This window comes from Bos indicus, chromosome 7 (assembly GCF_029378745.1).
Source record: "Bos indicus isolate NIAB-ARS_2022 breed Sahiwal x Tharparkar chromosome 7, NIAB-ARS_B.indTharparkar_mat_pri_1.0, whole genome shotgun sequence".
NCBI classification, from domain to species: Eukaryota; Metazoa; Chordata; class Mammalia; order Artiodactyla; family Bovidae; genus Bos; species Bos indicus.
This window is the reverse complement of record NC_091766.1, coordinates 7,564,473-7,619,298: the sequence shown is the minus strand read 5'-3', so window position 1 is coordinate 7,619,298 and position 54,826 is coordinate 7,564,473. Positions and strand designations below refer to the sequence as shown.

At 45.1% G+C, this 54,826-nt stretch overlaps 1 protein-coding gene and 1 pseudogene across 1 annotated transcript; one reads left to right on the top strand and one right to left on the bottom strand.

Annotated features, from left to right (window-relative positions):
* Positions 1 to 8,223: 8,223 nt before the first annotated feature.
* Positions 8,224 to 39,620, top strand: LOC109560888 (cytochrome P450 4F6-like). The gene is made up of 13 exons (XM_070792618.1): positions 8,224 to 8,403; positions 8,822 to 9,049; positions 17,064 to 17,208; positions 17,828 to 17,881; positions 17,965 to 18,092; positions 22,420 to 22,541; positions 23,511 to 23,781; positions 24,371 to 24,437; positions 24,632 to 24,761; positions 38,674 to 38,807; positions 38,890 to 38,954; positions 39,067 to 39,146; positions 39,358 to 39,620. The coding sequence occupies exons 2-13, from the start codon at positions 8,852 to 8,854 to the stop codon at positions 39,530 to 39,532; spliced, it is 1,569 nt and encodes a 522-aa protein (XP_070648719.1). The 5' UTR covers positions 8,224 to 8,403; positions 8,822 to 8,851; the 3' UTR covers positions 39,533 to 39,620.
* Positions 39,621 to 42,928: 3,308 nt separating this feature from the next.
* Positions 42,929 to 53,168, bottom strand: LOC109561177 (prostaglandin E2 omega-hydroxylase CYP4F21-like; annotated as a pseudogene).
* Positions 53,169 to 54,826: the final 1,658 nt, after the last annotated feature.

The window sequence follows — 54,826 nt, the reverse complement described above, 5'->3', positions numbered from 1 at the left end:
AATGTGTGCACAGAGTGTGACTGTGTGCTGTGTGAGATGGTGGGTTCATGCATCCGTGTGTGCATGTGTGTGGGTGAGTGTGTTGGGAAGAGTGAAGAGGAGAATTGCACTCACTGAATGGCTGCAACTGTTCACATCAGGCTAGGCGTATCGCAGGAGCTGCTGTTCAAACTTCCCTCAGGCAGGACATTCTGGAGATATAATGCCTTTGGAAGCAGCTCTAAGTAAGGACTGGAGAGGGGGACGGGTACATGTTCTCTGCTGTCTCCCAGAGGGACTGAGCCCCAGGTACTCGTAGTGTAAATTTCCTTGATAAAGCATCCTTTACCTGCTGCCTTCTCTTTTCTGTCTCACTTCCCCATTGTCTTACTGGCATTTTCTACAATCACCTCCCAAAGAAACAACTTACAGTTGAATTTTTGTCTCAAGGTCACTTCCAAATAAGATATTTTCACTTGAATCTTTACATCAGTGTTAAATTCTGGAGAACCCAAACTAAGACACATATATGGGTTTACTTCTCTAATTCCCATGTGTTAGTTGCTCAGTTGTGTCTGACTCTTTGAGACCCCATGGACTGTAGCCCACCGGGCTCCTCTGTCCTTGGGATTCTCCAGGCAAGGATACTGGAGTGGGTTGCCATTCCCTTCAACAGGGGATCTTCCTGATCCAGGAATGGAACCCGGATCTCCCTCACTGCAGGTGGAGTCTTTACCATCTGTAGACCTAATCTTATGCCTCTTCTTACCAAGAAGGAAGTGAGGCTCAGAGAAGGCAAGTCACTTGTTCAAGGTCACACAGCTGGAGATCAGGCAAAGGTGGGCATTGACCATGGGCTGTCTGACCCCAGGCCCAGGGCTTTCTCCCCTCTGGGAGTCTCCTCCTTGCTAAGGTCTCAGGGAATAAATGGGGTGAGGGGTGTAAATAGCCGGTGGCTCACTGATGTGTGTACCGGATGGACCCAAAGCTCTTGTCTTGTGCTCATGTCCTCATTCTGTCATAAAATAAGAGGAATAATGGCAAACACCATGCTTGGTGCTGACTGTGTGTCAAGGAACATTGTTGTAAGCACTTTATTATCTATCTCCTCTCTCCTTCTCTCTCTCTTCCCCTTCCTTTCTCTCCATGTATTACATGGGAAACATTTTCACTCTGTTCCTGCTCCCCAACCACTAGGCCTACAGTGTGGTGTGATTTTTTTTTCGTTTTACAAAACTGCATATAAGAACATTTTCAATGTACACATTTGTGCACACATAACTATTTTTTGAGGACTCTAAACATGTTGGGAAATATATCTGTTTGTTAATTTTTATTGTATAATAAACCTCCAGGAAGTTTAGTAATTTAAAATGATAAACTTTAGCTCCCTGGCAAACTTAAAAAAACATCTTCTCAGCAACACCTTGGGAGAAGGCAATGGCACCCCACTCCAGTACTGTTGCCCAGAAAATCCCATGGACGGAGGAGCCTGGTAGGCTGCAGTCCATGGGGTCAAGAAGAGTCAGACACTACTGAATGACTTCACTTTCACTTTCCACTTTCATGCATTGGAGAAGGGAATGGCTACCCATTCCAGTGTTCTTGCCTGGAGAATCCCATGGACTGAGAAGCCTGGTAGGCTGCAGTCCATGGGGTCGCCCAGAGTCGGACACGACTGAAGTGACTTGGCAGCGGCAGCAGCAACACCTTGATAATAAGTGTTTAATAACTGGGTCCTATACTTTGGCCGGAGAAGGCAATGGTACCCCACTCCAGTACTCTTGCCTGGAAAATCCCATGGACGGAGGAGCCTGGTAGGCTGCTGTCCATGTGGTTGCTAAGAGTCCGACACGACTGAGCGACTTCACTTTCACTTTTCACTTTTATGCACTGGAGAAGGAAATGGCAACCCACTCCAGTGTTCTTGCCTGGAGAATCCCAGGGACAGGGGAGCCTGGTGGGCTGCTGTCTATGGGGTCGCACAGAGTCGGACACGACTGAAGCGACTTAGCAGCAGCAGCAGCAGCATACTTTGGCCACCTGATGCAAAGAGCTGACTCGTTGGAAAAGACCCTACTGCTGGGAAAGACTGATGGCAGGAGGAGATGAGGGTGGCAGAGGATGAGATGGTTGGATGGCATCACCGACTGAATGGACTTGAATCTGAGCAAGCCCTGGGAGATGCTGAGGGACAGGGAATTACCGTGCTGTAGTCCGAAGGGTCACAAAGAGTCAGAAACAACTTAGTGACTGAATAACGACAACTGGCCTAGTCTAGCTGATGCACAAAATAAAATCATCATAATCTCTTAAGGGGAAGGATGGCAAAGAGTTTACCGCTAACTTTAATTTACTACTAGGGGAGTTAGAAGGGGACAAATGATCTCTTTTTTAGTATTACACTTCCCAAGGGGCATTTCTCCAAGCTTCCCTTCTGTGGCTTGGGGTGGTCCTTGGTGGTCAGGCTAGTTTTTGTGAGCAATCATTACCCAGTAAGCAGACAGGGCAGATGATGGTGATGAAGAAGGAGGAGGAGGAAGGGGAGGAGGAAGGATGTGGGGAGGAAGGAGACTATTCATGACTATATTGACAAAAATAATACTCCCTAGGGGTTTTTCCTCACTGTGTGTGTTCTCTGTATTTTTCCAAAGTTTTCCTCCAGCCTTTCTGGCTCCCAAGCCAGTTTATTTGATCTTCTGCCACCTGGGCCAGAAAGCTGGCAGCTCTGCCATCTGGTTCTCCCTACAGTGTGGCCTCAGGGACCTGTTGGTTTTCGATCTCAAACCTGCTTCAGGGCTGGGAGTGTTGAGTCAGATTGCATCTGGATGCTGCCACCAGCCTTGATTATCTTAGCCCATTTGAAGACAGAAGCAAGAATGAACATGTGTGTCCCACCCTGTGCCAGATCTTTATAGTCCTGGTATGGCTTCAGGGGGTGGTTCTTATTCATGGCCCACTTTCCATGTCATTCAGCTTTCTGCTCGAAAGCCACCTCAGGGAGGCCCTCCCTGACTGCCCCGTCCAGAGCAGTGCTCTTGGTCACATTCTAGTGCATCTCACTCTGTTAATTTCCCTAAGTCCTGCCACCATCCGACTTGGTCTTATTTCCTGTGGACTTCCTCCACTAGATGTGAGCTCAATGATCCAGAGAACTTGTTCATCCCGTGTGCTGGGTCCCAGCCCTGTGCCTGCTATAGAGTGGATGGGCAAGTATAGCTTGTTGTTGAGGAATGAGCCACCTGGGGGATATAAATCCTGTCTTCATCTGCAGAGGAGGACATGAAGGTTAGAGAGGGCAGTTGACTTGCCCAAGGTCACGTAGCCAGCGAGTAGCAGAGCTGAGACTTGAACTCCGTCAGTGCTTCTGAGTCCAGAACTTGTGCCTTCCTAATAGCTGACGGAGAAGAGGTGAAATGCCAGCCAGCAGGCAGCCGGCAGGCTTGTTCTAGAGAGACTCCAGGCTGGTTCTTGAGAGGTGTGTCTTTATTATGACAACAAATAAAAACTCCTCATCTGTTTTGTGTGACCAGCTATGTGCCGTTCATTGTGCTAAATCCTTATTTCTTTTTAAAATTGTGTTTTGTTGATAAACGTTCTAGCAGCTCAATGTGGGCGAAAAATGCATGCGGGACTCCAGTTTACTTCCCTCAGTTCCACGGTGTTGTGTGGATTCTTCTGGATTTTTTCAATGCCTATACAAACACGTGCACACATCCACGTACATTCACAGGCTTTGTTTATAATCTCACCTTTGTGCTGTGCTCAGTCGCTCAGTTGTGTCTGACTCTTAGCAGCCCCGTGGACCATAGTCTGCCAGGCTCCTCTGTCCACCAAATTCTCCAGGTGAGAATCCCAGAGTGGGTAGCTATTTTCTTCTCCAGGAGATCTTCCCGACCAAGGGACTGAACACATGTCTCCTGCGTTTCCTGCATTGGCAGGTGGATTCTTAATCACTGTGCCACCTGCAAAGTGTTTTGAAACATACTTTTTCCTGCTCTTTCTGCCTGTGTCTAATGGGATGCTTGCAACTCTCTGTGAGGTTCTATCAACATATTTAACAGATGTGAAAAGTGAGGTTCAGAGGGGTGATGGACTGTGCCAGTGACTGGTGATTCCAAGCAACCACCATAGCTGGTCTGGCACAGGCTTCCCACTGCCTGGCTCTGGGTAGGAGTGGAAGGACCCCTGGCAAAGGGACAGAGGGAGAGTGGCTCCTTTCGTCAACACTGGCTGGGGACATTCCGTAAGCCAGGCTTGTGTGATTTGGCAGCTGAGATGTTCTTTGATGAGAAACCACTGGAGACGCTCCAGTCTCCTCAGGCACAGAACAGAAGGTCCCCATCTGAGGCTTCCTGTCCTCCTGTGCTGGGTCCCTTTATTCTCCTACCATCTGATCCAGGAAGCCGGGTGGTGGATCCTGCCCCTCCTGTAGCCCCTAGGCCAGCTGGACTTTGAGTTCTTGGCCACACAGTGAAGCAGTCTTTAATCCTGGCTTCTGGAGAGAATGCTGGACCAAAATTTTCACCTTAGCTGGTTCCCCCAAGGACTTGGCAACTGCCATCACAGTGTGGGTGCTGAAAGGACAAGGACAGGCTTGCTTGTGCCTACTCTGTGATCGTGGGGCCCTTTTAACTATGCAGTCCATTCCCCCTCTTCATTTGGGTCCCGCTCAAAGGTCACCTTCTCCTGGAAGCCCTCATGTCCCTATCACTGTCTGGTAATTCTTGATCATTTATCTGATCATCGCCCTTCTCCCCATTAGAGGAGTCCTTTGACAGAAGAGACAATGTCTCCTGTGCTTATAGCTGCGTCCTACCCTCTAGAATTGTTTCTAGAACATAGTAGACACTCAGTAAATACACAGCCACCCAGGCCTGGCAAGGACAGATTTTTCTCCTGATTTTACACATTAAAAAAAGTGAGAGACAAACCGGGTACAGTTCCCTGACATATATTGCAGAGCCTGACTCAGGTCTCTTAAAACAGTGACTCTCAAACTTTAACAAGCACAAGAATCCCTGGAATCTGTTTAAAACATAAATTCTGATTAGGTAAGTACAATCCGACAGTAATGATCTGTCACTGTGTAATGAACACCCCCAAAATCTTTTTTCTAATTGTTTTAAATTAATAACTTTTAAATGTTGTTTTGGGGTGTAGCTGATTAACAATGTTGTGATAGTTTCAGACAGACAGCTAAGGGATTCAGTCAGGCATCTACATGTATCCATTCTCCCCCAAACTCCCCTCCCATCCAGGCTTCCACATAACACTGAGCAGTTGCCTGTAGGTCGATTTGGTTATCTGTGGCTCAGCTGGTAAAGAATCCAGCTATCTTGTGACTCAGCTGGTAAAGAATCCACTTGCAATGAGAGACCTGGGTTCGATCCCTGGGTTGGGAAGATCCCCTGGAGAAGGGAAAGGCTACCCACTCCAGCATTCTGGCTTGGAGAATTCCATGGACTGTATAGTTCATGGGGTCACAAAGAGTCGGACACCACTGAGTGGCTTTCACTTTCACTTCACTTTTAAATATAGCAGTGTGTACGTGTCCACCCCAAACTCCCTTACTATCCCTCCCCCTCATCCTCACTGATCCCTCCCGGCCAGCAACCATAAATTTATTCTCTAAGTCTGTGAGTCTCTTTCAGCTTTGTAAGTAGGTTCATTTGTATCATCTCTTTTTAGATTCCACATGTAAGGGATGTCATACATTTGTCCTTCTCTGTCTGATTTACTTCACTCGATATGACAGTCTCTAGGTCCATCCATGTTGCTGAAAATGGCATTATGTCGTTCTTTTAAATCAGCCCCCAAACCTTTGTGGCTTAAAACAATGGCTACTTTATTTTCTCTTATGCTTCTGCAAGGCAACTGGGAACCCTGTGATGTCACCCAAGGCTGTGATCATCTGGAGGCTCAGCTGGCTGGACCATACAGATGGCGCCCTCTTGTGGCCCGCAGGTGACACTGACTGTCGGCTGGGAGATAATCCAAGGCTGCTGATCAGAGCTTCTCCACCGGGCTTGGGCTTCTCCATCGTATGGTGACTGAATTCCAAGGGATTGTGTTTCTAGAACAGCACGTAGGGCTTCCCTGGTGGCTCAGTGGTAAAGAATCTGCCTGCCAATGTAGTAGACACAGGTTTGATCCCTGGTCTGGGAAGATCCCACATGCTGCAGAGCATAAGCCCCCGCATCACAACTACTGAGCCTTTGCTCTAGAGCCTGGGAGCCACAAGAGAAAAGCCCATGCAGCAGTGAAGACCAAGCGCAACCCAAAATAATAAATAAATAAAATTATATACATAAAAAAACTTGTAAAGTAAACTGCCAAACCAGTCTAAGGCCCATCACTGGCATGGTGCTACCTGACCACACAATGTTAGTTAAACAGTGTCAGGCCTGATTCAAGGAGAAGACAAAATAATTCCTCCTCTCACTGGGGACAATGGCAGAAATTTTGCAGCCATCACCATTACCTTGGTGTGTTAGAGTCCAGAGTTCTGCATTTCCTCGATGTTGCTGCTATCGCCGGTGCTGCTGGTCTGAGGACCCCATTTTGGGTGGCCAGGTTTTACAGCTTGTCGTTATAAAGGTCCCTTTCTTCCCTCAACAGTTAATGAGTTCTGAATATATGCCAAGATTCGCTTTCACTAGTCCTGTCTTGTTGAATTACTTCCCTGTGTGGCTGGAGAGAGTTATTGCACCTCTCTGGACCCCTGTTTCCTCTTCTTTCTTCCTGCTTCTCCCCACCCCTCTCTGCCTAGCCCTGCTGCTTCTCACCTGCTCCCTCCCTGCTCCTGGCTCTTTTCTGGATGGAACTGTCAGTGGCTGGATCCACCCCAGCAGAGAAGAAGAGTCTAGGACGGTGCACCCAAACTTGCTGGGGGCTCCAGGCTTCCCAGGTGGCTCAGTGGTAAAGAATCTGCCTGCTAAGGTAGGAGATGCATGTTCGATCCCTGCATTGGGAAGATCCCCTGGAGGACGGCATGGCAACCCATTCCAGTATCCTTGCCTGGAGAATCCCATGGACAGAAGGGCCTGGCTGGCTACATAGTCCATGGGGTCGCAAAGAGTTGACTTAGTGACTAAACAACAACAAGGACCAGGCACCTGAAGCCTGATGAAGCCTCCTGAAGCCACCCGAAGCCGGATCAGGTAGACCTGGAAGAAGTAGCGGGTAGCAGAGGTGGGGGAAGAAATCTGGGCATCTCTCCAGCTTTATGAGATGCAGGAAGAATGTCTGAGCTTCTTTCATTCAGCAGCTGCATCCTTCAAACCCACCCTCATCTTTTAGCCTGACCATGAGGAGAGCTCATGGGGGGCTGAGACCACTTTACAGGGAAATTTGGGAATGGGATCTGGAAAATTTGTGTCCCCTTTAACACTTACATCCCATGTTCCAGAAGGGAAGGCTGAGCCCAGAGAAAGTGAAAGTGTTAGTCACTCAGTTGTGTCTGACTCTGTAACCCCAGGACTGTAGCTGGCCAAGCTTCTCTGTCCATGGGATTCTCCAGGCAAGAATACTGGAGTGGGTTGCCATGTCCACCTCCAGGGGATCTTCCTGACCTAGGCATCGAACCTGGGTCTCCTGCATTGCAGGCAGATTCTTTACCGTCTGAGCCACCAGGGAAGCCCAGAGAAAGTGGGCACAAACCACAGTGAGAGTGAGGCTCCCCACTCGGGATCTCCCTGCTCTGCTCTCCCCTGTGTGAACCCTGCTGTCTACGAGTGCCTCGCAAGCCTTGCACCTCATGCTTCCAGATGCTCTCTTCGACTGAGTCATTTTTCCTCTGAATCTAACGTGGGTAATTCCAAGTCAGGCTGGATTCTTTGTTCCTGCTTGCTACAGTCATGGCTCAACACACACCCTGGGCTATTGGGAGGAAGGACTTGAACTCCTGCCAGGCTGTGTGCCCTAAAGGGCAGAGGCTTCAGATCTCTGAGCTTCCTGATTGTGTGCTGAGAAATGATCCACGATGCCTTCCTGGCACACGCATAGAGAGGAGCTGCAGAGATGTTTTGGGACAAGGCTGGGCCAGGCCCTGCTCACCTGGCACCTGAATGTTCATGCTTTGAGTGCCACACCCTAGCCTTGGAAGGGCAAGGGGGTTGTAAACTGGGGGTTGTAAACTTGGGGTGCAGAGTCACCTTTGTTCACACCCCAACAAACCCATGTGGGAGGTGCTGAGTCCTGAGAGTTCAGGGTTTGTGCCATGTGACCCTGAGCTGGTCTCTCTGGCCAGATACCTCCGGTTTGAAGTCTTGGGCTGGATGCCAGGTTGGGGAGGAGGCACGCAGGGACTGGTTGTCAGGCAAGCCCAGTCTCCCTGCCATTCAGAGGTTGGGCCAGAGGGAAAGAGACCTCCCAGAAGGAGGACAGAGGAAGTTGTGTGGGACAAGCTGCTCCTGACCGAAGGTGCTGGGCTGGTGTTGCTGGGGCCGAGGGTTCTGGTCTGGGGCAGGAAGTGGGTGCTGCTCTAGACAGGGTAGCTCCAGAGAGAGAGACGCACACCCCCGCCTTCCCCTCCCTGGGGATGGTGGTTTCCTTGCAACTGGAGCTCCTGGCAACCTTCCACTAACTCGTTTCTTCATCTGTCTTTTTCTTTCTCTCTTCTCTCTCTTCCTTTCATTTCCCTTCCCTTTCTCTTTCTTTATTTTTCTGTCTCTCTTTCTCTCTCCCTCTTCCTCTGAATTTCTGTTTCTCCCTCTCCTTTCCCAGTCCCTGTCTGTCTCTGAGCCCTTATTGCCCATCCCTGCCCCTCACTCCCTTGCTCCTCTCCCTCTATCCATCTCTGCTTCACAGTCACCATTACTGTCTCTTCCTTTATCCTCAGGACTCACCCTCCACCCCATCTGACCACAGGATGCTGGAGCTGAGCCTGTCCTGGCTGGGACTCGGGCCGGTGGCAGCCTCCCCGTGGCTGCTGCTGCTGCTGGTCGGGGCCTCCTGGATCCTGGCCCGCATCCTGGCCTGGATCTACGCCTTCTATGACAACTGCTGTCGCCTCCGATGTTTCCCGCAGCCCCCCAAACGGAGCTGGTTTTGGGGTCACCTCGGCCTGGTGAGTGGGGGCAGCAGGATAGGTCTGGGGGATCAGGGCGGATAGACTTCCTGAGGGTCAGGAATGGGGCTCAGAGAGCTGGGAGTCTGGGATTAGGCTGGGGTCTGTGGTAGCAAGGGAAACCTCTTGCCTCACCTCCCACCCACTGGGTCCAGTCCTCTCTTCTCTGTCCATCCTATGCTCCAATGCCTTCCTTCTTCTTCTTTTTTAAATTTACTTATTTCACTCACCAGATCTTAGTTGCGGCACGCAGGATCTTCAACCTTTGCTGTATGTGGGAGCTTTAATTGCAGAATGCAGGATCTAGTTCCCTGACCAAGGATCGACCCTGGGCCTTCTGCATGGGGAGCATGGAGTCTTAGCTCCTGGGCCACCAGGGAAGTCCCCCCTGTGCTTTTCTTGTTCCCCAATGCTGTCCTCACCCCAAGCCTGTTTTGGGTCATGTTCCTGCTTGTCTTCCCCACATTTGTGCACATTTGAGGGGCTCTCAGGGTGGGCCACAGAGAGCTGGGTCCCGTGGTGTCCCCACAGACTGTACAGCTGGTCTTGAGGCCTCCTCAGAGCCACTGTCCAGGATCTGTTCCAGTTGGGCCTTGGGCCAGCATCTGCTCCTCTGTGGGCTTCTGGTTCCCAATAGGAATTAACTATGAGCCCCACCCCATCTTCCCCCCATGGGGTCAGAGGAATGTGTGGACAGTCTCTCCTCCCTTTCCTCAGGCACCTTCATTTACCTATCTTGCCTTCCACCCCCAAGACGTATCAGTGAGCCCTGCTGCCCAACTTGGGTAAAAGTGGGCCACTCTCTTTTTCAGAATCACTCTGCTCTAACGGTCAAACTTCCTGGAAGGAGGCTTCTGGCCCACCTTCCTAGCCTTATCCTCAGAGGCCTTTCCTCTGTGTTCAGTCGGCCCCTTTTTGCCACAATCACACTTAGGGTTTTGTCATCACCCGTAAGGGCACCACCTCCAAAACCACTGATCTGAGGATTGCATTCTCTGATCACAACCCGTCTTCCTTTGAGCTTCTGTTTTCTTCATCTCCCATCCTAGATCCTGCCAGGATATCCAGTCCCTTCTACACCCCAGTCCAATGGCTTCCTTTCCATCCTACTGCCTTGGACACCTTTAGCTTAGATTCCCATCCTTTGTACTTGGGCTGTGGTGTCTGGCCAATTGGGCTTTCCTTCATAACTCTTTGAATAAGAGCTAAACCCTCCAAGCACTCTGATCTTTTCTCCACGATGATGCTAGAGGTCACAAAACAGCACAAAGAGGTGACATGAACATCCCCACCTGCCCATTCCCAGTGGGCTTTCTTCTGAATAAAACCTCTGATCTGCTGTCTCAGAGCTGTTTTCACTCACTGCCTCTGTTTCTCTGTTTGCTTTCTCCTGCTCCAGTCTGGTCCCTACCTCCATCTGGCATCTGCTTCTGCCAGATGGCTGTGATCTCTAGGTCTCTACCTCCCATGGACTCCATCCAGCCCCATCTCATCCAACTCCCAGCAGCTCTCTGAGCTTGTGGACCACCCTGTCCTCCTGAAACCTGCTTTCCCTCTTGGTTCCAGCACACACCCTCCTCTGGTCTCTCCCCTAATCCCCATAGCTCCTCTGTCTCCTTTTGGCTCCTCCTTTGCTCCATCTTTCCATGTGAGGAACCCCCGCCCCCAGCATTCTAACCCTTTCTCCTTCTTCTGTTTCTTCTGAGGATATTTCCTCACCTAGGACTCCAACTCGTAAGGCGACCATCAGTTTCCTCTGTAAGTGAATTTCAAGTTCACATGTCTCCTGATCCCAAGGTCATCCAGCTCCTTCCTCCTCTTCTCACGTGAAGGTGGAGGGTCTCATAAACACCCCATTCTTTGGTCAGAATCTGAACTCATGGCTCCCTCCCCAATCCTGCCCCTGCCCTCAATCTAGTGCATCCTTATAGCTGTCCACGTCCCATTCTCTGGGGCCCCTGAGCCTGCCCATTTCCCTCACCCATGTCCCCAGTCCTAACGTGCTGCCTCCACAATCTGTCCCCTGTCTGTCCCCTCTCTGCATCTTCTATCACCCATGGCCCCATCCACCGTCATTTTTCTCCAGGAATCCCTGCCAAGCCTTCTCTCTGGTCTCCTTATTGCCACTGGCATCCCCTCCATCCTCTTTCTCTTTTTAGCCCTGGATAGACTTTTCTGAAATTCCATTTAGGTCATGCCGTTTCTTGGCTGAAAACTGTTCAATGACTGCCTATCGCTCTGAAGATAAAGACTAAATGTTTCCAGGCCGGCACCTGCAGTTCTCCTTAGCCTTGTGCATGTCATGGTCACTCTGAGCTTCTGCTTTATCTCTTCAGTGAACCAAGCTCTACCCACTGCAGGGTTTTTGCTTGTGCTGCAGGAAGCACTCCCCTTCCTGTGTTTACCCCCTGGATTCCTCCTTATCCTTCCATTTTTGGCTCAAGTATAACTATCTTCTCTAAGCGTCCCTTGACTCCCCCAGACTCTGATCTCTGACTTTGCTCATTTGTGGTTGTTCAGTCTCTAAGTCACGTCCGATTCTTTGCAACCCCATGGACTGCAGCACAGCAGGCTGCCCTGTCCTTCATTATCTCCTGGGGTTTGCTCAAACTCATGTCCATTTAGTCGATGATGCCATCTCATCCTCTGACGTCCCCTTCTCCTCCTGCCTTCAATCTTTCCCAGCATCAGGGTCTTTTCCAATGAGCCAGCTCTTCATATCAGGTGGCCAAAGTATTGGAGCTTTAAAATTTCAGCATCAGTCCTTCCAACAAACATTCAGGGTTGATTTCCTTCAGGATTGACCGGTTTGATCTCCTTGTAGTCCAAAGGGCCCTCGAAAGTCTTCAACATGTGTCGGTTCAGAAGTGTCAGTTCTTTGGCACTCAACCTTCTTTATGGTCCAATTCTCACATCTGTACGTGACTACTGGAAAAACCATATCTTTGACTATATGGTCTTTGTTGGCAAAGTAATGTCTCTGCTTTTTAATATGCTTTCTAGGTTTGTCATAGCTTTTCTTCCAAGTAGCAAGTATCTTTCAATTTTATGGCTGCAGTCATCATCTGCAGTGATTTTGGAGCCCAAGAAAACAGAGTCTGTCACTGTTTCCATTTTTCCCACATCTCTTTGTGATGAAGAGATGGGACCAGAATTCATGATCTTTATTTTTTGAATGTTGAGTTTTAAGTCAGTTTTTTTCACTCTTCTCTTTCACCCTCATCAAGAGGCTCTTTAGTTCCTCTTTGCTTTCTGCCATTAGGATAGTATCCTCTGCATATCTGGGGTTATTGATGTTTCTCGGGGCAGTCTTGATTCCAGCTTGTGATTCATTCAGCCTGGCATTTCTCATGATGTGCTCTGCATGTAAGTTAAAAAGCAGGGTGATAATACATAGCCTTGTTGTACTCCTTTCCCAATTTTGAACCAGTCTTCTGTTCATGTCCGGTTCTAACTGTTGCTTCTTGACCTGCACACAGGTTTCTCAGGAAACAGGTAAAGTGGTCTGGTATTTCCATCTCTTTAAGAAGTTTATACAGTTAGCTGAGAGCCACACAGCCAAAGGCTTTAGTGTAGAAGCAGCAGTAGATGTTTTTCTGGAATCCTGTTGCTTTTTCTATGATCCAGCTGATGTTGGCAATTTCATCTCTGGTTTATCTGCCTTTTCTAAATCCAGCTTGTACATTTGGAAGTTCTTGGTTCATGTATTATTGAAGCCTAACTTAAAGGATGTTGAGTATTATCTTGCTAGAATGTGAAATGAACACAGTTTTATGGACTTGGCCCTGCTCATGATTAAATAGTTAATTGTCCAGTTACTTATTTATTATCCATCTCTGGATAACCCTAGATGTTTGCTCTGGGGACAAACATGATATATACATGGCCCAGCCTGTTTAATAAATGTTTGGTAATACTGTGGTGGAGGCCTGGGTAACTTGCCATCACTTCACATTCTCATCCATGGCCGAAGGCACAAGTGTCCAGCTCCTCTCTCCCCCTCCCCCAGACCAGCATCTCACAGAACAGCATGTCCCAAGCACATTGTAAAGCTTGCCTGAGATTACAGGGCTTGTGAAAAGTTGTTGCTAAACCATGAAAAGACACCAGGATTCTTGGCCTCCAGAGAAGAAGAATTCAATCCGGGGCCAGAGACGAGGCTTGATCGCTCAAAGCTTTTGTGTAATAAAGTTTTATTAAAGTATAAAGGAGATAGAGAGAGCTTCTGACATAGACATCAGAAGAGGGCAGAAAGAATACCCCCATGCTAGTTTTTAGCTGGATGTTATATATAGTTACTGCTGCTGCTGCTGCTAAGTCGCTTCAGTTGTGTCCGACTCTGTGCGACCCCATAGACGGCAGCCCACCAGGCTCCCCTGTCCCTGGGATTCTCCAGGCAAGAACACTGGAGTGGGTTGCCATTTCCTTCTCCAATGCATGAAAGTGAAGAGTGAAAGTGAAGTCGCTCAGTCATGTTTTACTGTTAATGAAAGAAAGGATTGTCTTAAAACTCAGAATGGCACCAGGCCCATCATCCATAAGATGTATTTTGGGATGATCTTGGCACCAGATGAGTAGATTGACTTGAATTTCTTGTAGAAGGGCAGATTACCATACAAATAGTTTTGTTTACATAGATCAGGGGAACAATGTCTGAGTATAACATACGGTTTGTCAAGTAGGTTCTGAGCCATTAGGTGGAACCGACTTTAAGACAGAATCTGGGATAAACGCATAGTACATTAACATAGTTTAAGACAAACATTTCCATAAGAAAAGTGCATTGGTTAACTCAAGGTTTGAGAACAGTTACCTTCAGGTGAAACCAGGTGTCATTATGGCAACACAGTATTTTAAGAGAAACCTTTTAAATTTCTATAGAGAAGGAAAAAAATATCACTAGTTTGTTTCCTCCTGCCGCTTAAGAGAGATAAAAATGTCTGACACTTGCAGCCTATTTCCTCCATTTGGAGACCCCTGGCCTTCCTGCCTGTTACCCTCTCACTTGGAACGTTCTCAGAGAGCCCTAAAGTTACCCTTCTGACTCCCCATCCAAGGGCTTGGCTGTGGAGGCTGGTCTTAATCATGCTTTTCTCCTCCAATATCTCCTGCTGTGTGACTTTGCTTAAGTTTCTCTCCCTCTCTGAGCTGAACTTATCAAATGCCTCAGGGTCCTTAGGGAGTAGAGTGTGTGTGTTCTCGGTCATTCAGTCATGCCCAACTCTTTGCAACCCCATGGACTATAGTCCACCAAGCTTCTTTGTCCGTGGGATTCTCCAGGAAAGCATATTCGAGTGGGATTTTCCAGACCTAGGGATTGGACCTGTGTCTCCCGCATTTGCAAGTAGATTCTTTACCGCTAGTGCCACCTGGGAAGTCCCCAGTGAGCAAGGAGCAGTTCCAAAGGTAAAAATGACATATGTTCACCTACCTGGAGCACCTGGGGGCTTGAATGGGGTGTCCTGAGGGACTGGAGAGGGTGCCTCCCCAGAAAGCAACTCTCCCTTCTTCTTCTTTTGGGGGATATGGCTTCGGTTTCTTCATTTGTAATTGGCATGATTTATGGGAGTGTCCAAGAAGCAGGTTCTATCTCTGCTTCTTGGGAAGATCTTTGGTTGGGAAGATTGCCTGGAGAAGGAAATGACAACCCACTCTAGTATTCTTGCCTGGAAAATTCTATTGAGTGAGGAGTCTGGTGGGCTATAGTCCACCAAATGGGATTATAAAGAGTTGGACACTACTGAGAGACTAAAGAGTGATAGTAGCAGCATGGGAGTGTCCATAGGTTCAGGAAAGAGATAGATAGCTAGGATGTACTGTGAGAAATAGATAGACAGGATGTACTAGATAGATATCTATACCTAGATAGATATTTGGTTGGCCAAAAACTTCATTCAAACCTTCTATACAATGCTATGGAAAACCTGAATGCACTTCTTGGCCAACCCAGTAGCTAGCTAGCTAGCAGACAAAGAGGATGCACTGTGCATAAAGCCTTATTAGCAGAAGGGGTTCAGAGGTGAGACGGGCTGTCTTGATTGATGGGCAGAGTTAACCTGTGTCCCTTAGAGTCAATCAGGGCTGGAAAGTCCCAGGACTGTAGACCCTTAACCATTGAAGGAATTTGAGGCTATGTGGATGGGCCAGAACATGAAAGGATGTGGACTCAAAACCCAGAGACAAGTCCTGAGTCCACCCTGCTACTGACAAACCTCCTCCATAGGGATCTTCTCATGTGTCCACCCCTGGGGCTGGCACCACTCCCAGGATGAGAAAAATGATTTCTTTGAGCTAAGGTCATCCTCCCTGTAGGCAGAGACTGTCTTCTCCCTTGCCCTGGGATGCCCCCTTGGGACTTGGAGAGCCTCTGAGTCCCTCCCATCTCTGGCATGAAGAAGCATGGGAAGCAGAGATTCCCTCCGTCTGTGCAGGTTCCCTCACACTGTTCACTGCAGCAGCTTCTTCTGGGGGAGTGATGGCTATTGCCTTGCTTGCATGTCCTCCTAACAGTGCAGGGCTTGAGGGACTTCGCTCCACTTCACTCACCTGCCCCCAGGGACTTACGATCTGGTTGGGCTCCATCATCTTCCTCATCATTTTCTGCCACCATGACATTGCCTGATCTGTCACCAACACCACGGGTGTCCACCTGGGACAGGTGGTAGTGGGTACCATGGCAGTTTCTGAGGGCGGTGAGCCCCTCATTGGCAAACTTCTGTTCACTTCCCGCAGGTCCCAGGGCCCCTCCTGCTCTTAGACACTTTTGGTTGACTTTTCTCCCCCCTTTCATTTATTTGCCAACCCCGTTCTGGTGTTCTGAACATTGCTTGGGGATCCTTGCAGAGACTGAGCTCTGAGCTCTGCTGTGGTGGACCCTCCAATCTTGGTCACACAAGATTAGAGATATCCCTGATCCTGTGTGGTCTGGGTGGGTCTGAGGGAGAGACATGGGCTGGTGGAGCCCAGAGAGGAAGCAGGGCTTTTGCTATTGGGGCAGGCCGAAGGACTTCTTGGAGTAATAGTTGTTGGAAGTGGGTTGGGAACAATTAATAGGCTTTTTTTTTTTTTTAAGAAAACAAGTGAAAGTATATTCTGTGGAGAGGACTAGTGCACTCAAAGGCCTGTAAGTGAAAGTGAGCACCTGGGTTTTGAGCCATAGGGAGGGGTTCAGGGCAGCTAGGGTGATGCAGGTGAGAGGCAGAGAAAAGGTGGAGAGAATAGGGAGACAAGGGCTTTGAGACCAGGTAGGAGCAGGGGATTGATTCTGAGAGCAGTGGGGAGCCAGGGAAGGTGTGGAGATGAGGAGAAACAGGGATGGGGAGTAGGAGAGATGGACAAAGAAATAGGGGCAGCAAAAGAGAGATACAGAGAAAGAATGAGGGAGAGAGACTGAGAGAAGGACACACAGAGACATAAATGGAGCAAAAGAAAATACATATACACAGATACAAACATATCTATCTTCTACCTATTTATCAGTCCATCTACCCACTTTCTATCACGTCCGTCATATCTGCTTATTTATCTATATATTTTCCATTTATCCATACATCCGTAATCTATCTGTCACCTACCATCTATCTATACCTATCCATCATTTATCCAACCATCACCTAGTCATCCATCCACCCATCTTTCTATCCATCCATCTATCCACCCATCATCTAATGATTAGTGGATTAGTAGATTATCTATCTATCCATCCATCCACCCATTATCTCCTCCCACCTCTCACCCCTGCCCTCTTTCTCTCTCTCCCCCACCATTCTCCCCTCTCTCTCAGTCAAAATACAGAGATGAAGAGAATAAGGGGACAGACAGAGGCACATAGACGGGCATGAAAAAATACAGAGAGCAAGAGAGAAAGCTGACTCAGATGGAGAGAGTATAGGTCAACAATGCAGGTAGAAGAGGATAAGGGGGTGAGTGGGTGCGGTGGGTAGGGGGATGAAGCGGGAGGGTGTAGCTTCTGGCGCCTTCTGCCAAGCCTGGTCTCAACCCCACCTGTTTCCAGGCACAGAGCAATGAGGAGAGCATGCGGCTGGTGGAGGAGCTGGGCCACTACTTCCGCGACGTCCACCTCTGGTGGATGGGGCCCTTCTTCCCCATCCTGCGGCTTGTTCACCCTAACTTCGTTGCCCCTCTGCTCCAGGCATCAGGTATCTCTCCCAGGAGCACCCCCTCCCAGCCTCTTCCCTGGCCCCTGCTCCCAAGCCCTTCTCACTCCTGGACAGACCAGGTTGAGCAGGAGAATGGACAGCATTGACAGAGACCTGCTGGGTGACTCTGGGAAAGTCTCCAGTTCTCTCTGGTTGCCGAAGTCTTTTTTCAGTTTTGGGTGGTGGAAAATCAACACTATTGGTCCACTATGTCAGATGTTCCAGGAGAGGTCAGAGGGTGCTGGGGCAAGCATGATGTCCTTGGTGCTTAAAAGTGCATTTTGTAGAGTGCTGTGCTGTGCTTGGGGATTTAGGATATGCTGAACCACGTAGGAGCCATGTCCAGGTGTGCTGGGACGTGCTGTGTCATGTTGGAGTGTGTCTAAGCACATAGGGTTGTGTTGATGGGGTCCACTCTATGCTGCAGCCTGGTCTGGTCCCCCGTCCCCCCCACCCCCACCTCCTACCTCCTCCAAGCTTCCTCTACTCTTGGCCCCATTCCTGCTATGCTGAGCTTGGAAAATTCAGACCGCTTCCTGGGAGCCTCCAGCCCCCACCAAAAATTATTACTCCGCCCCACCATCCACCATGGCCCCTGATGTTCTATTTCTTGTATCAGCCACCATCATACCCAAGGATATGTTTTTCTACAGCTTCCTGAAGCCCTGGCTGGGTGAGTAACTGTGAGTGAAGGGGATGATCTTGGGGGCCCAGGAAAAGGTTCTTTTGCTTACTCCCCATGGCTGTCTCTGCTAGGGGATGGGCTCCTGCTGAGTGCTGGTGACAAGTGGAGCAGCCACCGTCGCCTGCTGACACCTGCCTTCCACTTCGAGATTTTGAAGCCCTATATGAAGATTTTCAACAAGAGCGCAGACATCATGCACGTGAGTCTCTTGAACCCAGGGTCCCAGCTGGAGCATTGGGAAAGGGGGAATGGGCCTCAACACATATGGTCTGGAATCCTGATTCAGCTGGATGGCTTTGGGGGGGGGTCACTGATTTTCCTCTCTAAGCCTCAATTTCCTCATCTGTAAAACTGGGATGAAAGTGAAAGTCGCTCAGTCGTGTCCTACTCTTTGAGACCCCATGGACTATACAGTCCATGGAATTCTCCAGGACAGAATTCTGGAGTGGGTAGCCTTTCCCTTCTCCACAGGATCTTCCCAACCCAGGGATCGAACTCAGGTCTCCCACATTGAAGGCAGATTCTTTGCCAGCTGAGCCACTAGAGAAGCCCAAGAATACTGGAGTGGGTAGCCTATCCTTTCTCCAGGGGATCTTCCCAACCCAGGAATCAAACCAGGGTCTCTTGCATTGCAGGCAGATTTTTACCATTTGAGCTACCCCTTTTAAAAGATTGTGATGCTGGGAAAGATTGAAGGCAAAAGGAGATGAAGGTGGCAGAGGATGAGATGGTTAGATAGCATCACCGAGTCAATGGACATGAATTTGAGCAAACTCCAGGAGGTAGTGAAGGACAGGGAATCCTGGTGTGCTGCAGTCCATGGGGTTGCAAAGAGTCAGACATGACTTAGCAACTGAACAACAACAACAAAAGGGTGGTCAAGATGACGTAATGGAATCAGGTTCCTGGCACACATTAGGTACTCAGAAAGTTTTAGATGCTAGTCTGCTTCATGGAAGCTCTATAAATTCAGGACACAAATGATGAACATTGCATAGTAGTTCTTTCTGCACCACCTTAAAACTTTCTGCATACCCCCTTAAAACCCGTGGACTTGAAAGAATTAGTGTTTATTATTGTTCATGAGATGATACATCAGTTGAGTCATTCTCATCCTGGTTGGAATCATGCATGCATTTGTGGTCATGGGTGGGTTATGTAGACAGCTCTGCTGTTCTGGATTTAGCTTTGGCATGTACTCAGAGCTTGGCTAGCTGTCAACTGGTTTAGGATAGCCTTGGTGGGACAATGGACTCCTGTATTTGTCTCTCATCTTCTGGTAGCTCTCATCACCTGAGCTTGACTGCATGGTGGAGGCTGGGCTCCAAGAGAATGAGCAAACATGCAGTATCTCTTGAAACCTAGTTTGGAAACTAGCACACCACCTCCTGTTAACTGAAGCAAGTCCCAGCTCAGTCCAGATTCAACAGGTGGAGAAAGAGGTTGCTCTTCCTAATGAAGGAGCTGTGAAATCTCATTGCAAAGAGTGAAGGTGAAGGGAAGGATGAAGAAATGGGGACCCATTTGCAGTTGTCTTTCACTATGATAGTGATGAAGATGATGATGATAGTTAAAAGTTATTTAACACTTATTGTGTATCAGAAGGGCCTTCCTTAGTGGCTCAGAGGGTAAACAGTCTGCCTGCAATACGGGAGGCATGTGTTCAATTCCTGGGTCAGGAAGATCCCCTGGAGAAGGAAATGGAACAGTGAGCCAGGTCCATGGCATGTGTTGTCTAATTTATTTTCACAATCCTATGAGGTAGAGATGATTATAATTGCCACTTTAAGGATAATGAAATGGAAGGTTAGAGAGGTTAGGGAGATTGCCCAAGATAGCTCATTTGTAAGTGAGCTATGTTTAGTGAGTCAGGCATTCTAACTTGGTTTGTAAAACACCAATACAGGTCATCTTTGTTGTTGTTCAGTCGCTAAGTTGGGTCTGACTCTTTACAGCCTCATGGGTTGCAGCATAACAGGCTGTCCTGTCCTTTCCTATCTCCTGGAGTTTGCTCAAACTCATGTCCATTGAGTCAGTGAGGCCATCGTACCATCTTATCCTCTGTCAATCCCTTCTCCTCTTGCCCACAATCTTTCCCAGCATCAGGGTCTTTTCCAATGAGTCAGCTATTCACATCAGGTGGGCAAAGTTTTGGAGCTTCAGCATCAGCATCAGTCCTTCCAATAAATATTCAGGTTGATTTCCTTTAAGATTGATGAGTTTGATCTCCTTGCAGTCTAAGGGACTCTCAAGAGTCTTCTCCAGCACCACAATTTGAAAGCATCGGTTCTTTGGCCCTCAGACTTCTTTATGGTCCAATTCTCAAATTTGTACATGACTACTTGAGAAACCTATATGCAGGTCAGGAAGGTAGAACTGGACATGGAACAACAGAGTGGTTCCAAGTAGGAAAAAGAGTACGTCAAGGCTGTATATTGTCACCCTGCTTATTTAACTTATATGCAGAGTACATCATGAGAAACACTGGGCTGGATGAAGCACAGGCTGGAATCAAGACTGCCAGGAGCAATATCAATAATCTCAGATACGCAGGTGATACCACCCTTATGGCAGAAAGTGAAGAAGAACTGAAGAGCCTCTTAATGAAAGTGAAAGAGGAGAGTGAAAAAGTTGGCTTAAAGCTCAACATTCAGAAAACTAAGATCATGGCATCCGGTCCCATCACTTCATGGCAAATAGATGGGGAAACAGTGGAAACAGTGGATGATTTTATTTTTTGGGGGGCTCCAAAATCACTGCAGATGGTGATTGCAGCTTCCATCTGCAAATTAAATTAAATTTGCAGAAATTAAAAGACGCTTACTCCTTGGAAGAAAAGTTATGACCAACCTAGATAGCATATTAAAAAGCAGAGACATTACTTTGCCAACAAAGGTCCGTCTAGTCAAGGCTATGGTTTTTCCAGTGGTCATGTATAGATGTGAGAGTTGGACTATAAAGAAAGCTGAGCACAGAAGAATTGATGCTTTTGAACTGTGGTGTTGGAGAGAAGACTCTTGAGAGTCCCTTGGACTGCAAGGAGATCCAATCAGTCCATCCTAAAGGAAATCAGTCCTGGGTGTTCATTGGAAGGACTGATATTGAAGCTGAAACTCCAATATTTTGGCCACCTGATGCAAAGAGCTGACTCATTTGAAAAGACCCTGATGTTGGGAAAGATTGAAGGCAGGAGGAGAAGGGGACGACAGAGGATAAGATGGTTGGGTGGCATCACCGACTCAATGGACATGAGTTTGGGTAAACTCCGGGAGTTGGTGATGGACAGGAAGGCCTGGCGTGCTGCAGTTCATGGGGTCACAAAGAGTCAGACACGACTGAGTGACTGAACTGAATTGACAGGAAAAAACATAGCTCTGACTATACGGACTTTTGTCAGCAAAGTGATGTCTCTGCTTCTTGACACACTGTCTAGGTTTGTCAGAGCTTTTCTTCCAAGGAGCAAGTGTCTTTTAATTTCACCGCTGCAGTCACCATCCGCAATGATTTTGGTGTCCAGGAAAATAAAATTTGTCACTATTTTGACCTTTTCCCCATCTATTTGCCATGAAGTCATGGGACTGAATGTCATGATCTTAGTTTTTTGAATGTTGAGTTTCAAGACAGCTTTTCACTCTCCTCTTTCACCTTCATCAAGAGGCTCTTTAGCTCCTCTTTGCTTTCTGCCATTAGAGTAGTATCATCTGCATATCTGAGATTGTTGATATTTCTCCTGTCAATCTTGATTCTAGCTTGTGATTCATCCAGCCTGGTATTTTGCATAATGTACTCTGTATATAAATTAAATATATAGTGTGACAGTATGCAGCCTGTTGTACTCCTTTCCCAATTTTGAACCAGTCCATTGTTCCATGTCCAGTTCTATTGCTTCTTAACCTGCATACAGGTTTTTCAAGCGTCAGGTAAGGTAGTCTGGCATTCCCATCTCTTTAAGAGTTTTCCAGTTTGTCATGATCCACCTGGTCAAAGGCTTTCGTGTAGTCAATGGAGCAGAATTAGATGTTTTTCTGGAATCCTTTTGCTTTTTCTATGATCCAACGAATGTTGGCAATTTGACCTCTGGTTCCTTGCCTTTTCTAAATCCAGCTTGTACTTCTGGAAGTTCTTGGTTCATATACTGTTGGAACCTAGCTTGAATTTTGAGCATAACCTTGCTAGCATGTGAAATGAGCGTAATTGCAAGGTAGTTTGAACAGGTCGTCCTAACTGCTACTAAAAATCGGGTAGTGGAAAAGCCAAATGGAAAGCAATGCATTAACCGAGGGCACACAGAACAGAAGAGGCAGAGCTGGCCCTTGAGCCCAGGTCTCCTGAATCCCAGGCATAGGGTCTTCATGTCTTGATAGTAGGGGATTCCACTCTCACTCAAGCCTGGTCTTCCCTGGGGATGGGTGTTTGGAGCACAGGACCAAAAGGCTGGGTCTCAGGGAATTCAGCCAGGTGGTTGGGATTGGGCAGGGACTCGAGTGGGAAGTCCCAGCCCTAACCTTGCTCTCTTTTGTGTCCAGGCCAAGTGGCAACGCCTGGCCTTAGAGGGCAGCACTCGTCTGGACATGTTTGAACACATCAGCCTCATGACCCTGGACAGTCTGCAGAAATGCGTCTTCAGTTATGACAGCAATTGCCAGGAGTGAGTCTCAGCCCGGGTCCTGGGGAGCATGAAGTATAGATCCATGGGAGTAGATGGGTCAGGGAGGACTGACCAAGGTAAACAGAAGGGATCTTCTTGGAGGAAGTAGGTCAGAGCTGGACACTGAAGGACAGGGAAGGGAAAGAGAAGGAGCGATTCTTGCAGGTAGACAGAAATGTTTGATAAAGGCCATGAGGCCAGGATAAACAGAGCCTGTGTAGCTTGGGGGAGACATCTTGAGGTTGGAGGAATGGGCAGAGTTCTATCTTCAGGACATTCTGAAGCCAGACAAAGAGGATATGAACTTCATCCTGAGGTTTCCTGGGAGCCATGGAAGATGTTTGGGTACATGAGGATCTTGGTCAAAGTTGACTTGGACATATGACTGGAGAGAAGACTGATTGTTGTGTAGACATGAGATGTGAGGAGACCACAGAGGGGGGGAAGTTTGAGCTTGGTGGAGAAAATGGGGCAGATTTGGGGGAAACTGAGAAAGACATTGGCAGGCCCAGATATTGTGTGGGAGGGAGGAGAGATGAGGGTGATTCCCATGCTCTGCCCTGATGTCCAGGACATGAGGAGCTCACAGAGATGGGGGTCAGAGAGAGAAATGTGATTGAATGGGATGTGGTCCTGGGTAACTGACCAGAAGTGCTCCTGCAGTATGAGATCATGAAAGGAGGCAATAGCTTACAACATCTGAAATCCAGAAGCACACAGCTATTGATATCTCCTATCAGGGTTCCCAAGACCCCCTATTAGGAATCGGAGTTTCTAAGAAGAGATGGCCCACAGATATACAGGACTTCTTTTTTTTGGCCATGCCATGTAGCTTGTGGGATCTTAGTTCCCCAACTGGGGATCCAACCTGTGCCCCCTGCAGTGGAAGCATTAAAGCCCTAGCCACTGGACCACCAGGGAAGTCCCACAGGACTGCTTCTTAAGGCTTTCTCTGGTCTGACCCTGTAGGAAACCCAGCGAATATATTGCCGCCATCTTGGAGCTCAGTGCCCTGGTGATGAAACGAATTAAGCACATCTTCCTGCATGTGGACTTCCTGTACTACCTCACCCGCGATGGGCAGCGCTTCTACAGGGCCTGCCGCCTGGTGCACGACTTCACAGATGCCATCATCCAGAAGAGGCGTCGTACTCTAATCAGTCAGGGTTCCCAAGAATTCCTCAAAACCAAGACTAAGGCTAAGACTTTGGACTTCATCGATGTGCTCCTGCTGGCCAAGGTAGGCTTCCTGTGTGCGTGTGTGCATGCTAAATCACTTCAGTCATGTACAACTCTTTGTGACCCTATCGACTGTAGCCCACCAGGTTCTTCTGTCCATGGGATTCTCCAGGCAAGAATGCTGGAGTGGGTTGCCATGCCCTCCTCCAGGGGATCTTCCCAACTCAGAAATCAATCCATGTCTCCTGCAGCTCCTGCACTGCGGGCAGATTCTTTACTGCTAAGCCACCCAGAAAGCCTCAAGGTGGGCTCCTCTGGGATTTCAATTCAAGAGGTAGACTGGATCTTGGTTTCAAAGGTCTGATTAAAGAACTTGGACTTGATCCAGAGAGTGCTAGGGAGTCATAGAGGATGCTTGAGGAAGGGAGGGGCAGATCAGAGAGAAGTTTCAGGTGTGACTGTGTAGAAGGCTTCCTGGAAGGAGTAAACAGGAGGCAGGAGACCAGGGAGGAGTCCCCTGGACTGGAGTGGGCTATGGAGATGAAGAGGGAAGGATCCTGCTTGGATAATGGAGCTTCAGGGACAATCTCAGGTTAGGCTCAGATGTCTTCAGAGCTGGTGTGACTCTGGGGATCTTGCTTTCTGTTCAGGATGAAGATGGGAAGGGATTGCCAGATGAAGATATCCGAGCTGAAGCTGACACCTTCATGTTTGAGGGTAAGGGTCCCAGTGTGTGGCTAGAGAATGGGCAGGGGTCTCTTCATCTCGAGGACTTGGCGGGTGCTGGATCACCCCATCTTGCCTATCCTTCCCATCTTCTTTGTGGGGAGGTGGGGAAGGGTGGCTTGGCATGGTCCACCCTTTGGTGCTGAAGTATCCCAGAGACCCAAGCCTGTCTGGCTGCCCCTCAGGCCATGACACCACAGCCAGTGGCCTCTCCTGGATCCTGTACAACCTGGCAAAGCACCCAGAATACCAGGAGCGCTGCCGGCAGGAGGTACAAGAGCTCCTGAGGGACCGCGAGCCTAAAGAGATTGAATGGTGAGTGCAAGTCCTCATGGTGTGCTCCTGAACCCTTCCCACTGTCTCTGCTCTCCAGGTAGGAAACGGGAAAGACCTTTTTTGTTGATTCTATAATTATTGTTCAGTGGGAATAGGAGCAGAGCCCAGAGGCAGGGTCTGATACCTAGTCTGAACAGCAGGTGAAAGTTTGTAGGCCTTTGGGGCAGAAAGATCTGAGCATCCACATTAATGTCCCTACTAACTTGCTATGTCACTTTAATAGAATCAGTTTCCTTTTATGAATATCATTTTTCTCCTCTATAAGTTGGGGATGGGATGGGGAATCTCTTCCCCACAGTGCTATTTGGAGTACTTTGATAATATGTGTAGAACAGATGCCACCCAATATATACTCAGTATATAAACTCTTTTCCCCCTCTCTTACTTTTCTGCCTGAAGGTGCATTTTTCCTGAAAAGACTCTAATTTCTCTCTTTTGTTCTTTTCTCTTATTCCCATGTAAGAGTCTATTCCAGGGATTTTTCTTTAAAAAATTTTTTAAAAATTTTAATTGGAGGCTAATCACTTTATAATATTGTAGTGGGTTTTGCTATACATTGACATGAATTAGCCATGGGTATACATGTCTTCCCCATCCTGAACCCCCCCACCCCTCCCTCCTCATCCAATCCCTCAGGGTCATCCCAGTGCACCAGCCCTGAGCACCTTGTCTCATGCATCGAACCTGGACTGGTGATCTGTTTCACATATTATAATATACATGTTTCAATGCTATTCTCTCAAATCATCCCACTCTCACCTTCTCCCACAGAGTCCAAAAGTCTGTTCTATACATCTGTGTCTCTTTGCTGTCTTGCATACAGGGTCATTGTTACCATCTTTCTAAATTCCATATATATATGCATTAGTATACTGTATTGGTGTTTTTCATTCTGACTTACTTCACTCTGTATAATGGGCTCCAGTTTCATCCACCTCATTAGAACTGATTCAAATGTATTCTTTTTAATGGCTGAGTAATACGCCATTGTGTATATGTACCACAGCTTTCTTATCCATTTGTCTGCTAATGGACATCTAGGTTGCTTCCACGTCTTGGCTATTATAAACAGTGCTGTGATGAACATTGGGGTACACGTGTCTCTTTCAATTCTGTTCTCCTTGGTGTGTATGCCCAGCAGTGGGATTGCTGGGTCATATGGCAGTTCTATTTCCTGTTTTTTAAGGAATCTCCACATTGCTCTCCATAGTGGCTGCACTAGTTTGCATTCCCACCAATAGGGTAAGAGGGTTCCCTTTTCTCCACACCCTCTCCAGTATTTATTGTTTGTAGACTTTTTGATAGCTGCCACTCTGACCGGTGTGAGATGGTACCTTATTGTGGTTTTGATTTGCATTTCTCTGATAATGAGTGATGCTGAGCATCTTTTCATGTGTTTGTTAGCCATCTGTATGTCTTCTTCGGAGAAATGTCTGTTCAGTTCTTTGGCCCTATTTTGATTGGGTCATTTATTTTTCTGGAATTGAGCTGTAGGAGTTGCTTGTATATTTTTGAGATTAATTGTTTTGTTAGTTGCTTCATTTGCTATTATTTTCTCTCATAATAGGCTGAAGGCTGTCTTTTCACCATGCTTATAGTTTCCTTCATTGTGCAAAAGCTTTTAAGTTTAATTAGGTCAGGAAGCAATAGTTAGAACTGGACATGGAACAACAGACTGGTTCCAAATAGGAAAAGGAGTACGTCAAGACTGTATATTGTCACCCTGCTTATTTAACTAATATGCTGAATACATCATGAGAAACGCTGGGCTGGAAGAGGCACAAGCTGGAATCAAGATTGACGGGAGAAATATCAATAACCTCAGATATGCAGATGACACCACCCTTATAGCAGAAAGTGAAGAGGAACTAAAAAGCCTCTTGATGAAAGTCAAAGAGGAGAGTGAAAAAGTTGGCTTAAAGTTCAACATTCAGAAAACAAAGATCATGACATCTGGTCCCATCACTTCATGGGAAATAGATGGGGAAACTGTGTCAGACTTTATTTTTCTGGGCTCCAAAATCACTGCAGATGGTGATTGCAGCCATAAAATTAAAAGACGCTTACTCCTTGGAAGGAAAGTTATGACCAACCTAGATAGCATAATGAAAAGCAGAGACATTACTTTGCCAACAAAGGTCCATCTAGTCAAGGCTATGGTTTTTCCTGTGGCCATGTATGGATGTGAGAGGTGGACTGTGAAGAAAGGTGAGCACCAAAGAACTGATGCTTTTGAACTGTGGTGTTGGAGAAGACTCTTGAGAGTCCCTTGGACTGCAAGGAGATCCAACTGGTCCATTCTAAAGGAGATCAGCCCTGGGTGTTCTTTGGAAGGAATGATGCTAAAGCTGAAACTCCAGTGCTTTGGCCACCTCATGTGAAGAGTTGACTCATTGGAAAAGACTCTGATGCTGGGAGGGATTGGGTGCAGGAGGAGAAGGGGATGACAGAGGATGAGATGGCTGGATGGCATTGCTGACTCGATGGATGTGAGTTTGAGTGAACTCCGGGAGATGGTGATGGACAGGGAGGCCTGGCATAGTGCAGTTCATGGGGTCACAAAGAGTCCGACACGACTGAGTGACTGAACTGAACTGAGGTCCCATTTGTTTATTTTTGCTTTGATTTCCAATATTCTGGGAGGTGGGTCATAGAAGATCCTGCTGTGATTTATGTCAGAGAGTGTTTTGCCTATGTTTTCCTCTAAGAGTTTTATAGTTTCTTGTCTTATGTCTAGATCTTAATCCATTTTGAATTTATTTTTGTGTATCATGTTAGAAAGTGTTCTAATTTCATTCTTTTACAAGTGGTTGACCAGTTTTCCCAGCACCACTTGTTAAAGGGATTGTCTTTTCTCCATTGTATATTCTTGCCTCCTTTGTCAAAGATAAGGTGTCCGTAGGTATATGTGTTTATCTCTGGGCTTTCTATTTTGGTCCATTGATCTGTATTTCTGTCTTTGTGCCAGTACCATACTGTCTTGATGACTGCAGCTTTGTAGCATAGCCTGAAGTCAGGCAGGTTGATTCCTCCAGTTCCATTCTTTTTTCTCAAGATTGCTTCGGCTATTTGAGATTTTTTGTATTTCCATACAAATTGTGAAATTATTTGTTCTAGCTCTGTGAAAAATACTGTTGGTAGCTTGATAGGGATTGCATTGAATCTATAGATTGCTTTGAGTAGTGTACTCAGTTTTCACTATACTAATTCTTCCTATCCATGAACATGGTATATTTCTCCATCTATTTGTGTCCTCTTTGATTTCTTTCATCAGTGTTTTATAGTTTTCTATATATAGGTCTTTTGTTTCCTTAGGTAGATTTATTCCTAAGTATGTTATTCTTTTCATTGCAATGGTGAATGGAATTGTTTCCTTAATTTCTCTTTCTGTTTTCTCATTGTTAGTGTATAGGAATGCAAGAGACTTCTCTGTGTTAATTTTATATCCTGAAACTTTACTATATTCATTGATTAGTTCTAGTAATTTTCTGGTGGAGTCTTTAGGGTTTTCTATATAGAGGATCATGTAATCTGCAAACAGTGAGAGTTTTACTTCTTCTTTTCCAATCTGGATTCCTTTTATTTCTTTTTCTTCTCTGATTGCTGGGGCTAAAACTTCCAAAACTATGTTGAATAGTTGTGGTGAGAGTGGGCACCCCTGTCTTGTTCCTGACTTTAGGAGAAATGGTTTCAATTTTTCACCATTGAGGATAATGTTTGCTGAGGGTTTGTCATATATAGCTTTTATTATGTTGAGGTATGTTCCTTATATTCCTGCTTTCTGGAGGGTTTTTATCATAAATGGATGTTGAATTTTGTCAAAGGCTTTCTCTGCATCTATTGAAATAATCATATGGTTTTTATCTTTCAATTTGTTAATGTGGTGTATTACATTGATTGATTTGTGGATATTAAAGAGTCCTTGCATCCCTGGGATAAAGAACTTGGTCATGATGTATTCCTGCTTTCTTTTGGTCTCTGTTTGCATGGAATATCTTTTTAATGTGTTGTTGGATTTTGTTTGCTAGGATTTTTTTAAGGATATTTGCATCTATGTTCATTGGTGATATTGGCCTGTAGTTTTCTTTTTTTGTGGCGTATTTGTCTGGTTTTGGTATTAAGGTGATGATGATGATCGAATGAGTTTGGCAGCTTTCTCTGCAATTTTCTGGAAGAGTTTGGGTAGGATAGGTGTTAGCTCTTCTCTAAATTTTTGGTAGAATTTAGCTGTGAAGCCATTTGGTCCTGGGCTTTTGTTTGCTGGAAGATTTCTGATTACAGTTTTGATTTCCATGCTTGTGATGGGTCTGCTAAGATTTTCTATTTCGTCTTGGTTCAGTTTTGGAAACTTATGCTTTTCCAAGAATTTGTCCACTTCTTCCAAGTTGTCCATTTTACTGGCATATAGTTGCTGATAGTAGTCTCTTATGATCCTTTGTATTTCTGTGCTGCCTGTTGTGATCTCTCCATTTTCATTTCTAATTTTGTTGATTTGATTCTTCTCCCTTGTTTCTTGATGAGTCTGGCTAATGGTTTGTCGATTTTATTTATCTTCTCAAAGAACCAGTTTTTAGCTTTGTTGATTTTTGCTATGGTATCTTTTGTTTCTTTTGCATTTATTTCTGCCCTAATTTTAAAGATTTATTTCCTTCTACTGGCCCTGAGGTTCTTCATTTCTTCCTTTTCTAGTTGCTTTAGGTGTAGAGTTAGCTTATTTATTTGACTTTTTTCTTGTTTCTTGAGGTATTGCTATGAACCTTCCCCTTGGCATGCTTTGACAGTGTCGCATAGGTTTTGGGTTGTTGTGCTTTCATTTTTATTCGTTTCTATGCATATTTTGATTTCTTTTTTGATTTCTCCTGTGATTTGTTGGTTATTCAGGAGCGTGTTGTTTAGCCTCCATATGTTGGAATTTTTAATAGTTTTTTTCCCCTGTAATTGACATCTAATCTTACTGCATTGTGATTAGAAAAGATGCTTGGAATGATTTTAAGTTTTTTGAATTTATCAAGGCTAGATATATGGCCCAGGATGTGATTTATCCTGGAGAAGGTTCCATGTGCACTTGAGAAAAAGGTGAAATTCATTGTTTTGGGGTGAAATGTCCTATAGATATCAATTAGGTCTAACTGGTCCATTGTATCATTTACAGTTTGTGTTTCCTTGCTAATTTTCTGTTTAGTTGATCTATCCATAGGTGTGAGTGGGGTATTAAAGTCTCCCACTATTATTGTGTAACTGTTAATTTCCCCTTTCATACTTGTTAGCATTTGCCTTACATATTGCGGTGCTCCTATGTTGGGTGCATATATATTTATAATTGTTATATCTTTTTCTTGGATTGATCCTTTGATCATTATGTAGTGTTCTTCTTTGTCTCTTTCCACAGCCTTTATTTCAAAGTCTATTTTATCTGATATGAGTATTGCTATTCCTGCTTTCTTTTGGTCTCTGTTTGCATGGAATATCTTTTTCCAGCCCTTCACTTTCAGTCTGTATGTGTCCCTTGTTCGAGGTAGGTCTCTTTTAGACAACATATATAGGGGTCTTGTTTTTGTATCCATTCAGCCAGTCTTTGTCTTTTGGTTGGGGCATTCAACCCATTTACATTTAAGGTAATCATTGGTAAGTATGATCCCATTGCCATTTACTTTGTCGTTTTGGGTTTGAGTTTATACACCTTTTCTGTGTTTCCTGTCTAGAGAAGATCCTTTAGCATTTGTTGAAGAACTGGTTTGGTGGTGCTGAATTCCCTCAGCTTTTGCTTGTTTGTAAGGCTTTTGATTTCTCCTTCATATTTGAATGAGATCCTTGCTGGGTACAGTAATCTGGGTTGTGGGTTTTCCCCTCTTTCATCACTTTATGTCCTGCCATTCCCTTCTGGCCTGAAGAGTTTCTATTGAAAGATCAGCTGTTATCCTTATGGGAATCCCCTTATGTGTTATTTGTTGTTTTTCCCTTGCTGCTTTTAATATTTGTTCTTTGTGTTTGATCTTTGTTAATTTGATTAATATGTGTCTTGGGGTGTTTTGCCTTGGGTTTATCCTGTTTGGGACTCTCTGGGTTCTTGGACTTGTGTGACTATTTCCTTCCCCATTTTAGGGAAGTTTTCAACTATTATCTTCTCAAGTATTTTCTCATGGCCTTTCTTTTTGTCTTCTGGGACTCCTATGATTTGAATGTTGGGGTGTTTGACATTGTCCCAGAGGTCTCTGAGATTGTTCTCCTTTATCTTCATTCTTTTTTCTTTTTTTCTCTCTGCTTCATTTATTTCCACCATTCTATCTTCTACCTCACTTATCCTATTTTCTGCCTCAGTTATTCTACTGTTGGTTCCCTCCAGAGTGTTTTTGATCTCATTTATTGCATTATTCATTATATATTGACTCTTTTTTATTTCTTCTAGGTCCTTGTTAAACATTTCTTGCATCTTCTCAATCCTTGTCTCTAGGATATTTGTCTGTAACTCCATTTTGTTTTCAAGATTTTGGATCATTTTTGCTATCATTATTCTGAATTCTTTTTCAGGTAGACTGCATATCTACTCCTCTTTTGTTTGGTTTGGTGGGCATTTATCATGTTCCTTTACCTGCTGAATATTTCTCTGCCTTTCCATCTTGTTTAGATTGCTGTGTTTGGGGTGGCCTTTCTGTATTCTGGCAGTTTGTGGTTCCTCTTTATTGTGGATGTTCCTCCCTGTGGGTGGGGTTGGATGTCCTGGTTAGGGAAGCTTGCGTCAGTGTTCTGGCTGGTGGAACTGGATTTCTTCTCTATGGAGTGCCATGAAGTGCCCAGTAGTGAGTTTTGGGGTGTCTATGGGTTTGGTGTGACTTTGGGCAGCCTGTATATTAAAGCTCAGGATTATATTCCTGCTTTGCTGGAGAATTGGAGTGGTATGTCTTGCTCTGGAACTTGTTTGCTCTTGGGTGGAGCTTGGTTTCAATGTAGGTATTGAGGCTTTTGGATGAGCTCTTATTGATTAATGTTCCCTGGAGTCAGGAGTTCTCTGGTTTTGGATTTAAGCCTCCTGTCTGGTTTTCAGTCTTATTCTTATAGTAGCCTCAAGAATTCTCCATCCATACAGCACTAATGATAAAACATTTAGTTTAATGGAGAAAAGATTCTGCACAATGAGGGACACCGAGAAAGGTTCACTGGGTTACATGGAGAAGAGAAGACGGAGGAGGGAGATAGAGGTGATCAGGAGGAGAAGAGGGGGAATCAAAAGTGGGAGAGAGCAATCTAGCCAGCAATCAAAACTCTATATGCTCTCCACAGCCTGGAATAGCCAGAGAGGTTCATGGAGATACATAGAGAAGAGAAGAGGGAGGAAGGATATAGAGATGATCAGGAGAAGAGGTGGGTCAAAAGGAGAGAGATAGATCTCACCAGTAATCAGTTCCCTAAGTGTTCTCCACAGCACGGAATACCCAAAGAGATTCACAGAGTTGAGTGGAGAAGAGAAGGGGGAGGGAGGAGATAGAGGTGACCTAGGGGAATCAAAGGAGAGTCAAAATGGGGAGAGGGCAATCAAGCCAGTAATCACACTCCTAAGTAAAAATGGGTACTGAAGATTGGATTCTTAAAGGTACAAAATTGATAACAAATGCCAAAAATCAAAGTTTAAAAATCTAGAGAGGTTAGGTTGTCAAAAATACAATATTAAAAAAACAAACAAAACAAAATAACAAAGATTATAAAAAATATATATGAAGTTTGCTTTAAAAATAGGGTCTTTTTTTTTTTTTGCAAGGTAGTAGTAGGTTACTCTAGTACTCTTGCCTGGAAAATCCCATGGGTGGAGGAGCCTGGAAGGCTGCAGTCCATGGGGTCGCTGAGGGTCAGACACGACTAAGCGACTTCACTTTCACTTTTCACTTTCATGCATTGGAGAAGGAAATGGCAACCCACTCCAGTGTTCTTGCCTGGAGAATCCTAGGGATGGGGGAGCCTGGTGGGCTGCTGTCTATGGGGTCGCACAGAGCAGACACGACTGAAGTGACTTAGCTGTAGCAGTAGGTTATAAAAATGAAAATTAAACGAGTAATAGAGGACTTAAAAATAAAAAAAATTAAAAAATGATAATAGTAAAAATATATCTAGGAATTTCTCTGGAGTTGGGCAGTGTAGGGTCAGTTCAGTTTCAGACAGTTCCTGGTTCCCGCTTATACTTCTCAACATATGTAGGCCCCTTCCAATGTAGTTGGTGCTAACTACAGGGTTTTAATCTGTTACATCTGTCACTTCCAAAGTGGTTCCCTCTGTTTATTTTGGCTTCTTCTGTTTGCAAGTCTCTTTAGTGTCTAATTTCTGCCCTGACACAAGGAGGCGAAAGTGGTCACTTATTTAGGCTCACTAGTTCAGTCGTGCTGTGGGGCGGGAGGAACACTGCAAACAAATATCACTGGCGTGTGTGGGGCATGTTCACAGTATCTGAGCCACACTGGGTTTGCCCCTGCTCATGGCGTGTGTGCCCTCCCAGTCTACACTGCTCAGGCTCCAGGTTGCTCTGTAGTTCAGTTCAGTCCCTCAGTCGTGTCCGACTCTTTGCGACCCCATAAATTGCAGTATGCCAGGCCTCCCTGTCCATCACCATCTCCCGGAGTTCACTCAAACTCGTGTCCATCGATGCCATCCAGCCATCTCGTCCTCTGTTGTCCCCTTCTCCTCCTGTCCCCAATCCCTCCCAGCATCAGAGTCTTTTCCAATGAGTCAACTCTTTGCATGAGGTGGCCAAAGTACTGGAGTTTCAGCTTTAGCATCATTCCTTCCAAAGAACACCCAGGACCAACCTCCTTTAGGATGGACTGGTTGGATCTCCTTGCAGTCCAAGGGACTCTCAAGAGTCTTCTCCAACACCACAGTTCAAAAGCATCAATTCTTCAGCATTCAGCTTTCTTCACATTCCAACTCTCACATCCATACATGACCACTGGAAAAGCCATAGCCTTGACTAGACAGACCTTTGTTGGCAAAGTAATGTCTCTGCTTCTCAATATGCTGTCTAGGTTGGTCATAACTTTCCTTCCAAGGATTAAGTGTCTTTTAATTTCATGGCTGAGGTCACCATCTGCAGTGATTTTGGTGCCCCCCAAAATAAAGTCTGACACTGTTTCCACTGTTTCCCCATCTATTTCCCATGAACCAATGGGACCAGATGCCATGATCTTTGTTTTCTGAATGTTGAGCTTTAAGCCAACTTTTTCACTCTCCTCTTTGACTTTCATCAAGAGGCTTTTTAGTTCCTCTTCACTTTCTGCCATAAGGGTGGTGTCATCTGCATATCTGAGGTTATTTATATTTCTCCCAGCAATCTTGATTCCAGCTTGTGCTTCTTCCAGCCCAGCGTTTCTCATGATGTACTCTGCATAGAAGTTTTTAAAGGTATCAGTTCAAGTCCTTTAGGGAGCCAATATTGGATAAAAGATAGAAATGGGCAGATATGCCACAATTAAGGAAAAGTCAAGTTGGGCAGAAATTGTCAGTCAGGCAGTAATGTGCCCAGTCATTGCCTGTGAGCTGCCTAGGAAAGTGCGGACTTGGCTTGAATGCTACAGCAGAGCCCAGAGACCCTATAGCTGGAGGCTGTCAGCTGCCAGCTCTCCTTATAGCTCTCCAGCAGGTTCTTTCTTGAAGGGAGATCCATGACGAATGCAGGAGGGCAATGGGGAGCCTTGAGAGATATTTGAGCAGAGGAGGGGCAGGTCAGATATGAGTATTAGAAAGATCTCTTAGCAGGGACTTTCCTGGTGGTCCTGTGGTTAAGAATCCACCTTCCAATGCAAGGGATGTGGGTTTGATCCCTGGTCAGGAACTAAGATCCCATGTGCCATGAGGCCAATGCAGCCAAAAATAAATTTTTTTTTTTAAGAAAGAAATATCTTTTTGCAGCTACAGGAGCAAACTGGAGAGGGTGAGCTGTAGTCTGGGGGTCCAGGGGAAGATTCTGGGCCAAGGACTGAAGGGTGGAGAGGAAGTATAGGAATAGAGAAAGGAGGTCATGCCCTCAACTTCAAGGTTTTGCTCAGCATAGCAGTCCTGTAAGGTGGAAAAATGTTTTTGTGCTTCCCCCAACTTCAAAAAATTAATCACTTGGTTAAAACCCAAACAGCAGGCATGAAAGGATCTACAATGAACTTAAGCCTCCCATCAGCCCCAACCCTAGCTTTGTTGAGACGTAATCAATGTATAACATTATGTACATTTTAGGAGCACAACATGACCTGATGTATGTATATATTGCGAAATGATTACAATAAGGGTAGTTAACACATCCACCACTTCATATAAACCTCTGTCATATGTCAGTGTCCCAATTCTATTCCATCCTTCAATGGTTTCCTGTGTCCTTCTGGACATTGTTCAGTTTGCCCCTACATTTATTTGTTTTTCTTTTTCCTCTGCTAATGACTTTATTTATGAATCTATAATGGAACTCAAAATAGCAAAGAACATGAAAAGCTTCAGATTAATATTCATCAACCAAATACATCAAAGAATACATTTATTTTTTTATATAACTAGAAAAATCTCTAAAATGCACATGCGAGAATACAAATGTTCCTCACTTTGTGGAATTTCAAAGTAATGAAGATCTTGTTAACACAGTTGGCCAGAATAGCCCTTTGTATTTCCCTCTCCAATCCCTTAGTTCTGCATATCCAGGATGCTCCCATCACATCACTCAATGAACATCTTTGTGTATGTGTCTTTATTTATCTGTCTTAGAAGCTCTCTGAATCTACCCAGGAGCCAGCTTGCTGGGCTGTAAAAGACACATTGCCTTTCCATGACAACACTGATGCCCTCTGCTTGGTGGTCCCTGTCCACACCTCCACATTTCAGTGCCCAGCACTCTACCTGCACAACCTCAGCCACTCCTTACCACCCACCCTGTGAATTCTTGCCTCAAATAGATGTGAAAGTTGACATCAAAAGATGCTTGCTCCTTGGAAGAAAAGTTATGACCAACCCAGACAGCATATTAAAAAGCAGAGACATTACTTTGCCAAAAAAGGTCTAGTCAAAGCTATGGTTTTTCCAGTAGTCATGTATGGATGTGAGAGTTGGACTATAAAGAAAGCTGAGTGCCAAAGAATTGATGCTTTTGAACTGTGGGATTGGATAAGACTCTTGAGAGCCCCTTGGACAGCAAGGAGATCTAACCAGTCCATCCTAAAGGAAATCAGTCCTGAATATTCATTGGAAGGACTGATGCTGAAGCTGAAACTCCAAAACTTTGGCCACCTGATGCAAAGAACTGACTCATTTGAAAAGACCCTGATGCTGGGAAAGATTGAAGGCAGGAGGAGTGGATGACAGAGGATGAGATGGTTGGATGGCATCACTGACTCGATGGACATGAATTTGAGTAAACTCCAGGAGTTGGTGCTGGACAGGGAAGCCTGGTGTGTTGCAGTCCATGGGGTCACAAAGAGTCACACCCAACTGAGTGACTGAACTGAACTGAACATCTATTTGCTATGTAATTGCCCTTTTTCTGATACCAGTTATTCTGAGCATCTCTTCATATTTGAAATCTCAGTGTTTGAAATTCCATGAATTCCTAGATCATATCCTCTGCTTACTTTTCTCCCAGAGCCCTGCCACCTCTCTTGTCGATTTGTGGGAATTCCGTGTATATTCAAGATATTTTTCTAGACCTATATATTTATTGCAGATATCTCATCCGTAATAAATGTTAATTTGGTCTCCTGGTATCATTTATTAACTAGAAGAGCTCTTAATTCTGTGCGTATTTATACGTTTCTTTTTGTCTTCCAGTTTGTACTTTTGGGATTTTAAGAATTCTTTCCTATGCCTAGATCACAAAGATATCTCCTATATTGTCTTCTAATATTATGGCTTTACCTTTCACATATAAGAGGAGATTATACTCTGTGTATATGTATATATTGAAAATTTTATTTATTTATTTGGCTATGTTGAGTCTTAGTTTCAGCACACAGACTCTTAGTTCTCCAATTAGGGATTGAACCCACATTCCCTGCATTGCAAAGTGGATTCTTAACCACTGGACCACCAGGGAAGTCCCCACTCTGTATATTGAGTAGATGAGGATTTAGTTCTTTAAAAAAATTTTTTTTTTGGTAGAGCCACAGGGCTTGTCCCACAAGGGCTTGTCTCAGTTACTGGACCAGGGTTTGAACTCAGGCCCCCTGCAGTGCAAGTGCAGAGTCCTAACCACTACACTGCCAGGAAGTTCCCGAGGATTTAGCTCTGTTCCTACATCACCACTTGTCTGAATACCTTCTACCAATGATCCGTCCACTGCTCAGGGGTTTACAGGGCCTCCTTTCCAGATGCGGTTTTCACCAACTCATGTTTGATCTCCAAGTTCTCTATTCTGTTCCATGAGTCTGTTTTACTGTTCTTTCAACAATACCATGCTTTTAAAAATTACTACATTTTTGTAATAGTTCTTAATATCTGGTAGGCTGGGTTGTTCTTCTGTGTGTGTTCAGTTGCTTCAGTCATGTCTGACTCTTTGCAACTCTAGCCCGCCAGCCTCCTCTGTCCATGAGATTCTCCAGGGAGGAATACTGAAGTGGTTTGCCACATCTGCCTCTAGGGGATCTTCCCAACCTAGGGAATGAACCCACATCTCTTAGGTTTCCTTTATTGGTAGACAGGTTCTTTACCACTAGCACCTGGGAAACCTTAGGTTCTTCTATTATCTTTTTTTTTCTTCTTTAAAAAATTTTTTAAAATTGGAGGATAGTTGCTTTACAATGTTGTGTTCGTTTCTGCCATACAACAATGTGAATCAGCCATGTATATATGTATACATGTATATGTATACATATGTATATGTATACATATATGTGTGTATATATATGTATCTCCTCCCTCCCATCCCCCATCCCACCCCTCCTAGGTCATCACAGAGTGTCAGGCTGGGCTCCTTGTGTTATACAGCAGCTTCCCACTGGCTATCTATTTTATCCATGGTACTGTATATGTGTCAGTGCTACTCTCTCAATTCTTCCCATCCTCTCCTTGCCCCACTGTGTCTACAAGTCCATCCCCTATATCTGCATCTTTATTCCAGCCCTGCAAATAGGCTCATCAGTACCATTTTTCTAGACCCCATGCATGCATGCATGCTAAGTTACTTCGGTCGTGTCTGGCTCTTTGAGACCCTTTGGACTGTAGCCCACTAGGCTCCTCTTTCCATGGGATTCTCCAGGCAAGAATACTGGAGTGGGTTGCCATGCCCTCCTCCAGAGGATCTTCCAGACCCAGGGATTGAACCTGAGACTCTTATGTTTCCTGCATTGGCAGGAGGATTCTTTATCACTAGTACCACCTGGGAAGCCCCCTAGATCCCATATCGATCTTCTGTTTTCAAACTGACCTAGATCTTGATGAACTCCAATTCTTTCAAATTGAAGATTACCGAGTGCCCCCCCAACCAACTAGATTTTTATTTAATTACATTGAATATGCTGATTAATTTAGAAAGATTTGACACATTAATAATATTAGGTTGTCTCACTATACAGTGTGGAGTAGAACTTACTCAAATAAACTTATAAGTCCATTATAGAGACTTTTTTTACATTGTAAACTAATTATACAATTCAAAAAGCTTTAAAATGCAAATACATTAACACTTTAAAGTAAAGGGTATGCTGGGAGTGTTGTGCTTTGCTCAGAAATTCTTCTAAAAATACCAGGCTGTTTCCTTCTATTAATAGTAACTTGAGATATTGATATCCTAATTCTTAAATCTTTGGTTCATCTGGAATTAATTTTGTTATAGCAGTGAGAGTCAGAGGAAGGTGGAAAGAGGGTCTTTAGGGCAGTAAGAGGGCTGGGGGTGTGTCTCTGTTTTTACTCCCCGGATAATTGTCTGGGGGTTACTTAGGGAGGACCTGGCCCAGTTGCCCTTCCTGACCATGTGCATCAAGGAGAGTCTGCGTTTGCATCCCCCAGTAGCGGTCATCTCTCGCCTCTGTACCCATGATGTTGTGCTCCCAGATGGCCGAGTCATCCCCAAAGGTGCTCAAAACAATGGGTGTGAGGGAGGCTGGTGGTCCCATCAGCTGAGACTTTGACCTGACCACTCTCTCCTCTGCCATAGGGAACATCTGTGTCATCAGCATCTTCGGGATTCATCACAACCCATCAGTCTGGCCAGACCCTGAGGTGCTGCCTTCCACTGGGAAAATCAAACACTCCTCCACTCTGTTCACATCTGGGGGTGTCCAGGTATCCTGAGATGTCCCACCCAGTAGCCCTGCCTCTCTCTGCACTCTAGGTATTCAATCCCTTCCGCTTTGATCCAGAAGCCCCCAAGAGATCACCTCTGGCTTTCATTCCTTTTTCGGCAGGGCCCAGGTAAGGCCAGCTGGTATGTAAGGTGGGGATGGTTTGAGGATGGTGCTGGGGCTCAGGGAACACGCAAGCCCATGTGGAGGGGGTGTCTCAGACACCGTTAGCCTCCCTGTCCATCCCTGAAGAGGGCAGGGGTGTCCCAGTTAGTTTCTGGGCATGATGGAACATGATAGGGTTTCCCAGCACAGTCGGAGCCTTCACTTAATGCCCACAGGAACTGCATCGGGCAGACGTTTGCCATGAACGAGATGAAGGTGGCGCTGGCGCTCACCCTACTGCGGTTCCGCATCCTGCCGGATGAGGAGGAGCCACGCAGGAAGCCAGAGCTGATCCTGCGCGCGGAGGGCGGACTTTGGCTGCAGGTGGAGCCACTGAACACAGGCCAGTAATGACCTACCACCTTCTATCCTGGGACCCACCCTGACCACAGACACTTCACTGCAGATTCCCAGGAATAAAATTGTGCTGTCAAGTCTGTCCCAGTCTCGTCGAGAGCCAGCAGGGGGCGCTTGGGCCCTGGGAGGACCCAGGCGGGTGGGCTGTGAACGTGGGAGGCAGGATGGAAGTTGAGGGAGGGGTCTTGAAGGCGGATATTGGTATGATACCTGGAGCTCCATCTTGGATCGTGATGACAAGACTACTCTTTAGCGAAGGGTGGAGCCGAGAGATAGATGCAATCAGGGTCAGATGACCCACTGATCCACCACTCTCCCACAGCAAAGGTCGCCAACCTAGTCTGCTATTTACTCGTTGATTTGTTTGGGGAAAATCATTTATTTTCTTTTATTACATAATAGTAGCCTCTTAATTGCGATGTTGTGGAGATTTGTAAGCGAGCATGTGTGAAATGACTGACGATATTTGGTAAGCATCAGTACTCAATAAGGGTTCATTTCCTCTCTTCTTTTTGCATCACTTTCTCAAATTTAAAATGTTTTAAAATCATAAAAGGTATATTTAAGATTTGAGACACGTGGAAATACTGCTGAAGAAAACTGTCATTAAAATATTCAGTAAATTCAAAGTCTCCATAGTTACATCTATTATGTAATTACAAGAGGCTCTGATGTTAAGCTGGTCTGAAGCTGCTACTGCTAAGTCACTTCAGTCGAGTCCAACTCTGTGGGGATGACCCCATAGACGGCAGCCCACCAGGCTCCCCCGTCCCTGGGATTCTCCAGGCAAGAACACTGGAGTGGGTTTCCATTTCCTTCTCCAATGCATGAAATCGAAAAGTGAAAGTGAAGTCTCTCAGTCGTGTCTGACCCTCAGCGAACCCATGGACTGCAGCCTTCCAGGCTCCTCCATCCATGGGATTTTTCCAGGCAAGAGTACTGGAGTGGGGTGCCATTGCCTTCTCCAGGTCTGAATCTAGGAACCAAAAAAAATTTTTTTCCCCTCTAAGAGGTATGATCCAGGACTTCATTTTCACCTAAATGTTCTAGGAAATGGAGATCAAGAGGGTCCTCAATAATAAGAGGAGGTGGAGGGGGCAGGAGTGCGGCCATTTGATTCAGCACCTGGGACAGTGGCTGCCACAGACTTGCCCCACTGAGGCTGCAGGGGTTTCTGGGATAGAGTCCTACTCTCAGAGTCGTTCAGGGACCATACGACTTACTGGTGGCGAAGTAAGAAAGAAATCCTGTAACACGGAATGAGTAAATATTTAATATATTCTAAGCTGAAAATTGCATACGTTTTTCTTTGCCTTCAGAGTTCTTATTTAAAATGTTTTTCTCCCCCCCGAATGATACCTTGTTATTGAAGAAAATAAAAAATAAGAATTAAAAATTTTATCTATAATTCAAACAATTCCAAGTAATCACCATTTATATTCTCTCACATATACTGCCAAATTTAGTTTTATATGTAATAATTATACAAGTAAAATTTGATTTTACATCTAAGTGTATTACATTTACATGTAATAGCCTTTTAAAATGCTATTTTACTGACTAACAAGCACATGGAAATATGTTAAACATCATTAGTCATTAGGGAAACACAAGTCAGTGCTACAATAGGATACCACCTCACACCCAATAGAATGGTGAAAGTAAAAGCGTTAGTCACTCAGTCATGTCTGACTCTTTGTGACCTCATGGACTGTAACCTCTGTTCATGGAATTTCCCAGGCAAGAATACTGGAGTGGGTTGCCATAACCTTTCCCAGAGGATCTTCCTGGTCCAGGGATCGAACCAGGGTCTCATGCCTTGCAGGCAGATCCTTTACCATCTGAGCTACCAGAAAAGTCCTAATAGGATGGTAAGAATATAAAAAAATGGAGGACAAGTGTTGGTGAAGATGTGGGGTAATTGGAATCCTCATTCATTGTTGCTGAGAATGTAAAATGGCACAACCACTGTGGAAAACAGCGTGGTATTTCCTCAGTAAATTAAACCTACAATTATCACATGATTCAGCCATCTCATGCCTAGGTATGCACAAAGACTTGAAAATATGTGTTCAAACAAAAAACTTCTACATGACTCTCTGTAGTGGCACTATCCACAATTGCCAAAAGTTGGATATTTGGGGAACAACTCAAGTATCCATTAACAGATGAATGAATAAATAAAATGAGGTATATCCATAACAAGGAATATTATTGGGTCATAAAAAGGAATGAAGCACTGATACATGCTACAACATGAATGAACTTTGAAAACATTATGCTAAATGAAAGGAACTGGATACAAAATGTCATATATTGTATAATTCCATGTATACGAAATGTGAAGAATGGGTAAATCCATAGAGATAGATCCAGGAGCTGGAGGGTGGAGGAGAAAATGGAGAGTGACTGCTACTAGGTATAAAATTTCTTTTTTAGATGATGAAAATATCTTGGAACTAGTAGAAGTGTTGACTGCATAACATTGTGAATGTACTCGATGCATGGACTTGAACACTTTATAATGGTCACAACGGTAAATTTTATGCTATGTGAATTTTGCCACAAGAAAAAAATGCTATTTTACCATACATTTCTTTTGTTAATCTGGACTTTTCATATAATAATATATTGTGAACATCCTTCCACAACATACAGTCATCATCTTGGAGGTCTTTAGAATCTTTAAGTGTTAAGTGTTCAAGCCACTGTTTATTTTTGTAAGTGGCATTATGTTAGAAAATAATTTAGTTTGTCTCACTTTATAAGAATTCTCTTTATGCACCTTGATGACTTGAAATATCACTACCAATTACATATTGAGTTACTTTTAATCACAAAATTTTGAGTGTAGAAATTTTATTTTTTAGCAATAGATACACATACATTTATGTTGGTGTGGTTAAACACTTTTTATGCAACACATAGGGCTTCATAATGCTACAGACACTGATGTTTTTGGTCCTATTAACAGAGGTAGACCACTGGAAGGAAGAAGGTGATGACACTTCAGCTCCCCCAGGTAAACACTGATTTCATCCTCACACCAGTCTTATGGATTGGAGAAATTAACTCACTTGCTCAAGGTCACTCGATTGATGAGTGGTGGAGTGAGGGTAAATTTTATGAGCTTGGCTTCAGTGGTCATGCCTAACCTTCTAAGGAAGTGAAGTGATTTTTACTGGGTGTCTCAGCCCCAGTTGTGTCATATTACCTGGAGAACCTGTGCAGGCTTACAAGATGAGACTCTTTGATGAGTGGTGTCTAAAATTTTAAATTTAATATTTTTGACAGGGAATTCATTCACTCGTGTAGCAAATAAGATGTCAATGAAAAGTATTGGTCTCCCTATATCCTTTGTTGGATACCAGGCCAGAAGAGGGTGGGTCACTACTGGCTTGCGCTCAGTGGCTCTACACACAGCCAAAGCCCAGCCTCAGCAGGCAGGATCAGCTCCGGTTTCCTGAGTGACTCCTTGCCCAGCAGGATGCAGAAGCACAGCAGGGTGAGCGCCAGGACCACCCTCATCTCGGTCATGGCAAATGTCTGCCTGATGCAGTTCCTGTGGGTGAGAGTGGGGGCTCTGACTGCACTATCATTCTGGCCTCATTGCACCTGCAATCTGGCCTGCAACCCCCATCCATGATGGCAGAGGTAGAGGCTAATTGTGCCTGCGATCCCTCCGTGGGCTTGAATATGAACCTGGCCCCCGCTCCGGTCCTGAACTCAGACCAGCAAACAGGGAAATGGGGCTCTCAGCACACAACACACCCTCTTTGGGCCCACCACCATTCCCAGACTCTTACTCATTACGTCCAGGGGAGTGGAAGGGGGAGAGCCAGAACTCTATCTTTGTTTTCCCCACTCCTCTGCCCCACAGTTATGCCAGGAATCTAAGTCCCAGATCCTCCCCATGCCCCCAATCCCTACTTCAGATGCCCACTACCCTGACCTGGGCCCTGAAAAGAAGGGACCAAAGGCCAGAGGTGACCTCCCCTTGGTGTTTTCTGGCATGAAGCAGAAGGGGTCATAGACCTGGGGACAAGACAAGACAAACAGGGCTACTGTGTGGGATCTCCCAGGCTGTCCATTCTTAGAGAGGCAGACATGTGTATAATGGAGGGAAGTGATGTCTGCTATGCAAGTCAGAACTCTTTGCCCTTCCTTGCATCCCCCAAGGGGAGAGGGGGCAGCACCTCAGGGTCTGGCCATATAGATGGTTTATGGCGGGCCCTGAAAATATTGATGAAACAGATAACACCTGTGGAAGAAGAGGGGCCAGTTAGGACTAAGTCCAACCTGCTGATGAGCCCCTCTTTCTCACCAAGAACCTCTTCCCCTAGTCATTATGGGCACCTTTGGGGATGACCCGGCCATCTGGAAGCACAATGTCCTGGGTACAGCAGCAGGAGATGACCATGACTGGGGGATGCAGCTGCAGACTCCTTGATGCACATGGTCAGGAAGGGCAATTGGGTAAGGTCATCCCTAAGGAAACCATATGACATCCAGGGAGCAAAAACAGAGACCCTCAGACCCTCCAACTGCCCTATAAGATCCCCTCTGCCTATAACAAAATCACAGATGGATCAAATAGCTCCAAACTCATTATGCTGTATACATTAAATATGTGCAGCCTTTTCTTTGTGTATCACACTTTAAAAAAATTGTCCTTAAAAAGAAGGAAAAGTAGTGCCACAGAAGTACCAGACAAAAGTTACTCACATGTTTTTAGAAGCCTTTCTGAGGAAAACTACAAAAATCTAACAAAATATTTACAAAATTGTATAAAATCAAAACACTCTTTGTGGCAAGACTACAAAATCAGAAGGCAAATGCATAAGAAACAAAAGAAGCAGATTCAATATTTACTCTTTTTTGTTATGGCACTGGAGATACTAGCTAATGCAATTAGACAGGGGAAAAAGAGTAATGCCATTTGAAATACGGGGGAAAATGTGTCATTTTTTGCACATAGTGATGTTATACTTAGAAAAGAAGAGAAATCACTGGAAAACTTTCATAAACATTGAGGGTAAGATCCAGTAATGGGGCTGAATTCTTTTTTTTAAAAATTTCTTTCTTTTTGTGTGGTGATTTAAATAGATGATTCAGTTAATAGTTCAAAGTTGGAACAATGCAAAACATTACCCCTCTGGGCCAACAACACTCATTTCTCCTCACAGTTTGCCTAGTGTTATTTTTATGTATCTTCCTAGAGGCATTTTTTAAAAAACTTTTTATTTTGTATTGGGATATAGCTGTGAACAATGTTGTGATAGTTTCAGGTGTACAGCAAAGGGGCTCAGCCATACATATTCATGCATCAATTCTCCCCCACATTCCCCTCCCATCCAGGCTGCCACATAACACTGAGGAGAGTTCCATGTGCTATACAGTAGATCTTTGTGTATTGTCCATTTTAAATATGGTAGTGTGTACATGTTCATCTTAAACTCCCTAACTATCCTTCTCCCCCATCCTTCCCCCTGGCAACCATAAGTTCATCCTTTAAGTCTGTGAGTCTGTTTTTGTTTTGTAATTAAATTCACTTGTATAATTTCTTTTTAGATTCCACATATAAAGGATGTCATATATTTCTCCTTCTGTTTGACTTACTTCACTCAGTATGACAATTTCTAGGTCCATCCATGTTGCTGGAAATGGCATTTTTTTACTCTTTTTAATGGCTGAGTAATACTCCATTGTATATATCAAAGGTTTTGTTTCATTAAAAATTATATAGTAGCATAGTCTATACTATACCTACCGCTTTGTATTTATTTCATGTAATAGCATATCAATGTCTTATTGTACACCCGCTGGGATTTATGTCATGATACAGCCTTCTTACTGTGGAGCTGTAATATAACTTCCCATAGTTTCCTCTAGAGCCTTTCAGTTCAGTTCAGTTAAGTTCAGTCGCTCAGTCGTGTCCGACTCTCCATGACCCCATGAACTGCAGCACGCCAGGCCTTCCTGTCCATCACCAACTCTCAGAGTTCACCCAAACTCATGTCCATTGAGTCGGTGATGCCATCCAGCCATCTCATCCTCTGTCATCCCCTTCTCCTCCTGCCCCCAATCCCTCCCAGCATCAGGGTCTTTTCCAATGAGTCAACTCTTTGCATGACATGGCCATAGTATTGGAGTTTCAGCTTTAACATCAGTCCTTCCAATGAACATCCAGGACTGATCTCCTTTAGGATGGACTGGTTTGATCTCCTTGCAGTCCAAGGGACTCTCAAGAGTCTTCTCCAACACCACAGTTCAAAAGCATCAATTCTTCGGTGCTCTGCTTTCTTCACAGTCCAACTCTCACATCCATATATGACCACTGGAAAAACCATAGCCTTGACTAGACAGACCTTTGTTGGCAAACTAATATCTCTGCTTTTTAATATGCTATTTAGGTTGGTCATAACTTTCCTTCCAAGAAGTAAACGTCTTTTAATTTCATGGCTACAATCACCATCTGCAGTGATTTTGGAGCCCACCAAAATAGAGCCTTTAAGACTTCCTTATTATATATTTTAAATCTTTGATTTGTGTAGATGTTATTTTCTTGCCAGACATGAGAAGCAGGTTGAATTAACTTTTTTCCATGTAATTTCCCTGTTATTGCAAAAATTTATATTATTATGATTATCTTTATTTCTCCTATTGATATGGGACTCCATATTTAGCAGTTACTAAGATCACTGAGCAAGAAATTGATATCCATAAATTATTAATTTTTCTATTAGAAAAAAATAGAAAAGATGATGATATAACATACATGGATTAAATTTAACAAGAAATGTGAATGTCTGTATTCAAAGTGAACTTGTAAATGTCTCTCAATCCAGATAGACTATATTATTCACCATAGCAATAAGAGTACCTAAGGGTTTATTTAGCAAAAGCTGCCCAAGATCCCTATGCTAGAATTGTAGACTCTATTAAAAGACCAAGTATTATTTTACTATCCAGAATTGGATATCTGCTTCACACTCTGGGACAGTGTATTAACATTATGAAGTAATCTATGCTCCACAGGTCAATCATATATCAACCCCCTCCTTTCCCCCTTTATCTCTCTGTCTCTCTCCCTCTCTGCCTCCATCTCTTCATTTTGACCAGCTACCTTGTTGACTTTACCTCAAATGCATCCACCTCTCTACTGATCAACTTTCAGGGTCTGAGATGAGGCATTATTTTCCTCTACTAAGGCACTTTTTTTACCCTCTACTTTGTCTGTCTTACTCTAAACTGAAGCTCTGTCCATGTATACAGGGAGTTTCTTGACTGTAGCTCTGCCCATTTATACAGGGAACTTCTTGACTATTCCTCCATGATACTAGGAGATCCTGGAAGGCAAAGGCCGGGTCTAGGTTCTTCCTGAGTCTCCAGGACACAGAATGGCTGAGAAGAATTGGAGATGTCATAGAACTGAGAAGAGGGAAGAAGTGTGCTAGTGTTTGTTGAATGGGGACTGGATGGAGGAAGATGCAGGTATTCCTGGACAGGAACTCTTTAGTTCCTGAGAGTTCCATGTGAAACCTGGACTAAATAATATGAGGAATTAAGGAGAAGGATATGAAGAAACACTCAGGGAGTGGAGATGTTTGAAAACATGTAATTTTAGAGAGAAAAGTAAGAGAGTAGAGGGAAATTTCACTTACTGAATACGTGCTAAGTGCTATCATTTACCTTCACACATTGTCACTGATTATTTCAGAAATCCAGGTCTTTCTGTCTCAAAAGCCTGCAAACTTCCTCCTACTATACATGCTGTGTACCAGACCTTTTCTCTGGGTCTTCCCACTAAGAAATAATGACAAAGTCCACAAAAAGATTTTTTCTCTTCCCCAGCAAGAGAGCAGAGCCAGTGAGAGGGACTCAGAAAAATGCCATGAGGACTTGAATTCACCATTCAATCTCTTTAGGCTCACGGTCCTTCAGGAGCTCTTGCACCTCTTGCCAGCAATGCTCCTGATGTTCTGGGCACTTTGCAAGGTTGTACAGGATTCAGGAGAGGCCGCTGGCTATGGTGTCATGGCCTGAGGGGTAGCCAGACATGCTTGGGTCACTGGGCTACTTCAGCACCAGAAAGTGGACAGCACCCTAACAGAAAGGACCATGGGGAGGATGGAGAGGCATGGGGGATGGTTCAGGGTCTACACACCTAGTCCCTGCAATGGAGGAACCCATGCTCCCCTCTGTAGTCCCACACTAGGACCCTCACTCTCAAACATGAATGTGTCAGCTTCAGCTCAGATATCTTCATCTGACAGACCTTTCCAATCTTCATCCTGGACAGAAAGCAAGATCCCCAGATTCACACTAGCTCTGAGGGCCCCTAAGCCTAAACTGAGATAATCTCTGAAACTGCATTATCCATCTAGACCTCCCATGCACTCTATCACCAGAGGCCCCATCCAGAGATCTCCTTGACCTTCTTGCCTCTTATGTCATCCACGGTAAAGAGAATCAAAGATTCATAGAAATTTTCATGTTTATACATGATGCAACCTAGGTTACAGGATGATTAAATGACAACTTGTCACGGAAGCTAGAATTTAAACATTGTCCCAAAGCCATTTGCTCACAGGCTAGGATAGTAAATCCAGAGATTCTTTAGTCTCCTGAAGATAAGGGATGGATTAGAAACCTATAGAACCTATAAACTTTGCCTTCTCACTGATAAGGATTTGTTTAAGTTCCAGAACAACCTCTCTCCCTCCCTTCCTCCTCCTTATTCCTCTCTCTCCATCTCTCTCTCCCCTTTCTCTATTTCCTTTCCCCTCACTCCCTATAGTGAAAGTGAATGTGAAAGTCTCTCAGTCGTGTCCAACTCTTTGTGACCCCATGGACTATACAGTCCATGGAATTCTCTAGGCCAGAATACTGGAGTGGGTAGCCTTTCCCTTCTCCAGGGGAACTTCCAAACCCAGGGATCGAACCCAGGTCTCCCGCATTGGAGGCAGATTCTTTACACAAGGGAAGCCCCTCACTGGCTAGGGTGAAGGGAAAGGAGAAGAAGGGAAGAAGGAGAAGATATATCAGCTGTCCTATATAAGTTCCAAATTTCAAAATCCAGAGGTACCTGTTCTGTGATGCAACCATGGTTGTATGTACAGGTAAAAGCATCATGGTGCCCTCAAAGGAATTTGGGGATGGGGAACCAGAGCTACAACTCTACTCTGATTACTGTTTCTACTATGAGAAATACATATGCTGCTCTGATCCAGGCTTCCTTCTGTGTGTGTGTGTGTGTGTGTGTGTGTGTGTGTGTGTGTACACACACCCATATATGTGTATATATATGTATGCATGCATGCTCAGTCACACAGTCATGTTCAACTCTTTGTGACCCCATGCACTGTAGCCCACCAGGCTCCTCTGTCCATGGGATTATCCTGGCAAGAATACTGGAGTGGGTTGCCATTTCCTCCTCCAGGGGATCTTCCTGACCCAGGGATTGAACCCACACCTCCTGCAGCTCCTGCATTGCAGGTGGATTCTTTACCACTGAGCCATGTGGGAAGACCATGTATGCATGTATGTGTACATGTATATATACAGTCTGCCTCTGTGGTAGATAACTTACTAGCTTGGGAGTAGAGTAAAATCTCAGACCTTCACAGCTTCAGACTTAGCACTCCCCTGCAGACCAGTTTCACATGGTCATGTCTAAAACTTATCCATGACCCATTTCTCCCTTCCTCAAACACCTCCTTTGGCTCCCCAGTACCCTATGCATCCCATCCAAGATCTCTGATCAGTTCAAAGTTCATTCTACTTCTTGAACTCAGATCCCACAGCAGCCTACCTTGGTCATCAGGAGCACATCAGTGAAGTCCAAAGTCTTGGTCTTCACCTTGACCTTGAGGAAGTCATCAATACTCTCACTGAGGAGGGGCCAGCACTGCTCCTGGATGACCACATCTGTGCAGCCATGCACAAGGGCAAGTCCTGCAGAAGCACCGCCCATCTGGGGTGAGGAAGCCCAGGAAGTCCATGTGCAGGAAGATCTGACAGTGCAGTTTAGCCACAAGTGCACTGAGCTCCAAGAAGGCAGCAATATATTCACTGGGCTTCCTGAAGGATGAGAGCATGAAGGGAAGCCACCACTTAAGACACCAGAAGCCCAGAAGCTGGGGGCTAGCTACCTCCCTTCAGGAAGCTGAGGCTCCAGAAACAGATGGTTCACAGATACAGTGTGGGGATGAGCCAGGAGATGTAACTCTTCAGACTCTTCTCGACGCACATCCCATGTCCATGAGCTGACTCCATGCCCCAGGCACCTAGGGCACAGCTTAGACATCAGGCTTCTCTCCTTTCTTTCTTTCCTAGTATCTGTCTGCTTCTCCTTCCCCATACTGTCCACTCGGCTCAGACCTCATCCTCTCCCAGCTGGTCAATGAGGATAATGCCTTCCCTAGTCTCCTTACATCCAGTTGTCAACATCATCCAGTGTCTACATTGTGGTCAGTCTTCTCTCCAGTTAGATGTCCAAGCTCAGCTTTGACCTCAACCCTCATCTACTCATACATCTTCCACAGCTCCTAGGAAACCTCAGATTAGTTCATATCTTCTGTCTGGCTTCAGAATGTCCTTAAGACATTCCTTCCACCCCATACCCAAATTGTCCCCTTACTGTTGCACATACTTTGCTCATTCTAACCTCCTAGCATTTATTAAACAGTTCTGCCTACCTGTAAGGGTTGCTGTTTCTCTTTCCCTTTTTCCTGTCTTTCAATGTCCAGTTTGACCCATCTCCTCCAGGAAGGCCTTTCTGATTGTCCACCTCAGTCTCGCTCATTTACTCCTTTGGGTCTAGGGCTCATCTTCCCAGGCCCTGGGCCGAGCATTCACTCCTGGTAATTACTGTCGAAACTGAAGACCCCTTTCTGCAGACTGTCCAGGGTCATGAGGCTGATGTGTTCAAACATGTCCAGACGGGTGTGGCCGTTTTTAATCAGGTGCTGTCACTTGGGCTGGACAGAGAAGGGGATATGGCTGAGGTTGGAAACTGCCTCCTCTCTAACCCCAAACACCAAGACGCACTCCCCAGACCCTGCCTCCTGGTCCTAGGCACCAATCTTCACAGATGACCAGGCTTGAGTGGGAGTGGAAATTGTTACATTAAGCCATGAAGTCCCCAGCCTGGGAGTCAGGAGACCTGCTATTAATATAACTTTGGTTCCTCCCACTACATTTTGTGCACTGTTGGTCAGCTTACTGCATAAAGTAACTGCACAGCAAATGTCAGATCTCATCATCTTCATTGTTAGAAATTGTTGAGGGAAAGGTGCCCTATGTTGAGAGAGGTAGTCCTCCATGGTTCCTGTGTACCTTTGTACTTTCTTGCTTCATATGCCAAAAAAACCCCCAAAAAACTCTGATATTCTTTCAGTTCAGTTCAGTTCAGTCCCTCAGTCATGTCCAACTCTTTGTGACCCCATGAATCGCAGCACACCAGGCCTCCCTGTCCATCACCAACTCCCGGAGTTCACTCAGACTCATGTCCATCGAGTCAGTGATGCCAGCCAGCCATCTCATCCTCTGTCATCCCCTTCTCCTCCTGCCCCCAATCCCTCCCAGCATCAGAGTCTTTTCCAATGAGTCAACTCTTCACATGAGGTGGCCAAAGTACTGGAGTTTCAGCTTTAGCATCAGTCCTTTCAAAGAAATCCCAGGGCTGATCTTCTTCAGAATGGACTGGTTGGATCTCCTTGCAGTCCAAGGGACTCTCAAGAGTCTTCTCCAACACCACAGTTCAAAAGCATCAATTCTTCGGCGCTCAGCTTTCTTCACAGTCCAACTCTCACATCCATACATGACCACAGGAAAAACCATAGCCTTGACTAGACAGACCTTTGTTGGCAAAGTAATGTCTCTGCTTTTCAATATGCTATCTAGGTTGGTCATTACTTTTATTCCAAGGAGTAAGCGTCTTTTAATTTCATTACCTGGGCCATTTTTCAGAGTTGTGTTTTTAGCAAACAACCTTGAGGAGTGAGGTAATGTCTCCTCCTCGACAGGTATTGGGGCAGTTGCTTCTAATTGCTATAAAAGTCACAGAATATCTTAACCTACCCCCCCCCCCCCCCAACCATAATACAATAGCAGGCATATACGTCAGCATACTACATGAGCAGGCATATATCAAAGCCCACCTGTGTCACCCTCATGAGATTTAGTGACTTGGAAGAAGAATGCAAACCAACAAGAAGCTCATGTTGTTGCCTTCTGAGGGTAATAAATTGCTCTTTGTCTCTCACCCAGGAGTTTCACGTCTCCTGGAAGAATCCATGAAACAGTAATAAGCTCTCTTGTCAGCTTGCAGGTATGGAAAAAATCCCAGACACTTCCCAAAAGCCTGACCTCCAGTTCTTCATTCCCACATATATATGTAAACCCTTTGCAGTGTAATTTTTCAGTAACTTCTCTTAGGAGGTGGGGGCCTCTTTCACTATCCTTTGATTCTGAGCTGGTTCTGGACCTGTTTTGGCCAATAGACTGGTGAAAATGATGAAGTGGTCATCCCAAATCTAGACCCCAAGGAGAATTGCAGCTTCCTTTCAGTCTATTGGAACCTTGCTTCTGCCCATGTGAACAAGCCTGAGATGCCTTGTAAAGGGAGAGAATCACATGAAAGGACATCCAGTTGTTTCAGCTGAGGTCATCCAAGATCCACCTGCAGTCAGCCAAGCCACAAAGATGAGAGAGGACTGACCTCAGATCAGTAAGTCTTCCTATCTGACCTCCAGTGGACCACCTGATCACCCCAGCTGATCACAGATACATGAGTGGCCCCATCCGTGTCCAGAAGAACCAGCCTGCTGCTGCTGCTGCTAAGTTACTTCAGTTGTGTCTGACTCTGTGCGACCCCATAAGACGGCAGCCCACCAGGTTCCCCCATCCCTGGGATCCTCCAGGCAAGAGTACTGGAGTGGGTTGCCATTGCCTTCTCCAGAAGAACCAGCCCACTGACTCACAAACTTGTCAATACTAAGCACTTATTGTTTCCAAGTGATTTGTTACTCTGGAATAATGACTACATGATATTCATCATTATCATCAGCCATGTCTCAAGATTTCAAGCCTTCTGTGAGGGAAACATAGAAACTAACACCTTCTGAGCACCTACTGTGTGCCAGGAACATTACTCCATTATATCATCTTGGCCACCCAAAAATGAGGGATCACATAATCCTCATTTTTCAATTGTGGAAACCAAGGCTCAGAAAGAAAGAGCCATGGCCCTAAAGCCACCCACAAGAGTCAGATTCCAGACAAGACATTGTTGAGTCCCTGTTATCCCCAAGACTCCAGCTGGAACCCTGGGTTCAAGAGACTCACGCGCATGATGTCTGTGCTCTTGGTGAAAATCTTCATATAGGGCTTCAGGATGTTGAAGTGGAAGGCGGGTGTCAGCATGTGACAGTACCTGCTGCACTTGTCACCAGCACTCGGCAGGAGCCCATCCCCTAGCAGAGACAGCCAAGGGAGTGGGCAAAGGAGGACCTTCTCCTGGGTCCCCAGGGTCATCCCCAAACCCCTTCACCCACAATTACTCATCCAGCCAGGGCTTCAGAGTGTTGTAGAAAAGCATGTCCTTTGGTGTGATGGCAGCTGACATGAATGAAGACAATCAAGGGCCAGAGAGAAGGGGAGGGGAGGGAATTTTGGTGCAGGTTGGAGACTCCCAGCCAGGAATCTGCATTCCCCCTCCAAGCCCAGCATGGCAGGAATGGGGTTAAGAGCACAGGAAGCTAGAAGGAAGGGTAAAGGGAGGAGGGAGGACCAGACCAGGTTGCAAGACAGAATAAAGCAAAGGCAGAGCCCACAGATACCACCTATGAGCTTAGACACACCCCAACATGACACAATATGCCCCAACATGACTGGACATGGCTCCTAGATTGTCCTACATATTTGGCAGGAGTTTGGGTGAAAAGATTTTTAACCATATATATGGTGGTTATAGGACTCTAGACATTTCAAAACTCAGAACTGTACACCAAATAGAGCAAACTTTACTTTTTGTAAATTTTGTAAATTACATACAATTTTAAGAGAAGCATATATATTATTTACATAAATATACTGTGAAATGATGGGCTTCCAGGTGGCTCAGTGGGTAAAGAATCTGCTCACCAATGCAGGAGACTTGAGTTCAACCCCTGGGTTGGGAAGATGCCCAGGAAGAGGAAATGGCAACCCATTCTTGCCCGGAAAATCCCAGGGACAGAGGAGCCTGGTGGCTACAGTCCTTGGGGTTGGAAAGAATCGGACATGACTAAAGCGACTGAGCATGCATGCACACACTATGAAATGATATGTAAAAAGTATAGATGAAAAAACTGGGAAAAGAACATCATATGGAAGACCAATATATTTCACTGAGCATCTTATTTTCTACACAAGTGAATGAATTCCTTGTCAATAATATTGCATTAAAAATGTTAGGCACCACCCAGCAAAGAGTCTCATCTGATAAGCCTACAGGTGTTCTCCAGGTGACCTGATGCATGTGGAGCTGAGACACACCTTGAAAATCACTTCCTTGGGAGGTGAGGCATGACATTTGAAGCCAAGCTGACTGAACTTACCCTTCACTTACAAGGCCACCCATCAACTGAATGACCTTGAGCTAATGATTTAATCTCTCCAATCCATAAGATTGATGTGAGGTGAAATTGGTGTTTATCTGGGGGAGTTGAAGTGTCATTGCCTCCTGCCTTCCAGTGGTCTATTTCTTTAATAGGACCCAAAACATCAATGTCTGTGGAGTCACCAAGCCTGTCATGCTGTATGAAAAGTGCTTAAATACATCCACATCTTACATGAATATATGTGCAAAATGCTATAGAAATAAAATTTCTACACCAAAAGCTATGTGATTAAGAGTAACTCAATTTACAATTGGTAATGATATGTCAAGCCATCAAAGTGCATAAAGAGAATTCATAAAAAGATCAAAAATAAAGAATGGCTTGAATATTTAACATTTAAAGATTTTTTAAATTTTTTATTTTATTTTTTAACTTTACAATATTGTATTGGTTTTGCCTGACTATATATTGTGGAAAGATGTTCATGATATATTAGTGTATGAAAAATCCAGATTACAAGAAAAATGGAAGATAAAATAACATTTTTGGTTGAGGTAAACATACATAAAATTCATACATTCACAAAATTCATAATATTCAGTTCAGTTTAGTTCAGTTCAGTCACTCAGTCATGTTCGACTCTTTGCGACTCCATGAATCGCAGCACACCAGGCCTCCCTGT

What these genes read in the sequence shown, in the direction of transcription:
- LOC109560888 (XM_070792618.1), top strand. Translation starts at nt 8,852, where the DNA reads ATGCTGGAGCTGAGCCTGTCCTGGCTGGGACTCGGGCCGGTGGCAGCC. An exon ending in ATGTGCTCCTGCTGGCCAAG is followed by an intron (nt 23,782 to 24,370) that starts GTAGGCTTCCTG and finishes CTTTCTGTTCAG; the next exon opens with GATGAAGATGGGAAGGGATT. An exon ending in GAGCCTAAAGAGATTGAATG is followed by an intron (nt 24,762 to 38,673) that starts GTGAGTGCAAGT and finishes GGGGTTACTTAG; the next exon opens with GGAGGACCTGGCCCAGTTGC.